The sequence below is a fragment of the Fistularia commersonii genome, chromosome 17, assembly GCF_037954325.1.
Source record: "Fistularia commersonii isolate RoL2024-O1a breed Wild chromosome 17, RoL_Fcom_v1.0, whole genome shotgun sequence".
Taxonomy (NCBI): domain Eukaryota; kingdom Metazoa; phylum Chordata; class Actinopteri; order Syngnathiformes; family Fistulariidae; genus Fistularia; species Fistularia commersonii.
This window is the reverse complement of record NC_141300.1, coordinates 4,961,262-5,015,252: the sequence shown is the minus strand read 5'-3', so window position 1 is coordinate 5,015,252 and position 53,991 is coordinate 4,961,262. Positions and strand designations below refer to the sequence as shown.

Below are 53,991 nucleotides of genomic sequence, written 5' to 3'. Positions count from 1 at the left end.
CAAGGGACTGAGCCCTGAAAGAGAAGGGGATTCTTGCTTATCCGTCATCGGATTAGCGGTGTCAGACCCGAGGCAGGCATGTGGAAATGTCTCTCTCGCTTTTTTTCAGAGCACTGCTGGGGCATTTTAATTTACTGGCTCGTGAAGAGCCAGTACAAGACTGAGAAATACAAGGGGACATTTAGAAGGAGGGCTCCATGGGGGGGTTAGTGGGGCACGTTACAAAATAAACAAGGTGCAGTATGTGCACAACTCCGGCACTGCCTTATCTCTTCAGCTTAGGGGAGAAATTCCAGAACACGTCACCTTCTGTGTTTCTGAACATCCATTGTTCCCCCCCGTTGCAAGTGAGTCGACGCGCGTCTGTGAGAGCGGACGGGGATATAAAAAAAGGGGCAGTCCGCCCCTTGTAACTTTGCCCCCTGCGCGAGCCCCCTTCACCCAGGCCTTGTTGTCATGCACAGGCGCTCTCCCTCTGGAACAAAGTAGGCTGGCAACACAGGAGCCATGTGTTTCAGCTCCACACTTTGAAGAGCTCCAGAGAGAGAGAGAGAGAGAGGGAGAGAGGGTGGGAGCCAGGGTGGGGGCAGATAGTGTAAATGCAAGAGAGATGGGGTGCAGAGGGAGCTGCGGATGAAAACAAGACATTCCCCATGTGGAGGTTTGATCTCGGCTGAAAAACGTCTTTGTTTTTGGGCTATTCCGGGCCCCATCCTGCAGGAGACACAAGAGCAGGTGAGTGGAGAAGGAACGAAGATGAGGATCAGGTTGTTTTGGGAGTAGATAGTGCATGTAGATTCATTTCTTCATCCAGGTCGCGCAACTTTTTACAAAAAGAAAACTTCCTGGATGCACGCTAAGGACGCACGTTCCATCCATCACTGGCTGCTCTGTCTGTCCGCGTGTGCGCAGGGATCCAGCCCTTCCAGCGATGCAGTGCGAAGAGCTGTCGGCCCGAGAGGAGTTCACCTACAGCCACATGTCCACCTTGGAGAGGGGGAGCGGGTCGCTGGGGCGGCGAGGAGACAGGGGGGTGGAGAGAAGGCTGGACAGGGGGGAGCGGGACAGGCCTGAGCGGGACAGCTACACGGTGGACGTGAGGGCCAGTGACCTGCAGCTGGCCCAGCCGGAGCCTCTAAAGCACCCCTGCTTCAGCTACAGGGCCTGGCTCTACAGTGTCCTCATAGGGGTGAGGGGGGAGCAGCGGAGGAGGCACAGGATAGGGTTCACCTTTTTAGAGCCATTACACACAAATTCGAAAGATTGACGGTTCATTTTGGATTCAGACCCAATCTTCAAAATTTGAGTCACATGGTGATGAGAAATCTTGTTTTGTGCTTCCGAGGTAGACCTCCACATGTCCCATATTTAGCCCAGGCTGGCAGAGTGTGGCTTCTTAAACTGGACCACAGGTCCACTTTATATGGCCTAAATTTAAATGCATTGATATTCAAGTATATATCACAGTATCTATAAAAAAAATCACATACATTATATGTTTAACAGTTGTCTCAGATTTGCCTGATGAATTATTTTCAAAAGGCAGAGTTGCAAATGTGAGAAACTTATCATGGCCTATTTATCTAAAGCCATTGACTGCAGATGCGGACAATACAATGATGTTTTAAATGTGTTATTACACGTGAGTTGATCAATTTATAATTTTTTAAAATATGACAGTTGTCATATTATGAGGCAGCAGTATTTTGTGCATGCTTTTGCATGAGTGAGAGAAATAAGGATATCATTCCTGTACAGTCTGAATGCATCTATGAATGTGTGTACTGGTACACATCTTTGTGTTTGTGTGTGTGTGTGCGTGTGTGCGTGTGTGCGTGTGTGTGTGTGTGTATGTGTGTGTATATGTGTGTGTATATGTGTGTGTGTGTGTGTGTGCACGCGTGTGCATGCATGTTCAACAGGGCAGTCTACTCATCACATCTGGTTTCTCTCTGTACCTGGGAAATCTGTTTCCTGTTGCCATGGACTACCTGCGCTGCGCCGCTGGCTCGGTGAGTGTCATGACTGCAAGAAGAATATCTTTACACTCAGAATCACCTCATCTTACCTTGTCAGTCTGCCAGCTAACCATCAGGATTGCTAAATGCTAAGGTGTAGTGGCTGGTGAAGGTGTGACTGTTGCTTACAGGGCCTCCCAGCATCCATTGCTAGCTTTGCCATCGCCAAGAACAGACATGTTGCAGTGAGTAAACTAACCATTACGTTTCCCAAAGTCATTACAGCAAGTTGCTGATGAGTATTTTCTTTTCGTAAAGGTGTCAGATTTCCAGTTGGTGTATGTGTCAACATTTGCAGTGACCACCACTTGCCTAGTTTGGTTCGGATGTAAACTAGTCCTTAACCCCTCAGCAGTGAACGTAAAACAACCGTCGCTCACTGGCCGATAATGTTGTATTTGTTTACGCAAAAGCATTAAAAACAAGCACAATTTGTGTTTTCTGTTTTTCTGTCTGATCGCAGATCAACTTTAACCTTATCTTAATGATTGTGCTGGAGGTGTTGATGGCAAGCACTGTCATCCTGTCAGCTCGCTCAGCAGAGGACTGCTGCTGCCACAGGAAGGTGTGTGCGCTTGTGTTTGCGTGTGTGTGGGTACATGTGCATGTGTGTGCCCTCTAACTTCTCCCAATCTTATCCAGCCAGCGACACATGACAGGCCTTTGGCAATGACGCCTGCATTGTTCCCCACTCGGCTCCTTAAAGCATACTCTGTAAGTTGTTATTATCATGATACTACATCTACTAAGGTATACATATTCAACATTAACTAGTTTCTTATTAAGGTTAAAGCCTTTTTCATCCTTTTATATCTATATAAAAGGATTTTATATAAATATAAAAGGATGACAAATATTTTATATATATATATATATGTATACATATGGGATATACACAACACATATACACATGTGCATATACATACACACACATACATTCATATACATATATGTGTGTGCATATACATCTTTGTACACGCAGAGACACAGATACATATATACTCAAATTCATAGATACATACATACATTTATGTGTATATTCTGTATATCTATCAATATATAAGTTATGATTTATATCATATGTATGTATAAGTACTTACATACACAAAAACATACATACATGCATACATTTGTGTACTTATATATATGTATATATATATATATATATATATATTTGGTATGTTTGATATGTGTGTGATGTGTATTTATGTGTATATATGTATATATGTGTGTATGCAGTACATATTTACATCTATATAAAATGTGTAAGTGCATAGCATACAGGCATACATACATGCAAACATACATACATATATACATATATACATCGGGTAATTTTGAACAATGTCTTTGGATCTCTTTGGAAACTGTCCAATACAACAGGGAGCATGTCCCAACTATTACAAATGGGAGTTTTAATGAGGAAACTGTCTGAAATAACCGGCCTGTCAGTTAGACACCGAGGCTGAACATACGAGGCATGTTTGTGAGAGAGAGCTGACACAGAGGGATAAAACACACAAGCCTTCGGCTTGAGGTAAGCTGTGTGTTGCTTCAAAAACATCGGGAAACATCTGACGCAGGTGATTGAGGTGATCGTAGGGATCTCGGCTGTGTTCGGAGGAATCATCGCACTCAACATGGATGCTTTACTGCCAGGCCCCTACCTGTCCGTCACCTTTTTCTGGATCCTCGTCGCTGTAAGTGTAATTACCAATGACATTTCTATAAAGCTGCCGCCCGTCACATTGTACCTGACCTTTGTTGCTCTGCAGTGTTTTCCAAGTGCCATCGCCACCCATGTTGTGTCTGAATATCCCAACAAATGTCTGGTGAGTACAAGACAATGTTCTGTTGGTTGGAGCCCCAGTCTTGTGAATATGAAGCTGGGGTCACGTCCTCTTATTGCATATATTATAACAGTATATTTCTAAACAGTCATTTTTTAATATAGTTCCCTAAGCTTTCTTCCTCATAGTGCCTCCAGTCTGCACTGCTCATCAATAAATTAGTCTGTTTTCTACTGGATGCAAGATTTTTTTTTTCAATTTTGAAGTATTTTTGGAACTTATCTCTTGTTTTGTTTTGTGCCTCAGGTGGAGGTGTTGATCGCCATCAGCAGCGTGACGTCCCCCCTGCTCTTCTCAGCCTCCGGCTTCCTCTCTTGCAGCGTGATCAGCTTCATTGAAATCTTCCTGCGTGACGTGCCCATCGCAAAGGTGAATGAAACGCCATCAAAGTGCAAGATTAGCGAAACTGCCACTGATGACTAGCACATCTTTCCCTGTGGTCCCCAGCAATCCTATGACATCTTGCTTCTCATACTGATGGTGCTGCTGCTGGTGCAGGCAGTTCTGAACTCCGCCACGGTGGTTCACTGTGCCTCCTACAAGAGTCAGCTCCGCCTCGGGGCCACAGAGTGTGAGGACAACATGCAAACATCAACGTCCTGCTGCGAGGTACAAAGACAGGCAAGAGTGCCTGGCTACCGTGACCATCAATGTTCTCAGAAGCTAATGCTAATTTATGGCTAGTACGAATGTGTTTAGCATCACTTTGGGTTTTTTGGTCACTTTACAATTCAGCTTTTTTTTCTGACTCCATTGTTCCTCTTTTGCTCCCTCAGCAAGAGACCAGTGGAACGCTACCAGATTTCAACAAAGACAGACCCTGGAAGGCAGTCATGGTGCAAATGGCCCACTGAAATTACCCATGGGGAACACGGACAATTTGCACAGAACTGTGATAGATATTTTATAAGCCACTGTAAATGGGGGGGGGGGGGGGGCACTGCATGTTATTTAGCATGTTGAATTTGCACCGTGCGTTTGTATTCACGTTTTGTGTAATTTAAAAGGCACTGCAATACCACTGACACGATAGCCTGTGTAGATCCATGCATTCAGTGATGGGTGCTTGCATTTGTGTTGAGACACAGGGTTTGATGAACTCTAGGAAAATTAATCCCATTCTAGAATTCTAGAACGTTTATTTTGGTAGACAAGGGGGTGGTGTTAGCCGAGTCGTTTGTGTCAGGCTGCGACATTCACGAAAGGTGTGGAGGATTCACTTGAACTGAAGCCTCAAGCCCGTTGGTGTTTTCCAAAGTTTTTCTTCGCACTGAAAACCAACAGGGAAACACGTCGGTGTTCGTCTATAACGGCCTTGCATATAATTATCTGCACAGTAAGCCGGGAGTGTTGTGGACTTCAGTCTCTTCATGCACACTAATGTACTTCCTGATGGGTCTGTAATGGACTGAGAGGAAGCAAGAAGTCTTGAAAGAATAAAGTTGTTTTAGCTGATTGTGAAAAAGGGTATTTCTGAGCTCTTTAGGCCATCGTCCTGATATAACCCACTTAAGTGCAGCTATGATTCGGGCGGATTTTATAGTTTTCCTACTTTAAAAAAAAGGGTCATTAATATGACAATAAAAAAAGCGGATGAAAGACTATTTCATGTTTGCTGCAGTTATTCAAACAGCAACCTTTGAATAATTCTGGAGCACGGAGAGAGGAAATCAGCATTAGCGAAAGGAACCGGGCCATGGAGGGGAAATGGAAAGTATGGAAAGTGGACATGCACGGGTGTATGACACACACACACACACATATTCGTGGGTGCACACACACGCACACACTCGTGCTGCAATGCCAAAAATCACAAAAATGTTTTATGCAGTGGCGTACATGGTTGGAACCACCAGGGTATGGAATAAGCGAGCACCTTACATCATAGAAGAGGGAGAGGGCGACAGAGAGAGAGAGAGGGAGAATATACACTGACGCAGACAAACTCAGGGGCAGCTTCCCCAACCGGTGGAAACCGGCTTGAGGGTGACTAACTTTGTTACTTGGCCCATGAATGACGGGTGTGGGATTAGGTGGCCTTCCCTTGCTCCCCCCTGCTCTTCCTGCTTCCCCCTGCCCTTTGATACCACGGGACACCAAGCTGAAGGTTAGATCCCGGGGGACAGAAAGTAAATGTTTCATGAGAAAACGGTCCACGGAGCAGCCGCTGCTCTTCACTTCCAGATGAAGATCATTTCATTTTGAACTTGACTTTGTGTTTTGTTTACACCGAGATCAATCCTCTTATTCCTCTGGTGTTATAACAAATTGCTGACCCCGCCCAGTGATTCAAAGTAGCTGTCCTCCTCCGGCCGTTATTCCCGCAAGGATCCACTTGATAATAACAACATAATAGCTCAGAAATAACGTTGTAATAGCTCAGTATTCCTGAGCCGGGGCGGTATATGACAGACACGCACGATGACGCCGAAGCCTGTGTGTGTGTCTGTGTGTGTGGTTCCTCCTCACAGGCTCAAAAAGAGATGCATACATACGCATATTAACATCAACCCGCTTATCGATTCATTTTTCAACCGATCGATATTCTAACAAGCTCTCTGGCTCTCACGTTATAACCGGCAAAGTGACCCGGTTCGGTGAACCGTAGAATCTTAATGCGTTATCTCATCCCCTTGTTTCTGAGGAAGAGGCAGGGGACGGGGGGCGGGGTAAGGCGGAACAAACCGGCGCGCTCGGTTCCATGCTGGAGCTGCTCGCCCGCACTGCAGATTAACCCTTTCCTTGCGGGGCGGGTGGCGGGTGGCGGGTGGCGGGGAGGGGGGGGAACGGCGATACAAGGTGGGTGGTTTTTTGACGGCTTTCCTTCGCTGCGTGCACGTCGCCTCTGCGCACCGCAGCATCTTCTGCCGACGCCGTGCAAACAGGTAGACCGGGCCGGTGCGTTTGCGTGACTGTGTGTGTGTGTGTGTGTCTGTGTGCGTGTGAGGTTGGAGGATCTCCGTTCACACACACGCACACACACACACACACACACACACACACACACACACAAAGAGACCAGCGCACGCACGCACGCACGCACACGCACGGTCAAACGTTTAGGTTCGGTTGCCCCCCTCGACTCTCGCCGGGAGCTGTCCACCGCCCGGGTGCTGAAACGGCTCGCCGTCGACCGCAGGCGGCCGCCGATCGGACGTATCGGGCGGGAGTCTGGTCCTCCCGGTGGCGATTTCCGACCGTCCGAGACAGCTCAGACATCCCACCCCAACAGGAGTGGATCGGGACGGGGATATAATCTCTCCCCCTGCACCTCCAACCCCTCAGCTCCCGCAAAAGTGAGTGGACTTCACCGCAGCTCTGTGCAAAACTGAACACCTTGTCTATTTCGTCCAGCTTTCCAATCTTTCTTGTTCTCCAGAAGGTTTTCGGAGTGTTTGTTGGAGTGAAACTTGTCCCCCATCACCCCCCCCACCCCCCACCCCACAAACCCATCGTCTCATTCCTGAGCTACCTCTGTTAGTGTCCCCAAGCCAGGCATTGTTTCCAGGGGGGTGGGGGGGGTTTCAAGTAGGGTGCTGAAGTGACCGAAGAAATCTTGGGATTCCCTGGTTGCTTCTCCCCCCCACATTCCTCTAGCTCTGATAAGTCCTGCTGTCCCTTTAAATGTAAATTGTACAAAGTTTATTTCTCCTGTTGTGCCTTTGGCCGTTTGAAAATGGTCTTGTTAGTCACTCGGTCCTGAGGGGACCTGATGGAGTCTTGTTGTTTTGCTGCAGAATCTCAGGATTGTATTAACAGTATTGTTATATTTACTGTAAACATTTGAGTCATTCTCTGTTTAGATGAGCTTGTTGAAAGTGACTATATGAAGAATCCCCTGTTCTCTTGAGGTTTCGCTCCTTCGAATAACGACGAGCTCTTCCCGCAAGCGGGCACGGCGTCTCAGCCTTCGGAAGATATGAGCTCTTGCATAATGACTGAGGAACAGGGGCAGACGGTGTAACAAGGGGGGGAGACAGATGGGGGGAAACATGTGAGCAAGCGGGGTGAGGACTGAGGCGGCGGGTGGCTGATGTATTCCCAACCGGGGACATCCTTGTAACCTTTGAGCGAAACCCCTTCACTGCAGATGATCATCCCTGTTATGCATGCACGGGTGAGGGTTTCTACTGACACGTGTCTGGGTTCAGAGGACGACCCCGACTGACCGGACTGTTCTGTAAGAAAACACCCACCTGACAACGGACAGAACATAGAGCCGTGTTGGACTGTATATCAACTGACATGCAGTTTGTAAAACTAGAAAAAAAATGTACAATTAACCTCAGGGATTCAGATCCATTGAGATTGATGTTTAAATTTCAACACTGTGTGAATGTTTGTGATGGTAAACAGTGTAACCCTGAAATTTGTGAAGTATTGGGAGTGGAGGGCCAGCTTGGTGCCTACTTGGAAGATACTGCAAAAAAAATACTGATTCTGTATTTGATGAATAATTCTACATTTCATTGCTCATGGTTTGTCAAATCCAAAACTGGTTCATGGGTATTCACCTGCACACTGAAGCGTCCAGGAAGGAGCCGTTCTAATCCCCACCACCACATCTCGACGGAGAACCGGGTGACTTTTCTCAGGAAACCGTGAAATAATTTGATGCGGCATTTCGGCTTGTTTCACAGCCTGACCGCTCATTATCCCCATGTACTTTATTTTCATTTCGTTTTAATCAACCTGGACATGCGCTTTTGGAGGAATACCAATGAGCTGAGGGTAATGATAAAATATTTTCTACATTCCTAGTTGATATTACACAAAACAAGGCTAATTATTAAATAGTATTCGATAGCTAGGGGAAAATGAACGCAGGTTTTACATAATCAATTCAATGATGAAATAATGAAGCTTAAATTTATCAGTCCACCCACATTGCTACCCTGTGGCAAAAGCATGATGCAATCTAATTATATTTGCATATCGAAAGAGTTTGTCCAACAAGATGGCTTGTGACGAACAGCAGGAAGTGGCCTTGGATGGAATCTGTATGACCCCAAATGAAGCGCCAGCAATCAAAGCAATTGCGGTTTTATTACCTGCCTGCATGCTGAAGTGTCCTTGGGCAAAAAACAGAGCCACCCCATCCCCAGTTGGCCACGACGGACTGGTTAGCACCTTGTATGGAATTGTTGCCGTCGTCTGTGTGTAAATGTGTGTGTGTGTGTTAATGGGTGATTTAAACCAGTGTAAAGCTCTTTGAAACTGCAAGGCGATGAAAGTGCTACATAAGCAGAGTCAGCATCACTTCAGGTGCCAGGTTCTCTCAAAGGTTTGCGGGAAAATGGGTTTCAGCAGGAGGCACTATGGGGAGACTGTGAGATGATTCTCGCCTAGTATGTAGATTTGTGATATGTAGATTTTTATGTAGATTTGATAACACACTGCAAAGTGTGTTAAGGCTCTCCTTACCAAAAAGAGGTGCATCAACCCAATATTAATTATCTGGATGATGAATGGGGAAATAAGTCATGTCCTGTGGCCAACAGATGGAAATATGAAGTCTATATAGCCACTATTCACAATCCTCTCAGCAGACTGGCAACATTAAATGTAAATCAAATAAAACTGATATGAGAAGTTTGTTTGAATAAATGAATGAATGACTGTAGCAAATTAGCTTCTATATTTTCATTTAGTAATAATGGTTGCTTGATATCTATAACCAATCTATTTGATTTATATAACCTACAGTACTTCTGACTAATAACTGCAATTCTGTTGACCTTCTTTTCTTCCACTGAAGTTTGTACAGGGTGAAACACATTGTGGAGACAAATGGCATCTATAATGTCATTCTGTATAGATAAATTCGCTGACGCATGTTTCCAGTAGAGCCTGATATGAGACATATGATTCACTGATGATAAATGCTTTTTTGCTAGCATTGAACATTTCCTAACATCAGCCTTGTAAATTACATTATGTTAGAACTAAAGAATACTAATGCATATCAAAGCTTATTATAGGGCTTTTTGCCTGGGCTGGTTTCCAGCACTGGGACTATCTCAGCTGGGAGGTGATGTCACCTTGTCGTCCACACCTCCTGGGGCTCTACACTGTCTGACTCTCACTTGTGACGGAGATGATTCGGCTCACAGAGCTCAGGTTTCCTTGGGTATTAAGGCACTTTGAGCTCGGAGGAAACAGCGAACGGCCAGTGGAATAGATATATCGCACAGTTGGTGCACTGGGTCTGGAGTCCATACTACAACTCTATTTCTGTTTCTAAGAGGGGTAATGTAAGTGTGTGTATATGTGTGTGTGTGTGTGTGTGTGTGTGTGTGTGTGTGTGTGTGTGTGTGTGTGTGTGGCGTGGGGGGGGGGGTTTACATCCCCCAACAAGACCCCTCCCAGCTTTTTATTTTTAACCCCTCACTGATTAAAGAATAATGCTCAAATTTGAGGGCAAGTCAGGACTTGATTGGTAAATCCATATTTTTCTTCAGATATTTGTCCCATTCCTGGAGCAGCACGTGTTGTTGGTTATACTCTCACCTCTCAACAAGAAGATCGCCGGCTGGATTCAAGTGGTCAACCTGCGCCCTTTCCAGCTCCAGAACCTGAAGCTTGCAAGTTCTCAATGGCCTTTGTGGATCTTCTTACTTCCATAGTCCAAAGACATGCAGCAGGTTGATGGTAGACTTCTTTAGCTGTAAGACTGAATCGTTGGTTGTGTCCAGATGTGCTCCTGTGATTGCCTGACGTCTTTTCCAACTCTCGCCCAGCGGGCTTGAGCCAACAAATCTTTCCATTCTGACTTGATAAATGAATGTAATACCATTTAGGCTTTATAGACATAAAATAATGCTTTTGATATATGATGTAGTTATCCATCTCCATGACATTTGAGGTTTTTCTATATTCCTATCTTGTATAATTTTCTTTCAGAAAAGGATTGGATGGAGCATCTTCTGCCAGAGACTTCCTTCACAACAGTCAGCCACAAATCACTTCCCCGCTCTCCCTGAGGCGTGCAAGGACGCTTCCTGAGCTCGGGTCATTATTCAAGCTCGTTCACAGAACGTGGATCGGTGCCAGGAGCCGCTGAGACGGATCAAATCATAAAGATGCTCACGGAGAAGGCTAAGCGAGGCGTGCACTCGTGAATGGGTATGTGTGTATCCAAGAACCCAGTTGAGCAGCCGTGGAAGAAACTCGGCTAGGGTATCCAACGAAACTGTTATGACCTGCTTCTTTCCAGCGTATGGTGACAGGGGCTGAAGTCGGCCGCATGCGTGCCTGTGTGCTACAGTGCTGAGGAGTATTTAGGTACAGCGGGGAAGAATCTGGTCGCACCTCCAGCCCAGACGGGGCCAGTGTGTGCGGAGGCGCTCTTCACCCCCCAGATGCAGAACATCCTCGATCAGAACTTAGACATGGCGACAGCTCTACTCGCTGGCGAGAAGCTGAAGGAGCTCATCCTGCCGGGCTCCTCTCAGGATGAGAAAGGTGGGGCGCTGGCCGGCCTGATGGTGCAGCTCAAGCTGGAGCTCCCCTTTGATCGGGTCGTCACTATCGGCACGGTGATCATCCCCATTCTGCTGGTCACCCTCGTCTTCACAAGGAACTTTGCAGGTAGGACCTTCGGGGTTCATTGAACCGCAAGACATTTCATCCCAGATATTTAATTCACCGGTATAATACCAAACTATGACGCAGTCTGGAGAATTAATTGAAAAACGGTTAACGTGGATGTGTGTTTATAGTGTATTTATAGCCATACATGGCTTTCAAGTCTCTTGATTAGTCGCACATCAGGCAGGGAAGGAAAATGTTGATTCTGATGCGAGAGGCTTCACTGCAATGAGAGCAGATTGTAGGTAAGGAGGTAAGGATTGCTGGGAGGGGAAAGGAGGAGTGGAAGCAATGGATTAGACAGATATCAGATCATTCCTTACGAAGGTTCAGCGATAAGGCAGCTGGGGACTGAGGGTATAACTCGAGCAGCAGAAGCCATGTCTTCTTCCAGATGTCTTTTTCTTTTACGTTTCTCTTTGCCTATTTATAATGACAGTGTAATTCCCCATATATATTTAACATTCACCAGAATGCTAAATATATGAGCAGTGACTCTTTGCTTAAGACTCATCATACAGGAAGTCCAGAGTTAAATGGGTGGAATTTATTCCCAGTGGTGGAGTCTTCAGACCTGGGAGCAGGTGAACTAGATACGTTCAGCTTTCCTCACCAGCGATAGAATAAATTGGGCCGGACTTTGCAAAGTTATTTGGATCTGCGTTCTTTTTCGAGTAACGGTCCGGTCTCATGACACGGCCCAGGTTTGCTTATTAATCCAAGATTACAGATCGCCAGGCCTCTCACCTTCTTGAAGGAGACGCCAAGTTTCAAAACAACAAGAACAAGAACTTCTTTTCCCACACGACACCTTCCATCACTTAGTCAATTAAAAAAGAAAAAGTTGGAGTTCATGCGGGAAAGGTGGCGGAGTTAATTAGAAAATGAAACTGAGGCTAAATTTAAAACCCAGAGTTGGTCGAACAGCAAACTGTTAAGTCACAAAACTTCGTGTTTGTTGTTTTGACATTACAACTTTCCAGAGATATTGGATTTTTTTTTTCATTTTGTCAGTTCTCAACAGAAAATAAACCAGGAATATTAACTCCGCTGACTTGAGTGCAGCCCTCTGGACTGCATTCAACCGAACAGAGATGTGTCGGAAACATCACTTTCTAGTAGTGTCGGAGAGAAGCTGAAAAGCTTTCCTTATGCAGGAATATGAATCTGGTTGCTTGCTATGATTAAAATAGCGAAAAATGAAATGATTTATTTGATTGGATTTTAAGTAAATAAATTGTTTCACAAATCTGTGTAGCTTAAATTTGCCAATTTTACAATTAATGATTTTATCTTACAATGAATTCTTGGTCAGGTGTTGATTTACATCCAAATGCTTCGGCCCTCCAGCGGAGCCGCAATACCACAGGTATTATATAAATACTTTTATCTGAAATGGAGTCATTTGCATAATTACCCTGCAAAATCTAAATTGGGATGCGATATTAATGCAAAGTGACATTATGAAATTGAGATCCCCGAACGAAATCGAAATCGTTTCAACAAATGCACTGACACCACGTTGTGCTTCCTGTCTCCTCAGAGGAGTCCATATACTGTTACACACCCCACAACTTTACCAGAGACCAGGCGTTGTATGCGAGAGGCTACTGCTGGACAGAGCTGCGCGACGCCGTTCCTGGTGTGGAGTCTCACCTCTGGCCTTCGCTATTCGAGCATAAGTTCTTGCCCTACGCCCTGCTGGCCTTCGCCGGAATTATGTACATTCCAGCTTTAGGCTGGGAGTTCCTCGCGTCCACGCGGCTCACCTCAGAACTCAATTTCCTACTTCAAGAGATCGATAACTGCTACCATCGAGCCGCGGAGGGCCGAGCGCCGAAGATCGAGAAGCAGATCCAGTCGAAGGGACCCGGCATCACCGAGCGAGAGAGGAGGGAGATTATAGAAAATGCAGAGAAGGAAAAGAGTCCCGAGCAGAACCTGTTTGAGAAGTATTTAGAGAGACGCGGTCAGAGCAACTTTTTGGCTAAGATTTACCTGGCCCGCCACTTGGCTATTATCTGCCTCAGTTCTATCCCCATTTCCTACCTGAGCGCCTACTACGCCCGCCAAAGGCAGAATGAATTCACCTGTGCCCTGGGCGAACCGCCGGACATTAGCAGCTATTCAGAGCTGAAGCTCAGGGTCAACTGCAAGCTGCCCGCTGTGCAGCTGCAGCGCATCATGGCTGCCGTGGACATCGCCCTGCTCTGCACCATGAACCTTATCATCCTCCTCAATCTGCTGCATTTGTTCGTCGTTCGCAAGTCCAACTTTGTGTTCGACAAACTGCACAAAGTCGGCATTAAGACGCGGCGGCGCTGGCAGAAGTCTCAGTTCTGCGACATCAATATCCTGGCCATGTTCTGCAATGAGAACCGGGACCACATCAAGTCGCTGAACCGGTTGGACTTCATCACCAATGAGAGCGACCTCATGTATGACAACGTGGTCAGGCAGCTACTGGCTGCACTCGCACAGTCCAACCATGATGCGACGCCCACTGTGAGGGATTCTGGGATACAGACATTGGATCCTAATATAGATCCCACTGATCTGGGAGTTGGAGAGATGGCCACGGAGCCATTAGTCATCAAACGACCACGAAAGAAGATTAAATGGATCCCTTCGTCAAATCCTCTTCCTCAGCCATTCAAGGTAAGGCAGACGGTTGCCCGAGAAAACACACCTTGTCTTCAAGATGACAACATAAGTGGAGAAATTGGCAAAGAAAACCAAAGCTCACATGGTTAATAATATTTAATTTAACATGATCCAGGGAGCACAGCAGTTCAACATGAGCTCAGATGGCTCATCAAGATATGAGTCATATCAGTTCTCGCTGATGGTCTCTTCCTCTAGAGATAGTAGTCAGCATTTCGGGAAGGACACTGCCCGGCATTAGCCACTTCTGTGTTGAATCATATTCGATACAACAAACTTTTTTCTTCTTGTTTGTTTTTATTCACCCTACAAAGGAACCCCTTACCCTTACACGTTTGGAAAACAACACGAAACCCGAGAAACCGAAACCGGTGAGGCGAAAGACAGTGGCAGACAGCTTCATCGCACCCCTTCTGGACAGCAAGAGCACCCAGCACCCCGCCACGAAAGGTGCGAGCACAACGAACGCTGGCTCCACAGTCTTTGTCATTTTTAGCATTTGCAAACCAAATAGGTACCTTGCGGTATATCACCAAGTTCACCACTAACATTGTTAGCCTTATCTATACCAGCTACTGCATGACTTGGAGTTTGTCCATATTAATGTACATCCATGGATGACTTCTTGTTCACACAAAAAAAAGGATTTGTCGCAGGAGTTCAGCATTAACAGACAGAGATCGTCATGTTTATAGAGGGTAAAGCAGCAGCGTACAGCAGTTTTTAGACCTGGCTATTAATCATGGCTGTTGGTGGTATTGCTTTCAACCAATTGTCTCAGAGCTCAGCATCCCCTGAGGACATAACTGTAGAGGAGAACCTGTTTAAAGGTTTGTTGCACAAGTGCATGAAAAGATGTATTATCACTTACATTTACAACTGCAACAGTGATGAAGTAGCTAATATTCAACTTCCGTTCATCAGATGAAATGAAGCTAAAACGTAAATGGATGTCGATACTCTGCTTCTGCTGGATGTTTGTCATCCTTTGGAGGATGTTTGCTTCGATTTATTAATGTGCATTCTTTGAAGTCTTCTGTGTTCATTTACAACTGCAGATATAAGCGGAATGGAGAAAAAGCACACGCGCAACTTTTCCCTGGACGTCCATCCGTACATGCTGACCATCCGTAAACCCAAGGTAGAGACCACAACCGCGGAGTCTATACCCACAGAGCACAATATGGATACTGTGTACCTTGAAGGCACACATACTATTGTGCATGTGTCCGGTGCAATTACAGGTAAGATTAACATTATGATTTCTTTTTAATATCTGGATGCGTCAGAAGTGAATATATAGGATAAAGAAACCCAACGCATGTAAAAGATGTTTCTTTTAAAGACTTCTTTAAAGAATCGATTTACCAAATGATGGTCCCATTGGCCCCAAACTATAGAATTCCAATGTCTTTGCTTATCAGAATAATCTGAACAGGTACACACACACACATGTACACACACACGCACACATGCACACACACACACACACACACACACACACACACACACACACACACACACACACACACACACACACACACATACACATACACAAACACCAAGTGTAAAGCCAAAGTGCCAACTAGAGGCTTACCAATCAAAGATTAAATTGTCTGTGTGCCATTTTTATCAATGACACACAAAGGATACTGTTGTAGATGAATGGACCGACAACACACATATATTACTGGGGTTATAGAGGTCATTTTCCAGACCTCGCACAACACAAGGCCAATCCCAGAGTGTTTTGTTGCCTGTCTGGGTGTCTAACTATTTTCAGACCAAGCAGCCAGGAGGCAGCCATGAGCAACGGAGAGGGCCATGCAAACTGCCCTCACTGCTGCTGGCTTTACTGGCTGGTTGGTTCCAAAACATCAGTGATGGCATCTGTTTGGAAATCAATTTGAAGTCTGCTCAGCGTATCGAGGGGACCTGGCCCGATAGGCCCGATGCTGATGCTCCCTGGTATTCCTTCGGATGCCCCTCCTAAAATGTCTCAATGAATGTCGTAACTGAGTGGTTTGTTGGCATGAAATTGACGTTTGCGACCTGGTGTGCCGTCGCCCTCGTACAAAACAATCCCGTGAAGAGATAATCATTTCCAATACAGTTTCTCTTCAAGTCTTGGAGTCTTTCATTCTCTCCCCTTCATGGTACTTTACATTTGTCTTTTCAGAGACTAAGGTTTGCTCACCAGAGGTGACCAACACTGCCTTTTCCACAGTGACCGTGCCCACCAGTACATACGTTAACGGTGTTAGCCCCAATCCGCCCTCCAGTGATGACCCCCTCAGTCCCAAACCCTCTCCTCCTCCACCTCCTCCTCCTCCTCCCGCTCCAACTCAAAGGGAGCCTCTCAACCTGGCGGAAAATTTTGAGACTCAGCCACCTCCCCTGACCCGAGCTCCGACACACCAGCTGCTGAGTATTCACCACACCCTCTTCGAAGAAGAGGAGGACGAGGAGCACCGTAGAGACAGGCTCGCGGAGAGACCCGGTGAGCTCATCGCTGCTGGGGAGTGTTGAAGAAGAGGGATACTGACAGAACTCTGATCACCCCACGATGCCACACTCTGCACATTTGACCACCATGCCAATCACCTTCTAGCAACAGCCACCTCGACTCTCTGAATGAACTCACAGTCTTCTGTGACGGGAAGAACCAAAAAAAACAAAAAAAGAAACATGGGGGGGGGGGCGACGTGGAGAGGGGAAAAAATAAACTCAGCGAGAATAAATAGGCTAGAAGTTGATGTATTTGATAGTGTTGACCAGAGTATTACTGTAGGAATCGATGTCACAATCATGTCTCAGGATGACTGTGTCCAGTTAATCACCCTCCAATGAAACCAGCAGTGATATAATTCAACAGGGTGCTACAGTGCAGGGTCAAAGAGCTATACTAAACAGGCCTGGTGAGCGAATAAATCAATATGAGGGATGAGTGAGCTTTAGATATACATATCTTTAGAATGATCTGCAGAGAGGGCTGCATTATGGCTTAAAATGTATTTTAAACAATATGATAATGCTTAGTCCCTTTATCTAAATAGCCAAGTAGACAGGTAGCTCATGCAATACTGTTATGGAGGTCTGCACAATGAATATGCAAAAGATCACGATATATTTGTGGCAATAACGTATGCGCTTAAGGCATCATATTTCTCTGTACACTGAAAAAACATGTATAGACACTGCATATGATACAGTGTTTGTGAGGTGTTTAATCTGCAACACGTTTCATTGCTATATTACAGACATTTGCTCACCAACTAACGCAACTATAGTCCTTTCATTATACCTCAATTGGCATTCTATATTTAAGCAGCAGCAGCAAGCTAGCAGAATTTACACCAAGTGAGTGGACAATATGAAACTTATAAATTGCTCAGAAAACCTGGTATTACTTATGTATATTACATGTTAGATGGGCAGTTTGGGAGTGTTTTCTTCTTGAAGACTTCAAAAGTGGCTCAGACGTAGAGATCAGATCTGCTGAAGGACAGTGTGCGACTTCAGTATTGTGCCAGCTTCCTGTGGGAGTACTGTGACGTGAATGGAACGGACGGACGACTAGATGTCAAACTCACCGGAATGCATGACTGCGGTATAATCTTTTGAGTGTCGTGACTGCCAGCCTGGCCCACACTTACTTTCTTTCAATGACTCTGCCGCTTCTCACATTGTGCTAAAATCACCATCACCGTCAAAAATGTGAAGGGATGAATAGTTAGAAGTAGTTTTCTTGTTTTAGTATAACAAAGCATACTGTAGGCCTATATTAGCACTTTTCACAGGGAAAAAGTAAGTGAACAAGGGGAAGTGTGCTGGGAAAATCTTTGCGCACACATGTCTTGCTGCAGTGTTATAAAAGGTCCATGTACAATGACAGATTCATAGGATATCTACTGTTGAGGATATTGGAATTCCTGTCCAGCGGGGTCCAAGCGTCCTCCTCCTCCGGGGCATTCAGAAACACCACTTCAAAACTGTGAAGGAAGTTTGCACTTTTCTCACTACAGCCACTACAGCCTCCACTTGCTAGTTTTTAGGTTTTGTGGAAATAAATGATACCATTTACATGATGCAGGTTGGCTCAGAATCCCCTTGTTGGACTACTTAAGCACATAAAAACTCATCCAAAAGCACTTTAAGAGTTGTAGCACGAGTGTATGTGAACACATGTTATATGTTGTGCACAGCCCTACTCAAACCAGTGGTTCTCAGTGGTTTCCTGGCATGACTCCCCATCATTAAAAAAAAATTAACTCTCACTAAAAAAAAAGGGAGTAAGCAATTGGGGGATTTTAGAGAAATTCTTTATGAAAAGCCCCAGTGGCAAGATTGACTGTATTTTTCTGTCCGAACCGATCCCTGCGCTTCTCATCGTTGCCTTGTTAGAATTATTCAGAACGGAGAATGCAACTTAATCCAGTTGAAATAACAATGATAATCTTTAAGAAAAAGAGACCCTGCCCTGAATGCTGATGGGAACAGGCGGCTACAAACAAGTGATTTTCGCGGCAAAATCAAACATCACCAGAGCAAAAAGAAAAAAAAAAAAAACAGTAATGAAATATACTGTAAAAGCAACAATAGTCAAAAGTCTGTAGAAAGAAACACAAAAACTGTAAATATCCAGCTCCAGCAATTGACAATAGAAACTTTTCTGTTCGGATTCAGACGTGCTCTCTGATGTGGGACTGGAAAAACTGTGGAAAGATGCTCAATTTGTCTTGTCCCCGGTGGACTATGACCTCTGCATTACATTTGTTTCTTGAATATTCATTCACTTATTTGTTTATTATAACAAAATAAGTTAAGTAGTTTGTCCTCAGCCAAAAAGGGTAGTGAGGTAGTAAGATCGCATTTAATCAAACACACACACATACGCACAGACACACACACTCAGAGCGAGAGAGAAAACAACTACGGTAAATGCAACATTAAAAAAAAACTCAACAAGCATTTAAACAAAAATCTAGAATTAAGAATAACTATTCATTTATATATTTTCTAAATCGCATTGTAATGTCTCTCTTCTTCAAGAAAAAACTTTCACTCCCTTGCTTGACCTTTGAAGCTGCTTCTCTTTCTTTATATAATCATAGATATATATATCTATATATGTTTTTTTTTTATTGTAACTCTCCGTGTCTATTTGTGACTTTTTATCCTGCCCCTTTGTATGGAATGTGCAATTCAAATAATGCTGCCTTCCCATGCCTAAGAAACTTGAAAAGCACAGAGGAGTCTAGAGATCCAGCACGCCGCAAGTCTGAGAACCACGGGTTTCAACTGATTTTGTGTGTAGATTCTCACATTGAGTCAGTGTTGGAGACAAATCTTGTCTTGATACTAGTGACACGTGGAGAATAAAGTGACTGTGATGTGTAATGTGTTATAACGAGAAGAAAACTCACATTTTCATTAAAAAAGGAGAGAAAGAACTAAAGAAACCCCCTGTTGTGTCAATGACTGCATTTCCCAGAGTGCACCGCGGCTGTCAATTTCACACGACGGCTGCTGAAGTGGCGAAGAGACCACTGACAGACGGACCGGTTCGCACAGTAAGTTTTTGGTATTTTTTAGAAGCGTGTCGTGCACATTTACAACCATTTTATATTACAAGCGGGCAGAAATAGTCGGACAGTTAGTCCTCTTCGCTATTAATGATATGTCATGCTTTTCTGACTTGCTAGCCAATATTAGCTCATGTTAGCATTTTACAACCGAGAAAAGGCTGAGCTAGCTAACTTCATAGACCTGCTGCCAGCGAGCCGCCAAGCCTCTCATGTAGCAACAACCCAGGAGCCTTGGCCAGAATTTTAACAGAGCTTTTTTTCATAAGTGTACACACACCGGGGTTACTCGTAATTCTTTCCCTTTAACGCTCTAGTGTTAAATGTTAGCTCAATTTACACAAGTGAGCAACCGCTTGGCGTTTCCCCACTTAAAGCGACGTCATCAGACAGCAGCACCGCGACATATCCAACTGTCAGTGAACGCCTCATTTTTACACCGTCTCATCAAATGACCTGCTCTCATTGACACAGGCGGCGTCAGGAGTTCAAATATGGATCAAGAAAACAATTCAGAGGTTTGTACACCGGCATCTGGGTGGGTGGATTTGAGGCAGAGCGGATGGTGTGACTGGTGTTTTGGCAGCTCGATGGCATACTGTGGGCAGGTCATTTTAGAGTGAAAGCACAAAGTTTGCCGCTCTGGAATATTCGGTTCGATTCCAACCATCCTTGAATTACCATGCAGTCCCTCTCAACGACTTGGTGTGAAAAGCTCTGCTATGAGACCTGATAACAAAATTCAATTTTTCTTAATACCCGGTTGTTGTCTTCTACCACCCTCAGGATGAGTCAGTCGGACCATCAGAGGATCCCGCTGAAGAGGAACTGCCATGTTTACCTCCAGGACTTTGTAAGCTGCTGTTCCTTTCTTCACTTGCAAAGAATGTTATATTTCTGTCTGTTTATTTGTTCTTTTGAAGACTGTTGCTGTTTTCAAGAATGCAGATTTCTCTAAATATTGCAATGATCTGAAAGTCCTCACCATTAACCAGATAACTTGTCTTTTCACAATCCAAAACAGAGAAGGTTTAGAAAGTAAAAATATGTAGCATGTAATTTATTAGGGAAAGAAAAAAAACACAATTGTGATATCTTTACAACAACAGGAGCACAAATCACTGGTTTAGTTACAATATGATGTTTTATGGATGGTCAGGTAAAACATTTCAACGTCTGCTGAGATTTTGTTTTCATGAAATTGCAAAGCCTTATATTATTTCACCATCTTCTTCATCTCCTTTTGACTTTTCCCTTTAGGGGTCGCCACAGCGAATCAACCTTCTTCATCTAACCCTATTCTCTGTATCCTCCTCTCTCACACCAACTACCTTCATATCCTCTCTCACTACGTCCATAAGTCTCTTCTTTGGTCTTCCTCTAGACCTCCTGCCTGGCAGCTCCAATCCCAGCATCCGTCTACCAATATATTCACTATCTCTCTTCTGTACATGACCAAACCATCTCAGTCTGGCTTCTCTGACCTTCTCTCCAAAACATCTAACATGTGCTGTTCCTCTGATAGACTCATTCCTGATCCTCTCCATCCTGCTGACTCCCAAAGAGAACCTTGGCATCTTGTTCACCATATTCACTTAAAATATGAACTTGACTGATATTCTGTACAATTATGTTGTCATTTTGAATAATTTTTGCATCCAATACCTGTATGTTATAGTTGGTATTAAGATATGAAACCATTGAACCTATTTTTCCTCTTCTCAAAGCAATCATTTGTGTTGTTGTTTTTTTCCTTCCCCATGTAGCGGACACTGAAGCAATGGAGTTGCTTTGGCAGTTGCGTGCTCAACGCCGCCAATCATCCCCTGAGCTCCCAGAGACAGTCACTCGTCTTATTTCACCTGATGGCAGCCTCTTGTACCTGGTAGGAACGGCCCACTTCAGTGACAGCAGCAAGAAGGATGTTGCCACGGTGAGACTTTTAGACTTAAATAAGATTCTTTAAATTATAAAAGCTACTTGCAGTGTTTTAAAAGCTAATTTGCTCTAGCTTGTCAATAAGCTGCTGGCGTATCTCTCTGAATGCGTAAAAGCTTAAGCACGATGACTTATTTTCTCTTAATAGCAAGCATATTGTTCTTATGTATTATATTAACTATATTAATTTTCATTTTCTGTGCCTTTTGTCTGGTTCATCCACTCACCTGTTTTGCACCTATTCCTTCTCTGCGGCATGTAGACGATCCGTGCCGTGCAGCCAGATGTAGTGGTGGTGGAGCTGTGCCAGTACAGGGTGTCGATGTTAAGGATGGATGAGAACACACTGCTGAAGGAGGCCAAAGACATCAACCTGGATAAAGTTCAGCAGGCCATCAAGCAGGTCAGGCTTTAAGAGAGATGAGGATTAAGAGCGATGGTAATTGAAAGAAGGGAATGAAAAGGAGGAAGGAATGATAATGTTTATGTTATGGATACTGCAGCAGTGTCATCTTCTCCAAAGATTGCAGTATTGATGTTCCAGTATTGGCAGCAGTGAAGAGCAGGTTGGCTAATTGTTAATCAGCTGAGATAATCCCATTAGATATTTTTAAAGTAAAAGTTACTCTTATAATATACCCAAGAAAAGGTAAAAATTAAGTTAATTAGCCAGGCTATGACTTACTTGCCATTGCAATGTTGAATACACAGTTTTAATTTGAAGTAATGAGAAATGATGCTTGTTGGCCACAATTTTATGTAATGAAACAGAAGCCTTTTTTTAACAATAATGTTGCACTCAATCTCCTCAGCATATTCATTTTTCATTGCTCTTTTGTGCTTAACTTTCTACAAAATAAACAAAAGCCATTTTGTTCTAAATTATTTATGCCCCTTATAATGTCACAATGTGTTTTCAGAGGCAGCATTGTTCCTAGTATGGCATTCCTTCTTAAAATATGTCACTTACTGAAGAAATCTGCACAACATTTTGATACTTGTTTTCACTGTCAAGAGTGTGTATAGGAGAAGTTGAATTTAAATGTCTTTGGATCAGGTAAAGAGATTAATAACCAACAAACAGAAACTTGTGGGAGATGGTACGTAATTTATTACAAAACTCTTATGAATAAGATTACATTGTAATTGCATTTTAAAAAGAAAAAAGGTAAAAGAAAAAAAAGGCAGTGTGACTTTATTTTAGGTTAAAAAACATCAATCTAATTTCAAATTTAAGAGGAGAAATTTACTCATAGGATCAAGCCTTTTTAATGTCCATGTATTGCATGCAGTAGATCATTTGCGCTTATAAAGGACCAGAGTTGCTTCTGCCCCCCTCGTGTTTTCGTTCGGCAGTCAGTCTGCAGGAGTCTGTCTGTCACCATCCAGCTCTCAGTCTGACAGCAGCCAGGTTCTGACATGGGGACAAATGTAGTAAAGTTAAGAGTTGTCGGTGATCTCAAACTATGAAATGAGTCAAAAGTACAGTTTTAGAAAAGGAATATGATAAATACTAGTGTCTTTTAAAAATAGGAAACCCTCTCAAAAGATAATCAAGAAATTAGCGTACTTAATGCACAGGTCAAATTAGATTTTAGTCGCGTACGTACAGCTTGTCTTCAATGGCATTGTTACTGAACAACTTTTTAAAAAAAACATGAATAAAAGCCTGTGGCTTCTCTGGCCTTCTGTTTATTTCTTCCATGTGTGTTTGTTTTTTAGAATGGGTTGATGTCTGGCCTAATGCAAATCCTCCTGCTCAAAGTTTCAGCCCATATCACGGAGCAGCTTGGTATGGCTCCTGGAGGCGAGTTTAGGGAGGCCTTCAAAGAGGTGAAACATTCAATTATTCCTTTTTTCAAATTCACAAGCTCAAAATTGTATCCCCATTTAAGACCTGCATTATTCTCTAGCTCTCTCTCCCTCCTCCTTCCTTTCTCTTTTCCCAACTGATCAAGGTAGATGGCTGGCCGCCATGTGTTGAGTTCTGCTAAAGGTTTCTACCTGCTTAAACAGGGAATTTTTCCTTGCCACTGTTGCCAAGTGTATGCTCATGGGGCAACTGTTGGGTCTCTGATAGAGTATGGTCCAAATGTGCTCTATGAAAAATTGCTTGAGATCACTTTTGTGATGATTTGGCGCCGTTTCGATAACATTGAGTTGAATTCTTGGATCTTTTGTGTTTTTCTACACAGGCTGGTCGGGTGCCATTCTGTAAATTCCACCTTGGGGACAGGCCTATCCCTGTGACGTTCAAGAGAGCCATTGCTGCCCTTAGTCTATGGCAGAAGGCCCGCTTGGCCTGGGGTCTTTGCTTTCTGTCAGATCCAATAAGGTATAAACTCATGTTTGACACGCACATGCCACCAAGTAACATCACGTTCAGTTTTTCTGAGGAGTGGTTGTTGACAGTCAATGAAAAATTCTCATCAAAAGAGCAAAAACAATAAATATGCAGGACCAGGACAGGGCTAAATCATGTATTTTTTGATTGGTTTGTACAGGTTTTATACAACCTGATCCAATTACGCATCCCTTTGCTGACATTTCGTGCCATCTAATATTCTAGATTGTTTGACACATAAGCACAAGAAATGCCAGTGTTGCCAGAGAGTCTACCCAAGAGTTGATTAAATCAAGAGGAGCCTGCTTTTTCTGTGAACATGAAAAAGCATCATGTGTCTAAGAGGTCCTGTCAGAAGGAAAAGAAAAACAGTCTTTGCAGTTCTTGTCCACCTGCAAGAGAGAGCAGTTTGTCCATTAATCACATGGTGAGTCAATCTCTGGGCTCTCCTCGATGTCACCGTGTCCCCGGTCCAAAAACTGCATTTCACATTAGGACTAAAGTGTCTCTCCTTATCTCGATTGGGAGAGCCACCAGGCTCTTACTTCAGTTACCACTGACCTTTTTAAAGCACAACTGGGATAACAACTGTGTTTAAGCAGATGTGCCCACTGAAGAAGGTCATATAGGGAGAGACAGAAGAGATATTCATTCTCTGCGTTTCACAAAAATCAAAAGTATTAATTGAACAGCGCCTCTGTTTCCGGCAGGAAATGAAAATATGGTGAATTGCATGCAATCAGATGGGACTTCAAGCTTATAAATAAATGTAATTTGTAGCAAAACATGAATGTTAAAACTTGCCATACATGAAATGCTCCTTGTTGCCTTGGAATCTGCTGTAGCCTTATTTGAGGAATCCCTCCTCTATGCATCTGCATGTCCATGCCCTGCAGTTGACCTTGTGGTAAGGGAGAAAGAATCCGTTGTCCTCTGATGACAGCTCAGTGGTCAGAGCTACACCTTAGACGGTAACCTGATGCCAGCAATAGCTGACTGTTTGAGAATTGATGAATGCTGCGGATCTAATGGAGCTGAAGAATTCTCCCTCTATTAATTTATCTACAGGCCTATGTCTAATAATACATTTACTGTATGTGTGTATGTTCTGTGTGCAGTCTTTGACAGTTGATAATAATATCAATACATTTGTTTTGTTTTTTTCAAATAAACTGTCAGGAAAATTTCAAACGAGATATTGAACTAACCGCTTTCTGCATTTAAGTGGGAAAACATGTCCTTTAAGAATCAGTTTGAATAATAATGCTTAAACAGAGAGGCTGCTAAATCCACAGCTGGATGGATTAAAAACAGACTGCTTAATGGTCTTGTTTTTAGTGGTGCTAGCCAATGGAAGCAGTGAACAGGGTCGTTGCATTAAAGATGCAAATGACGGATATTGAAGAACCTAAATTTTGGAAGCAAGAGGAACTATGGTATTTGTACTTTTGCATTTAACAGATAATTTTACATAATTTCTTTAATGATGCAAAATCATCAAGCCTGTGCATCCGCATTCCCATCCTTTCTAAACTTTAGCAATGTACACCAAGTGTACATTGCCCATATGACCGCCTGTTATTCAACATCACGATCTGTAAGATCAGATGAACAGATCTCTGCATCAACTGTTTGTCCAACTTCAGCCAGAATATGTATTCTAAAAATAGCTGCTGCTTTTTCCTGTTATGTGCTGCTTAAAGGTACTCCGAACAGAAGCTAAAACATCTGCAAGACAATTTACCACACTCCTCTCACATGGTGACAGCCTCCTTGTGAGTTTGTTCTGGGACCGCAATTTCAAAGTACTCCCTTTCTCTGGTATCCTCTTCAATCAGGGTTTTTTCAAAATCAAGAGTCTCAGAATTGGACAATGGGCAAACTGTTTATATTCCCTTTCCTTCATCTCTCCATCTAATACTTGGCACAGTGTCTGTTAAGAAACAGTTATTATACACTCTTAATTGTTGTTAGCTTCAATACTTTCTGAACATTTTTGACACATTGTTCGAGGAAAAAAAAGGGATCTTACCCGATCTTGCCTGTTTCATCTACATTTTCCTGTCTGGTCGAAGTCATGTCAGCCTATCATTTCTTTACCTCCAACTGTGTGTCGGGCTGTGTTTCAGCAAGGAGGATGTGGAGAAGTGCAAACAGAAGGACCTGCTGGAGCAGACCATGTCCGAGATGATTGGCGAGTTCCCCGCTCTCCACCAGACCATTGTGGCCGAGAGAGACATCTACCTCACGCACACACTCCGTCAGGCTACACGCTGTGTGGAGGCTCCCCCTAATGCCCAGAGTGGGTATCACATATTTCACGATCATCAATCTCAGACATATGATTTTCCTCACTATATGGATTTCTCGGGTCTGTGTTCTCATCCTCCTTGATGTGCTTTTAGATTGGAGATATTGATTTCTGACTTAAGTTGTAAGCAGTAATTGTTTTTGATGCTGAAGGAGCAGTGAATGAATGTTGACTTTTACCTCTTACTTTTTTAAATTCCCTTTAAAACTCAATTTCAAAGTCACAGTAAAACTCATTAAGCCATCGCAGTTCCCCCTATCTTCTCTTGGACACAGAGCAATTATTATTAGTATTATTACAAAACAGCAGCAGCAGGTGTGAAATTATTCAAGATACAGCTGTTCTAATGAAGCTCCACCAGATATCTGGGGTGTCATTGGTGTACTTTTCTAGCTATGTGCTGAGACTGTCAGTAAGCAGTTGGTTCACTAACTCCCGTGCTTTTGAATGTGCATATTTTTATAAGCAGAGTATATGCAGGCTTTTGGAATTTTGATAATATTATGGATTGTGGAAGGTGAAATCCCCAAATCTCCCCTAATTTCACATTGATGAGAATCATCCTCAAATGGTCAGTCTGCTATACCACTGTGACTGTCCTTCCTTGTGGACGACAGCCTCTCTAATACTATGCTATCAATGGTTACCAATTCAAATCTTCATAAATTGAGTGTTCTAGTCATTCCACAAGTTTCCCATTCTTTGTTTGCTCCTGCCTCTACATTTGGGAATGCGCTGCGGGAATAAAATTCAAATGTCTATTGGCATTAAACAATGCAGATAAAGACAAGACCGCTAATATGATGCTTACTTTTCACATTATTCTGTTTAACAAAATTATCAAAAAGGATGGGCAAAATGAGCTTCTATTTACTTGCTAACGTAGCTGAAAAACCCTTCGGTGTCAAGAGTGAACTTATATCACTTTTTTTTTTTTTTTTTTTTTTTTTTTTTTTTTAATTGCCATTGAGACAAGTCTTCTGTGATAATGACATGAAATGATTAAGCTTCCATGGCAAATGACAGAAATAACTTTTTTAACTCCTTGCTCCTTACAAGATGGTGGTTTATGAGCCAAAAAGCACCTCGGTGCATAGAGCTCATTCATTTTTAAATCCGGGTTATATAATTTCATGAATTACTAGTGCAAACTCTTATAGCAGTGCGTATTTACCAAGTATGGTATAAAATATCTTTAGTCTTATAATGACTTTTTCTTGTATCAAGAACTGAGATCCACAATTTTCTGTCCACAGCAAAAAAGTTTTAAATGTAATCTGAAAATGAGTCTTAAACAATTGTTTATCTTCATGCAGAGATGGAAGGGCTCGTACAATAACCACTGATGTAATAACCTAACAAGTTTGTAGCACCATTGTGGATTTTATAGCATGTACTGACAATGAAAAGGGGGGGTGCTATAGTAAAAATATATAGTGATATATATGCATATATATATATATCTATCACTATATATTTTTTTTTTAACTATCCTCTAGCCCTAGCCCCAGTTTTTTATTATCACAATATATCCTCTTTTCTAGAAGTGCCTGCTGTTGTGGTGGGAGTCGTCGGAATGGGTCACGTCCCGGGCATCGAGAAGAACTGGGAGAAACAACTGAACATTAACGAAATCATGAGGTAGGTTGTTATTTCCGTCGGTCTTGACATTTTAATGCGCGTGGATTCTTCATCTCTCTTCTCTCACTCATTCAGCGTGGCACCTCCCTCACGTTTTGGCTGGGTGTTGCGCACAGTTATCAAGGGAGTCATGATGGGAGTGCTGGGATATGCCTGCTATCGTGCCGGAGGGAGTATAGGTAGAGCCCTGCAGTCCATTCCTGCTGTCCAATCAGTGCTGGAGAACCTACGGCCGACGCCCGCCTGACACCGCCACTCGTCTTGAAGCCGTCACTCGATGAATGAAAGCATTATATGATTTACCAATGGCCTTAAAGCAGTAGGTGAGGCTGACGGACGGGGTTTAATCCACCCAAGTGAACGGGAACTGACATAGACCTAACAGGATTCCAGGCCTCGCACCCCGCAATCATGTCATGATGGACATGGAACGGCCAAACTGCCAAAGAAACCATTCTTTTTCATATTTTCTGCTAATCCTGCATTTTGTAAGGTATGCAAATGCCAACACTGTCACCCCATTATTCCTTTTAATGTCTTAATGTGAAATTTTATTTGACAGGATCATTTGGATGCCATTTTAGGAATCCGCCTCAGCCACTCCCTGATGTGATGGAGCGGCTCATTTTTCTGTAGCTGTCTGCGTATTCATTTCTTTATTCTGGGTCCAGATGCATAACACGCTGTGTACATCCCCAAAGGATAAAAAGAATATATATATTTGCTAGTTAGATTAGATTTGTTCCTCATAAGAATCCTTATTTGTTGTGTCTATGCACACAGTTCCAAAAACGTCTGTATATGGAGATTGGAACAGACCATTTCCTTATTAATTGCAAGTGCTGTTGTAGAATGACAAGGACGCAAAGCAAAAAAAAAATTACATTTAAATGTCAAAATGAAGTCAGGGAGTGAGGCTTTTCACTTTGGCATCCCGCAAGCCAGCCCACCACCACCAACAGAATAAAATATTCATGGAGGCCAAGGCACAAGTCCAAACGCTGAGTTTGATGAGGCAAAGAGCAAGTGGGTCAGTTCAGGTGAATGAGCGGCGGGGGCTGGAGATCAGGCCCCGCCTTGCTCTGCTTGCAAATTTCTGTTCATCCTTCTCAAGATCCTCCCATGTGTGACAACTTAATTTACACGTATACATTCCCCCTTCATTTTAACAGTGTTGGATTTATGGCAGTCCAAACAGAAAGCTCCCCCCCCTTTCCGCTTCGGGTGCACACACCCAAGGAGTGAGTCCTGTGATTTCTGGTTTGCAGTGTGTGTTCACAGTGCGCCGTGACACCACAGGAAGTGTTCTTCCCCCATGTGCAGGTGATTCTGTGAGTTTAGACTATGATTGTTATCTTAAGACTTACATTAGCACCACATGTGTTATTTGGATATATTGTTTTGTTAACATGACAGTTTTCACCAATTTACCTTTGTGACATCACAGCTCCCCCTTTCACAGCCACCCCTTTCTTTTCTGGATGCTCATACATTATTTATGGCGGATGAAATGCAGCCATCTGGATGCTAGGCGCCATTAAACCTTCACCAAAGAAGAACAAGAAAGAGCTATAGTAAGGTGCAGGAGTGAAGTATGTGCGGCGCTACACACACTGTCACTCATTTCTCTTTTGTCGAAATCCGATATCTTTGATGGGAAGCGTGTTAGCATTTTTTCAATGCATGCAGTGTTTATACATCTGGTCCCCAGTGTTGATTAGCCTTTTTTGTTCCAATTAGTTAATTTTGAATCCAGCACTTTATATTTGACCGAGAGTCTTGTACTACGCATGAAACCTAAGGAGGAAGGAGAGACAAAGAACAATGGTTCAAATTATAGGTCATCAATATAACCAAGATATTAATATGGTCTGGGAATGCTCTAGTTTTGTGGTTGTTAAAGCATCTCTGAAGTAGAATGTCAATCAGTCCCTTCATTTTTGACAAATTGAAAGTATGTGTAATTTAGGACTCATTTCAGGATAATCCTGGTCAGGATTCTCTTGTGCACAGTCCTGCCTACATCAACAGACAAGTGCCTTCTGTAAGGGCTAAAGGTGAATCCAACATTCAAAACCTATATTATATGCATCTTACAACCGAGTACCATCAAACGCTCACAGCAATTTTGTAAGACTTTGTCCTTGTGTTAGTGAAGGTGTATCTTGTAAATAATGGCGACCTAAACGTGCATTCTATTCAAATTGACATGGTACCATTGCCCCTTCTTTTGATTTTCGCTCTCACCCTCAGCGGTCTCTGGATGCAGGCTAGCTGCAGTGTGCATCAGGTTGAAGAAAATGAATTGATGTCATGGTCTGTTTATTGAAACCTTGTGGTTTGGCTGTATCTCTATACAAAGGTTCATACTTGACATGGAAAAGTGTTTTGTACAGATATGTCTCTTGAACCCTTCTCGCAGGGATTTTGACATTCAGTGTACCAGCTGTTTGTAATTTTGTAAGATATGCATTTTCACTTTCCATTGATTTGTAAACTGAGCAATGGGAAGGGTGATTTGAAATTACAATTGGATGTTTCTTACCTGAGGAAGTGAACGCAAACCAGATTGTCAGTAGAATGTCCTTGCAGGGGACTAGTTAGGTTGGTTTTTTTTTTGTTTTTTTTTGAGGACTTTTGAAGGAAAGTGATCAGCTTGAGTCAGGAGGTTACGCCTTACACTTGAATCACTTCTGCCTTTGACCCTTAGATTGCCTCCTTTTAATCCACAGCGCAAATTTACATCCAAATTGCAAAGATGTTTGTTGCTGTTTGACATCGGTGGAACTTTTGTTTTGTATGTGGCTGATTACTTGATAACAATTACGTTGCCCACAAAGCAGCATCTTTTTTTGTCCTTAATTTTCCTGATCTTGATACAAATTAATTGTGTGTAAGGTTCACAATCTTTAGATTTAAATTGTGATTTAAAGCAGTTATTTAATTTGTAAATCGGGAAATGTTCTTACATCTCACAGATATAATTAGGTGAGTTACTTGCACGGTGTCAAATCACTGAAATAACCCAGGAATCGTCTGTCTTCCGAATGATAAGGTTCTTCTCTGGTTTAGCTTTGCCTCTGTCTGTCAGTGTATTATAGTCATTGCATTTTTCTTCAACCCCTCTTAATGTATTTAAAATGTTAATTCAACAGTCTGACATAGATGAAAGTGGATGTCAGTATTTGTACCTTGTGTTCCCCTTCCACATCCTTGTGTACTTAAATTGACGTCAAACCAAACATGATATCCTAAGTTCAGTATTGAATTATAATCATTTTAAGTAAAGAAATTATATTTGCCTCAAGAATCATTTTACTGTCTGTTGTGTCATATTTAGTGTAAATTTTGAATTTTATTTCAAGGCTATTTTGCATGTCATTTTTGCTATTATAGCTATTATATTTAACAATTTAGATATTCCATGAATTTTCACTTGACCGTCAGTCAGTTACGTTTTTTTCTGTGCTGACTCCGAGGATGACAGGACATTTTTGTATCATGTGTTTTTTTTCTACATAAATGTTACAAAATAATAGACATCGCGCAAATGCTGTGCGGCGTCAGGAGCTGACACGATTTGGCTTTGCGGCGTTCCGCTTTACCACCTGTTTCCAACCGGACCAATAACAACGTAACACTGCGTGCTTCAAACATCCGTCGGAACTTGCGGGATTATGAAAGCGTGATTAAGACTTTATTTCAAAGTGCGACAGCTGCACACGGACGCGGACCGATGGCTGGATCATCCGACCGATGGCTTTAGTCGGCGCTCGGCTGGGACAGTCACGCCTTCTCCCCCGCGGTGTGTCCGTGTTCAGACTCCTCGTGACGGTCGGGATGGACGACATGGGTCTGGCGATGAGTCGTTCCCCGCTTGAGCGGCTCGACTTCGACAACGTCGCCCTGCGAAAACTCCCCCTGGACCCTTCTGTGGAACCGGGCGTGCGACAGGTGAAGGGAGCGTGTTTCTCCCGGGTGGAGCCCACGCCTCTCGCCCACCCGCGCTTCGTGGCGGTGTCGAGCCGAGCCCTGGCGCTGTTGGGTCTCAAAGCGGACGAGGTTCTCGACGACCCGCTGGGCCCGGAGTATCTGAGCGGCTCCCGGGTCATGCCCGGGTCCGAGCCCGCGGCTCACTGCTATTGCGGCCACCAGTTCGGCCAGTTCGCCGGGCAGTTGGGCGACGGGGCGGCGTGCTACCTGGGCGAGGTGAAGGTGCCGGCCGGTCAGGACCCGGAGCTGCTGCTGGAGAACCCGAGCGGCCGGTGGGAAATCCAGGTGAAGGGAGCTGGCCTGACCCCCTATTCGAGGTACCTTACACACACACACACACTCTCTCTCTCTCTCTGTCTTAGTTATATGTGTGTGTGTATATATATATATATATATATATATGTATGTGTATTATAGATATATGCATATACGTGTGTGTATGTGTATACATAGATGAAAGCATGTGTGTGTATATATGCATGTGTGTATGTGCATACATATATACTGCTCAAAAAATAAAGGGAACACTGTGTACACAACACAATGGGAACACAACACAATGTAACTCGAAGTCAATCACACTTCTGTGAAATCATATTGTCCACTCAGGAAGCAACACAGATTCATTTTGACTTGTTTTAAGGACATTACATCAAAGTTGGATCAGCCTGGAGTTTGTTTTTACACTTTAATTTTGATTGTGATTCTTATCCAGACCTCCATGGGTTGATACAATTGATTTCCATTGATCATTTTTGTGTGATTTTGTTGTCAGCACATTCAACTGTGTAAAGAGCAAAGTTTTTCATAAGAATATTTCATTCATTTAGATCTAGGATGTGTTTTTTAAGTGTTCCCTTTATTTTTTTGAGCAGTGTATATGCATGTATAATTGTTATTAGTTTAGCTAATATCTTCAAGTTTATCACTTGCCAAATGAGATATTCTTTATTTGTTTATTTTATTTTTGCTTTTACCACTTTGTCATTTTTATTGTTTGTATTTAATGTTTAATCTGTATATTGTATATATGTACATGTCTGCATGGTGTCCTTGAGTGTTGAGTAAGGCATTTGAGATAAAATGTTATCATTATTATAAAAATAGTCACTTTCTAGAGTTTGTTTAAGGCCCAAGGCCATCACTGTGTTGTTAACATAAAAAACATAAACAAGGGAAAAAATTGGATTACACTGCAGAGGTAGGCAGTTGTTATTCCATGATGTCAAGATGAGTGGATGCCGTCCTGCCAACAGACAGGCCGATGGCCGGAAGGTTCTGCGTTCCAGCATAAGAGAGTTTCTGTGCAGTGAGGCCATGCACTTCCTGGGCATTCCCACCACCAGGGCCGGCTCCGTTGTGACCTCAGACAGCAAAGTGGTGAGGGACATTTACTACAGCGGAAACCCTCGCCATGAGAGGTGCTCTGTGGTCCTCCGCATCGCTCCGACCTTCCTTAGGTGAGTGCGCACACACACAAACACACACTCAAATACACTTGAGGGTCACACTTGTCAGAGCTTGGTGAGAGATGTGTGTGGCAGCTGTGCATTCTCCCCACAGGTTTGGCTCATTTGAGATCTTCAAGCAGGTAGATGAGTTCACAGGCCGCCAGGGGCCCAGCTACGGACGCGACGAGATCAGAGGACAGATGTTGGATTACGTCATCGAGATGTTCTACCCCGAGATCCAGCAGAACCATCCGGACCGGGTGGAGAGAAACGTGGCTTTCTTCAGAGAGGTCAGAGCGCTGTATCCCGACCACGACAGAAGGGCAACCTGTAGTCTATTCAAGGCCTGACTCAACACTCTGACGCCAAGACCATGTGCATCCAACCCATTATCCTGTTAAGCGTCTGCTGAGGGTTCAGGGACAACATGACCGCTCCTGCTGAGTCACTGTCCCCCGTTGCTTAGTACAGGATTAAATTATCAACAAGGGTTTTCATTTCAGATACAGGCCTTTCTACATGGACCATTTCAAACGTATTAGCAGAATAACCTGAAGACGATGTCCTCTTCCCACATGTGAAGGTGATGCGTCGGACGGCTCGGCTGGTGGCCCAGTGGCAGAGCGTCGGTTTTTGCCACGGGGTACTGAACACCGACAACATGAGCATCCTGGGAGTCACGCTGGACTACGGCCCGTACGGCTTCATGGACAGGTCAGACACACCGTGGACGCAACCGTTGTCTGTACACTATCTCTATCCAGAGATAACACATGACGCAACCAGAGGGCCTCACAATTTGGGCGGAGTCACATGAGGGTACAAGACCATTGAAATAACCTTCACATCAGTCGTAAACCACTGGTGTAATGAGGTCCTGTGCCCAGTCCTTTCTATCACAGTAATTCTGGGATAGTACAGGGACGTGTTTGTGCCAGGCCTTTGGTCTCTGGCCAGAAATAAAACTGTGACCTAACAATGGCCGTTGTAGCGACATGGCTCGGTAGTTCAGACAGGTCGCCAGAAGATGGCAGTGTGTGAACCGGTTGTGTGTCGCAGTCAAAAGGAATTTCTGCCCGGTTCTTGCTGGGGATTCCTCCAGATCCATCCCTGGGTTGCCATTTGACTTGACATTTGTAAATAAAGGAATTAGCTGATACATAATTTCAAACATAATTTTCTTGTAAAGATCATTATTTATTTAACCCGCTAAGACCTGGTCACCAGATCCCCCTGTGTAGATGTCAGATTTTGGGTTGACTTTAATGTGTGCTGCTGATATTCAGTCTCCCTGTATGTGGACATCATTTTTATATCAAAATCCATATCTAGATGGCAGTGGTTTATGCCTCTGCGGCACAGCAAGACGATCCCTGGTTCAATTCCAACCTGTGGGGAATTTGCATGTTCTCCTCGTGTCTGTGTGGGTTCCCTCTGGGCTCTCTGGGTTCCTCTCAAAAACAAAAATGTGCATTGGGTTCACTGGAAACCCTCAATGGTCCAGATGTGTGAATGAGAGAGTGAAGGGTTGTTTGTCCAGGGGTGAACCCTGCCTCTCGCCCAATGACAGCTGGGATAGGCGACAGCCGCAATGCAACCCCAACTGCAGGCTAAAAGCAGCTTATAATGAATGAATGAATGAACCATGTCAAAAGATGATGATAAATTTTCATAGTTTCACTCCCGATAAGCCAAAACAGCAAAGAGAAATAAAAAAATGCAAACCAAACAAGAGCTTTTGGTCTTGGGAGGTTAAAGAGATACACTTGGCACTCACAGTGTTTCACAGTGCAATTCCCTTCCCAACAAATGACTTTTGTAGGTATTATTTGTTCTCCCGTGTTTTTATTAATAAAAGGTCCCCTTGGATGCAAGATGCAAATATCCAAGGCCAAGTTTTATTTGAAGATTTTAAAACATTTGCTACTTAACCTGCAGTAAATGTCATGTATTATACGGCAAGAAGTTTTGCCTCTCGGCCAATCCTTGACACTTTCCTCATCTGACCTAGGTTTGATCCGCACTTCATCTGCAACGCCTCCGACAACTCCGGCCGCTACTCCTACCAGGCCCAGCCGGCCATCTGCCGGTGGAACCTGATCAAGCTGGCCGAGGCTCTTGACCCGGAGCTCCCGCCCGACCGAGCGAAGGCTGTCATGGAAGACTACTTGGAGTTGTACAACCACTTCTACTTAGAAAACATGAGAAAAAAGCTGGGCCTGCTGAAGGAGGAAGAGGATGACGAGATCTTAATCACGGCGCTACTGCAGACCATGCATAACACAGGTGCGGGGCGGCGGGGTTCTACAGAAAGTCCGCAACAGAGAGTTTTACAAACACAATGTTACCAGAAAGTATTAGCATGAGGCCTCGTCCTTATAAGTCCACCCACAAGTTCCTCTTTCTCATCCTCGCCCTCCCTGGCCCCTGTCAGGCGCCGACTTCACCAACACCTTCCGCTGTCTAAGTAAGATTCCCTGCCCCACCGAGGAGGACAGCGAGGGAGAGGAGGACCCCACAAAGCAAGCCACAGACCTCCTGCTGGAGCAGTGTGCGTCCTTGGAGGAACTCAAAGCTGCCAATAAACCCACCATGGATCCACGGTGAGATGGCACGGGCTGCACTCCCCCCAAAAAGAAAAGTGTTGGTTTGATCCCCATTAAACCCTATTATTAGTGTTATTTTAATTTGTAGTGATAACATTAATAGTGGTTGTATCCATATTTTTTTCATAACAAAAACACAGTGCTGGAATTGTTCTGATTGACCAGCGACCGGTCCAGCTTAAACTTGCATCTTGCCTTATGTCAGCCGTGAGTTGACGTTCTCTGCATTCAGGTCACAGATAATATTTATCAGGCACACAGAACTACAACCAGCGGAAGATAAGGTGTTATGAAGACATGATGCCTTTCGTTTCGTTATCTTGTCACCTCATGTTCCCTCTGAAGAGTTGCACCAGCGGCCGAAACCCCCTGACCTAGGCCTTTGTTTTGCCTCTGCTGGCAGGGAGCTGGCAATGCTGCTGTCCATGGCCCAGAGCAATCCGGGCCTCTTCCAGATGATCTCCGACAAGATGACCATCGCAAGGCAGCTGGACAGGCTCAGCAAACTGAAGGATTTGATGGAGACCAGTGATGAAGAACTTCGAACCAAGCAGGCCGAGGAATGGCGCCTCTGGATCTCACGCTACAGGTGAGGAGGAGGGATAAAGGGTCTCAAGAGAATTGGCAAAACTAGAGGGACCGGATGGGAGTTTACTTTGTGCGGGTGGTGACAGATAAGGGCGGAGGAAATGGGATGTTCAGTGTGACATGGCTCCGCAGCTATAGTTCTTTTGACGTGGCTGTGTTTTATCACTACGGCAGGAAACGTCTGGCCAGGGAGCTGGAGGGGCAGAGCGACGTCACCGACGCACAGGATATGAGAGTGAGGGTGATGGACAACACCAACCCCCGCGTGGTTCTCAGGAACTACATTGCCCAGAATGCAATAGAGACAGCCGAGAAAGGAGACTTCAGCGAGGTGAGAAGTAATAAAGAACACACAAACCTACAGGGCTAGCCAATATGATACTATAACTGAGATCATACAGTATTTCTATTTACAGTGAAAATTAGTATAAGAATTTGATATTCCAGTAAAAATCTTAGTGAATTTAATTTAGTTTATTAACTGGTGTTTTGATAGGTAGAAAATAATTTACCTCCAAACGGGGGACATTTTCTGACAAACAGCACGAAACGTGTTAAACTGAACAAATAATAACCAATACCCAAAAAAGACATACACCATTCTCTTCTTTTTATTTTTTAATAAATATTTTGGCAGCACTAGGGGCTGAAGGGTGCTATATTCCACTCACATAAAAACAACTGTTTTTCTTACTGCCGTTTTGTTTGCATTCTTTCAAACAATTCAAATTGTCTCAGTCGGCGTCGAGTATCTTTGCAAAACTCTGTGTGTGTGTGTCAGGGGTGGGTGTAGATGGAACCTTTGCATGTGGGGAAGTGAACGCTCGCACTAAAATGGGGAAATCCCCTTGACTGCGGCTGTCCAAGCAGATGGCAGAGTTTGCAACCACCCCCACCCCCTTGCTGCTGCATCCAAGATGGATGCCTGCGTTAGTGTCGTAGAGGGACTGCGCATGCGGCTCGATCAAATCAGAAGTCAGCTCAATTTTTTTACCATCTCGCGTCGTCAGTGGCCTGGAGACCATCGTAACAAAAACTGTTACTGTTAACTGTAACAAAAACCCATGTCCGGCCCACAGGTTTCCCCTTCCACATCTTCCCCCGACCAACAGCTGCCACCTCTTATTTCAAAGCATGTAAAGGAAACACCGTCATTATACCACGATGAATGCTTTGAGGGTTCCGCAAAACAATCTTTTTTTTCTTGACCCCCATTTTGTGATCAGACCATCTCGAAAATTTTCATTTATGAGGTACCAGAAAAGGAAGAATGATGTATGCAAGCATGAGTGGAGTTTTTTTCATCATATGGGTGGTTACAAACATTTACTGACTCATCCACACACCATATAGACACACAACCATTCACATGTCACAAAGAGGCAACGTTCACTCTTTCAAAAACCACCTTATTCACTGCTCTGTCACATCAAATGTTAATGAATTTTTTATTAATTAATTTAATTTACCATTTTGTCATTTTTATTGTTTCTTTAGTTCATTTTTTATTGCGTTTTTGAATCTAGATTGTGCATATATATATATATATATATATATATATGTCTGTACGATGTCCTTGAGTGTCTGGGCAATTTAGGGTCCCCAATGAATTCCCTGCATGTTTGTGGACTGCGGGAGGAAAGTGAGAACCCGATAATAGTGATCTCATCGGTCAGATTCGCTTTCTCCATCTTCATCTCCAGGTTCAGCGTGTCCTCCAAGTCCTGGAGATGCCGTTCACCTCCCAGACCGACCTCGAGCTCCCTGCGCGAGCGAGCAGAGGCGACGGCGAAGTGGAGGGTGAGCGGGACGAAGGCGACGAGGCAGCATCGCCGTCTACGTCCACCGCCAGGGATCCTGTCCCCTACGACAGCAAGCCCCCGGCCTGGGCTCAGGAGATCTGCGTCACATGATCTTCGTAATCACTTCCCCGAGCGGCAGCCGACCCTCCTGGAGCGACAGAGACCGTTTCACTTTGTCGCTCTCGGGAGGGGAGGCGCCGTCGGGGAAGTTGAAAAAAGGGGCGACATCCCATAGATGAGCCGAAAGACGCAGCGCAGACGGGGACGGTCTGGTGTTGGAACACTTGGAGATCCGTCCCGCCAGGGGCATTTAGCATCAAACCTGTGACCTTCAAGCAAAAGGTCACCCTCCAAATCAATTCAGATATGCAGTTTAAATCATGTATCCCAAAACCTGGCGGCTCCTGACAAAGAAGCACTGTCTTCCTCCTTGTCCGCTCGCCATCTCGGCGGCTTATTAATGACGACCCGAGCCTCGAGGTCTCTGAAGCGACCAGGCCCGGGGCTGATGCAGCTGTGGGGCGTCGCCCCCGGCCGGCACCGAGTGGGGGTGCGTGGCGTGGGGGCGGATAGGAAAATAGGCGGCACCAAATAAACACGCACAATATCTTCTTGCATCACGAGAGAAACACGGCCAGAACGTGAGCTTGTTTGCAGTTACCTGGATAGATTTTGAAATCACAGCAGCAGTCGGACACAACGTTATATAACTAATTACCTTTAAATCCTTTTCCGCTTGAATATATAACCTTTTACACTTGTTGTATGTCTTAAATTGAAATAGATTTCTCACAAAATCATGTCTTGGAGAGTTTCGCACAGAGCTACTTTTATCTTTTTCCGAGTAGTGTTTTGTTTGTTTTCCGTGGGTCCGAGTCATAGAACTCTGTGGGAAAGGGCCGATCAGACTTTACAGAGTTAATGATTGAACACAACAAACACTGTTGGCTCTCAGAGGGAAGCCCTGTTCCCTTTGTTGAACCTTTATGGTCTCAAATCAGTTCCTATGCTTGAACTGTTGTGCAAAACATGTAATACACCCTGATTGCTGTTCTGCATCCATGTCATTAATTACCCAATAAAAGATAAGTCGTGGAACACGTCTTGTCTATTACATTTTGAAACCCATTTCTTTCAGCCCTAAAAGCGAAAACTGTGTAATTAAGATGTAGTAAAGATGTAAATGCCTTTTTTTTTTTTTTTTTTTTTTTTTTTTTTAAAAGAAAAAACAAAACCCCGGGCGGTTATCCGCCTTTAACCACATTCCTGCAGCTCATGTCTAAGCAGGCCCCGCAGTGTCTCCCAGCCACCTGCGTGGCCGCGGACGGAACCTGTTCTGGGAAGGAGCGCGCAGGCTCGGCCGCGTTTCACGTTACTCGCATTCCGAGCGCCTCACCTCTTTTCTTTTTTTTTTCCTCTTCTTTCTCTCGACACCTCCTCCTCTAGCAGCGGCGGCGATCGCTCGGTGGGACGCGGGCGTGGCTTCGGGTGACCTCCGGTGCGCCGCCGGGCCCGGAACCCCGGCTCTGTCTCCTCGGCGGAACCAGGAAAAAGAACCCGCTTTTGTATTTTATTCTTCCTTTTTTTTTTTTGAGGGGGGGGCGCATCTGTTTCAAGTATGAACCGGCGCGTCCGACCCGGCTACTGCCGCCAGGAAGTCAACAAGACCACATGGGAAGTACCGGAGCGGTACCGCGACCTGAAGCAGGTGGGGACCGGAGCCTACGGGACGGTGTGGTAAGTGGGCTCACCCGGAAGTGGGGAGGGGGGTTATTGTCACGGGTGGGGTGTGAGAGGCGACAACCGGTGCTAAACAAAAGACAAGGTGTCGCTCCCTCTCTCGCTTTCTCTCTGTCTCTCACACACACACACACACAAACACACACACTGGCCCATGTCCCCGTGGCCGCGGATGGAGCCGAACCCACGGAGCCACGCGGACCCTCATTGTTGTCAGTTCGCGATCTCCTTGCCGCGTCGGTGTATTTACTGGGTGTGTTTTTAAATTGTTAATCATAACAATGACAAAATGACAAGATGTCTTGGTTGTTGCTGGTTTCTCTATATTGGTGGAGGTGTGGATAAAGGCAGCAGAGAAAGAAAGGAGGAAGCAGCATTGTATCACAAAGCTGTGTGTGTGTGTGTGTGTGTGTGTGTGTGTGTGATCTGAGGATTTTCCCTACTCACACCTTCACGGATGAATTATTACCTCCATCCTTTCCCCGCCCTCCATCCATCCACCCTCTTGTGCTTCCAGCTCGGCCCTGGACTCCAGAACCGGAACCAAGGTGGCCATCAAGAAGCTCTACCGGCCTTTCCAGTCCCAGCTCTTCGCAAAGCGGGCCTACAGGGAGCTCAGGCTCCTCAAACACATGAAGCACGAGAACGTGAGACCCCCATCCCAGCTTCTTTTTGTCAAATCCGGGACCAGAACCACCTCCTCCGTCTCTGAAACACAGTCCTCACTGTTTCAACTGGACATGCGTCTAGGCGAAATATTCTGGTTCTGGTTTTATATAAACGCCGGAAACCAACATCCCATATCAGAACTTGAAAGATATATTGTTGACAGTCATACGTTGGAATTTAGTTTTCATTTTGAGATTAACATTTTCTTCCCGTACGAGAATCTATTTTTAATCATTTTGTTGAAATCTACCTCCGGCTTCTTTGTAGTTTCAGGTGCTCTCTGGCCCGTTTACTCACCGCATGTTTCAGTAATAACCCATAATGAAGTATTAATTGGAGGCTGGCTAAAAATAGAAGATTCTCTCAAAGGATTGTTTGTGTGGAAATAAAAGGCATTTGAAAAAAAAACATCAGAATAACCCATAGTTCTGAATAAATCATCTGTTAACCGTTAATAAATCATTCCTAGCTCTGAAGAGATATATTGAGGACGTGCAGTCATTCTGCGTCTCGCTGAAGTCGAAGTGGGTGTTCAGAACATGAGAACGCTCTTGAGTTTTTAGACGGTAGCAACTCGACGTGACAGCCGCCGTCACGGTTTCAGGAGAACTAATTCTGTGTTATCTTTGAAATTGATTCTCCGATCCCTCCACTCCACTCTCTCCCTGGCCTGCAGGTGATTGGGCTGCTCGACGTATTCACGTCCGACCTATCGCTGGACAGATTCCATGAGTTGTAAGTGCACGTGCTGCCGTCGCGCCGTACTCCCCTGCCCGCGCAAGTGAATTCTGACCGGCGGAGCCTCCGTCCCGCAGCTACCTGGTGATGCCGTTCATGGGGACCGATCTGGGGAAGCTGATGAAGCTGCAGAGGCTGTCCGAAGAAAAAATCCAATATTTGGTTTATCAGATTCTCAAAGGGCTCAAGGTGGAGGACTCTGAAAGTCTCAATTTTTTTGGTTGGCCATTCGGTGTTAATTATCCTGCTATTACCTAATCGTTACCAACATATTCTTTCATTACAGTATATCCATTCTGCTGGAATCATACACAGGGTAAGTGAGCTTCTTGATTTCCATCACATTGTGCGGCGGCAACTTGGCGTTCATGCATTCTTATCTAATTGGGAAATGAGCTGGCCTTTCTGATACAAGAGCTGCACTGTTTCCTTAGTATGACTTCATATTTATCCCGCTGCTTTTCCGCTGACGCACAAAACCTGCTCTTTCTGCTCGAACCCTTTTCAGGACCTCAAACCAGGAAACCTCGCCATAAACCAGGACTGTGAGCTCAAGGTACGGTTGTAAAAGCAACGGTACATATAACAATACATACCTGTAATACAACGGTGATTCATTCCATGTATTATGGTTTTTATTTTCAAATTCACTGGCGATATTGATGATCTACCCCTTTGTTCCTGAACTGAGATCATATAAAAATAAAATGACAATCAATCCTCTTAAATCCTCTTAAATTTAAAGTATAACTGACCCACTTAGGAACAACTAAAACACCAAACCGCAGGAGAGGTGTGGAGGGGAAATGCCTCCAACGACCGGTGATCTGAAACATCATGCTTGATATTTAGAGGAAGTTACAAGGCAAAAAAGACAGAACCCCCCCTTCCTCCACTTACCCTTGTTGTGTGTGTGTTTGTGCATTTTATGACAATTTATCATCTTTAAGCAAGTCAAGAAATAAATCCCCAAAACTCAATTTGTTTACTTTATTTGCATTTGCCCTTTCAAAAGAAACACAACTGAAAGTACTTCAACACTGTAATTATCAATGCATTGACAGAAAATATAAATATGAATAGTTCAAACTCACCTGGATTTATTAACGTACAGTATAATAGGTGAATTGTACATCATTGATTTGTGTAGTGACAATCAGCAAAAAAAAAAAAAAATCATGGAATTATTATACGACTTCTAGAGAAGGACTAGGAAATGTGAAATAAGCAAAATATAATTTTCTCTGAATGTGTGAAAGCTACAACCTTTCCCGTCATGTCAGATCCTGGACTTCGGTTTGGCGCGTCAAGCGGACAGTGAGATGACGGGGTACGTGGTCACCCGCTGGTACAGAGCCCCAGAGGTCATCCTGAGCTGGATGCACTACACGCAGACCGGTAATCCTAGTAATTTACAACAACTCCCGAAAATTGACCTTCCAGAGAGCAGGCTACAACTTGTTCCTTTCAAGGAAAACTCATAGGTGTAGGTGTAGAATATTATCTGCTGGAATTCAGCTGAGAGAGCTTGTAAATCTACTTTTAAAAAAAAAAAAACAGCAGCTTGCAGCTGGGTTGCATTTTGCAGGATCTGTTTGGATGTCGGTGTATTTCAGTGTAGCTCCAGTCAGGAATAGAAGGATGAAGCTCCAGCATGTAGAAAAGAATAGTTAAGATAAACATCAGCTATATATCAAGAACAATCTTTAAACCATTATCCTTAGATAGAAGTCTGAACTCAGCTGTAGCACACGGATTGTCCACTAGATGGCGCTCTACCAACACTGAGCCGAGACAGCAGGTTCTTAGTTGCAGTAGAGCCTGTCATTTTACCTAAAATGCAGACCATGTGAAGTAAAGTGGGTGTCTTCGTGTGTGTGTGTGTGTGTGTGTGTGTGTGTGTGTGTGTGTGTGTGTGTGTGTGTGTGTGTGTGTGTGTGTGTGTGTGTGTGTGTGTGTGTGTGTGTGTGTGTGTGTGTGTGTGTGTGTGTGTGTGTGTGTGTGTGTGTGTGTGTGTGTGTGTGCGCGTGCGCGTGTCTCCCCGCTAGTTGATATTTGGTCTGTGGGCTGCATCATGGCTGAGATGCTGCAAGGGAAACCCCTGTTCAAGGGCAACGATCGTATCCTTTCGCCCCTCAGGTTTTGACCTTGTGCACATTGTACGCTTACCTTTTATTTTTTTGTAAGTTTAACCTTTAATCCCCCTCCCCCCTCCTCCCCTGCGTTCAACTTCTGTGATTTCATACAAAGCGTCAAATCCTTGACCTCCTGCTCCCCAGACCTTGATCAGCTGACAGAAATCATGAAAATCACCGGGACGCCGAATCAGGAATTCGTATCCAAACTAGAGTCTGAGGATGTGAGTTCAACCAAGATGACACGCTTGCAGATTCTTTTCTCATTTTTTTTTTCTTGATTTTGATTTTGTTGGCACACTGCTCTTCGATTTATACATGGGGTTTTTGTTTTAGGCCAAAAGTTACATTAAAAGTCTTCCAAAAGTAGAAAAGAAAGACCTTCAGAAGGTGTTTTCCTCAGCTAATCCGCAAGGTGAGACGCTTACGAGCTGTTTAATAGGTTTGTATGTGGAATGAGAGTTGGCCTCCATTTTTATTTCATTTTTTTCACCTCGCCCGCCTTAGCTGTATCTGTGCTGGAGCGAATGCTGCTGCTGGACCCGGAAAGCAGGGTGACCGCCAGCGACGCCATAATGCTGCCTTACTTTACCGACTTCAGGGAACCAGTGGAGGAGACCGAGGCGCCATTGTATGACCAGTCGCTGGATAACACGGACCTGACCCTGGATCAGTGGAAACGTAAGAAGGGGTGGCGGGGCGGATCATGGATCACAGAGGACAAGGATATCTCTGCTGCCACTGTATCGGATCGTTTTTTTCTTTTCTCTCTTTTTAGGTCACACCTTCACGGAGATCCTGACATTTAAACCCGTGGCTCCAGAATCCAAGGAAACCTCTCTGTGAGCAGCGGAGAACTGGATGCACCGACCAGGCGGCTGACAAACCGTGGGCTTTTTTCTAAAACAACTCTAGAGTCAGGCAAAATAAGGAAACAACAGGTTCGTGGGAGATTTTACAGGTTTCTCCTTAAAGGAATAGGCACAGACTGAGCTTTTTTTAAGGACAAGGTTTATACAGAGCCTCATGAGGAAATATGGAATGAAACACAAATAATATTTTTTCTGGGCCAGGTTGGTTTTTGAATAAACCTTTTACTGCGGTGATCATGAATATAAGTCCCAGAAAAGTCAGCCAAATAATTAGAGGATTTTTTTTTTAACTTTTTTTTTTCTTTATTTTTTTTTTTTTTTACCAGTGGACACCATTCTGTGCCACCGTGGTTGGTGTGCACTTCCAGTTGTGGCCGCTAGGAGGCGACAAAAACGCTGTGCACAAACTTGACTTGGCCTTGGGCCTGATGCTTACATTCATGTCCTGTTAAAGTTCTTTTCTCTCGTTTTTTGTCTCCCTGAGTGAGAAAAAAAAACATCTCTGTGCCTTCCAGGGGCAAAGTGCATGTCCACTTTCTTCAAATTCTTCATTCAACAAATCATAGGCTTTTTAAATGTACGTCTCTTATCCAATTAGAGATGCAGTTTCTGCTGTATAGAAATTCCCCACCAGTGGCTTAAAATCCCATATTGAGGAACGGCAAGTGTATATGTGGAAAATATTTGTTTTACAGGTTATTTTTCGTTGAATGTATCCTCACAGGCTGGGAACTCAGAGCTGGAGAGTCCTTCAGAGCAAATTTCAATCAAACTTATTTTGATTAGGTGAATATATGATCTTTTTGCACTTCTGTCACTGTGTGGTTGTGTGTCGGTACCACACAGTATGTGTGTGTGTGTGTGCATGCGTGTGTGCGTGCGCGTTTCCCCTGCCCTCCTTGACAACTTACCTACTTCTAAACACCAAAACACAATGTCCCAGGTCACCTCAAAAGTAGCAGTTCTTTTTCTGTATTCGTTTTGAAAATAAAAAATAAGTACAGCTGTCCAACTCTCTGACCACCTCCTCACTCAAACTCACACAGATGCACACAAACACACACACACACACACACACACACACACACACACACACACACTCACTCACTCACAATATTAAAGCTATTTGTGTAGTGCAATAAGGACACATGTAAGCCAGCTCACGTTCAAACACAAGACTCCAGATTCATCCCTGGCCCAAACTGTAACCATAGCAACATGACAGAGTAGAGCTCTTTTCACTCCACGACTTGGACGAAGGGGGGGTTTCATTCGACTGAAATGAACCAACAGATGATAACATGGGATGTCTTCTCTTTAAAGGGGTCGGTTTAGTATGGGGGTATTTAAAGGACATCAGCGAGTTACGAAACCAAGGGCCACCAAACCCTCGGTATCTTCTGACACGCAACAGGAGCATCTCAAGACATTCAGTCTGACTTTACCACCTTATTTCAGGGGGGCAGCGGGAGCTTTACCCAACATTCCCCAATGAGCAAGTTACTTGGCGACAGTGGCGAGGAAAAACTGCCTTGGATGGATCCAACCTCAATTTGGGCGGCCTTATGTTTTGACTGGTTTGGGTGGAAGGCGAGTGAGACAGCAGGCACGGAGGATCTCATACTGATAATAACAGCAGCGCTAACTGTTACATAGTAATAGCTGACGTGATACGATAATAGCTTTAATAGTCATGTAAGAAATAATGATAGACGCCTGTTGAGGCTGCCGCAAATAGATGAAGCTACGCCACCTGGGAAATGAGAGAGCCCTGGGATCGGGAGAAGATATGAGGTCGCTATCATGCACCGATGAAAGGGCTTGGTGCAAACAGGAAAGGAAGAATGGGGGAGATTAGAGAATTGGGTTGTAAATTTCCAAGATGCAAAGAAAAAATGGATGTCTTAAAGATGTATCTCAGTATCAACCCCTTTTTGATGTATTCTTAGATACCATGGAAGTCAATGGTGACGAGAGCTGTTAATAACAGTTGCATTACTACTATTGTGTGAACCTCTATCGTGTAAACCAAGGTGGCCTTATCGCAAAGTCTGACCCAAAACATGAAATAAGTCTTTAAACCAACACTTTTTCTCGCCATCCGCGAGACGGAGGGCTTCAGACGAAGAAGGTTTCAGGGCTCTCAGATGCTTGTTTGCTCACTCCTCTGCGTGCATTCTCCACCGGCGGGGTGTTGAATTTAACAAGCTTGTATTGAGCGACCTCCAGATCCCTAACTCCCGGGGGTGACCTCCCAGAGGACACGCTTCCTTCCTGGAACCGAGCACCCCGCCACACACACACACACACACACAAACTCCAGGCCAAACGCCGGGTGCTTGTTGTGTCTTCTCAATTGCGCGAACCATTGATAGTTCACCCAGGAGTCAGTGAGTTCTGTTCCCGCAGCAGACAGGAAAACACGGGGGAAAGCACATTTTTATCCACCGCAGGCCCTCCTCTCCAAAACACAGCACATGGAGACCCCCCTCCCGTCACGTTTGATGACCCTGCGGTTTATATTCAGTGTGTGTTGGATTCACGTTTCCCTGAGTCACTTAGAGAGCACATGCTTGTGAGCGTGTTTCCATGCATGTCTGGCATGCCTATTTGGGCACAAAAACGGACGCAAAAACATGCCGATATCCACACAAATGGGAGTGTACGTGGAAAGGCGGCATTGGCCAAATGACCATTTGACCTTGCATTGGCATTTGACCTGGGTAACTTCTATTTATTTTTTTTCATGCATGGAATGTCACTCATTACGGCGTTTGCTCTGTTTCTCCGGAAGGCCGATCCGTCTCCATCGCACTGCGGCGCGGTCGGAGAAACGGTTTCCGCAAACGGTTGGATAAATACTGCCGGAATGATCATCCTGATTTCAGCTTTCAGACGACGAGAACGACAACCCTTGTTTATTCTCCGCGTTTCGCCCGCCGTGTCCTCGCTGGAGAACAAATATACGCAGATTCAAGGACTCCGCCGGGACGATAGGAGGTTCAACAGGAGGAGGGGGAGGGAGCGTCGCTCACCGAGTGATGAGTTCATGCGATGTCCTTGTCTGTGTCATTTAAAACAAAACGCACATTCCAGATGTCTTCTTTTATGATTTATTAAATGTTTGTCGAGGTTTTTAGGTGTGTGTGTTTTTGTGTGTGTGTGTTTTTGTGTGTGTGTGTTTTTGTGTGTGTGTGTGTGTGTGTGTGGCCCTTACATGTGAGTGCGGGCAGCACTTTTAATGAAGTACATCACGTGGCCGCAGCGTTCTTCAACAGTTTTTATACCAGTATTTCTGTCTTCTAGGCCTCTGCACGTGGTCGCTCCTATCTGCGCTCAGATCTCTGGGAGATGTACGCAGGAGTCAGAGGAGTTCTTTTGGAAACGGGGAGCCGGACCTGCCTGGAGATCTTCCAGGGGAAAATTCCAGAGGCTGGTATGAAGCGTTACGGAGCTCGCTGTTTACACTGAAGCGGCGAATCACTTCATTTCTCAAGGGCCTGAGCAGGCAACGGGCCTTGGGTGGTGTAAAAAAAAAAAAAAAAAAAAGGAAGAGGCCTGGGATGCTTAGGAAGCGATAAGACGGCCGACCAGGGTTGTATTTGAACAAGTAGGAACGGGGAGATCGGGAACAGAGAAACAGACACGAAAGGAGATTTAGATGAAAGGAGAGGAAGACAAGAAAGATGGCAGAAGACGCGAAGCTCCGGAGGGAGAGCTGCCTGCTGTGCTCACATTATCTCACTGGTTAGCCATCCGCCCCTTTCCTAAGACATCCCCAGGATAAGAAACGCAAACACCGCCTGACACGGAGCGCTGCGCCTCTCCCAGGACGTAGTCCTGTCCATCTGTGATGTGTTGACGTATTGGGGTCGTCAGCTTTTGGAGGGGCTCCGCTGAAGGGCCCTCCGTCCCCCTCGGGCCCGCGGGGGAAAACAGGGGCCAGCTGCTGAGACGGCTGTATTTTTAAAGTCGGGGACTGGAGGCTTGTTTCTGAGGTCGCTCGCATCTTTTCCCTCTCAATGCTTCGCTGTTATGCCTTCGCCTTTGTCACTGGCTGGCAGCTGTTGCGAGATACCGATGAGATAACCCTTGTAATCCAGGCTTGTGTATTAAATGAAGATTTTTTCCAAAGTATCTCTTAGTGGCGACCGCGTCCTGTTCTACAGGAGAATGGATGTTACAACTGTAATTTGTCTCTCAATGTGCTCCGCATGTGACCTGCATGTTGAGGTGTCTTAGGGCAAGGCGCCGACGCCCAAGTTGCACCCGTTGGCACCTTGCACGGCAGCTCTCCCGCCATTGGTGTGTGAACAGGTGAATGCTATCCAGTGCTTTGTATCTGCAAGACTCTATAAGAGAAGACCATTTACCATTTGAACTTCGCAAACAGTGACAGTTACTCTAGATTGGATATTGGGTTGGATATTTCAGGATGTGGAGGCCTGTGTCAGGGCGGGGGGTGCCTTAGACAAAGATGGGGCACACTTACATCTAAAACCACCTATGCATCCAAAGACTGAAAAAAAATTGGGAAAGAGTCGTGGCAACTGCAAGATACTTTCAGCATTTTTTTTCCCCCCATGCAATGTTTTCATGGGTATTTGTAGAGCCTCTGCTATTTCACCCCATTGTTCTTTCCTCCCCACTCAGTCGTGATACGTCAGAGAGTTGACACCGCACAACCTGGGCTGTTCTGTCCACAGCGCCACTATCCGCTCCTCTTTCTGGCTACGTTCTGATGGGACGTCCTTCACCGTTACTGTTCATCCATACTGCAAACAAATACTGTCTGGGCCACCAATTCCACTCTGGTGATTATTTGTCTATCACATATTTGTCTTCACATATTTTTTTTGAGCTCATCAATTGGTTGTTGATTCAGTCTTTACAGTGACATAACGCTCAGACTTGAGAAAAAAATCATATTTACATATTTGATATTGTCGTAAGTCCTGAGACTGGGAAAAGACTGAGCTATGACTGCGCCACGATTTGAAACAATTCACACTTAATGTCTTAGATGACGGGAGCACCTGGTTGGTCACATTTTCTGTTTAAGTCCATTTTAATAAACATAAAGACCATTATTGACACCTCCACCAACAATAAGAAAAATTGTGTTTTAATGACGGGAGTGTGCACAGGCTGATCTTAGCGAGCAGCTCACGACAGCGCTAGCAAGGCGCCAGACTCTCAGTTTTGTTTACATTTCAAAGGCATCAAAACAAGCTTTTTTGGAACCTATTTTTTAGACTTGTCGGCGAATAAGCGCATTCTTTCCTCCTTGACAGAACTTTTTTCTTTTGTTTTTTTTTTCCTCCCACAACCCCCATCAGCCCGCGCCCTTTGCCGCGCTATAGATAGCATATAAAGTATGTATGTTTGAAGCCAAAGGTACGATCAAGGTTAGGAATGCATTTTGTGTAATCCACCTAGGTACCAAATTCCCAACCCCCATTTCTTGGTTGGTTTGCAGCGAGAGGAAGCAGTGGGGTGGGAAGTTGCCCTCTTCAAAATCGACGGCGGAGAGCCTGCACCAAAACACTCGCTGGAATTCCTCGCACGTGTTGCACAACCCACATCTCTGTGTACGTCGTCATCATAAGGGGTTTGAAGACCGTTTCAGCCCCCCCCCCCCCGAAATCTCAAAGGTGAGCTCATCGAGAAGCCGAGGCACGTCACAAGCGCCACGCCCCTGCAAGTGCACGACCTCCACCCCCCCAAAACCCAAAACCTGGAGGGCAGTCGCTTCTTGTGACAAGAGGCCCAAGGTCGCTGGGAACTATTAATGTCTCCAAATGTCATCCAGAGGGAGGCGGGAGGTTTTTTCATTGTGTAACGGCCAGATAAGAAAAACCAACAGGCGTCTGCGTTATTGTTCCTGCTCCATAACCTTATATAACCTAACGTTACAATACGCAGCACTTAATAATCTACAAGCTGAGTAAATGCCAGATTTCGCCCTCCCTCCTCCCCCCATCCCTCCTTCCCTGCTAATGAACTGACTTTTTCCTTGGGTTTTTCTTTTGAATGAGAAAAAAAAAAAATCAACAAGCATTATCGCACGGCGATGGATGAAAATGCGCCCAGACGTCAAAGCCGAGCACAGTCAGTTATGTAAGCCCTCCGAAATCTCCCCGTCTCCCTCCAGCTCGGTGCGTCTCAGAGCAGATGATTGCTCTGGGGTCCGGCAGGCCTTAGCTGGGGGAAGTGATAGAAAACAGAAACGTGAAAGAGAAACCATCGCTTTTGTTTTTCCTTCCGAATCCCCCTCGCCCGAAGCTCTCGCGGACTCACATGGGTCGGCGGCGAAACGAAAACGGACATTTTTGTGTGTGGGGGGATGGGAGGGGGGGTGAGGAATGCCATGTGTCGGAGATGTTTTTTGTTTTATAGCTGTTTTCTCAGAGATGCCATTGAGTGTGATGCTGGGAGCAAAAGGGATTGGGCCGCAGTCCCGGCAGCATTACAATCTAATGTTTGTCCACGGGGGCAGGAGATACTGAACCAGACATATTTTTGAAAAGTCGTCACCACCAACTTCATTAAAAACTGCACTGTTTGCTTTGTTTCACCTAAAATGTTCCTACAGTACTTTTGTGTTCATTTCAGCTCCACATCTGTTTGTTTTTCCTCTTTCATCCAGCTTTAACGGAGGGCTCTTCTCCTTGGCGGGAGGTGGCCGTGCTCTGGACCGATGTGAGGTGTGTGAGGCAGATGTGCAGAGTTTTTTAAATTGACAGGATGTTTATCAGGGTACGTGACCCCGCTCCCACCCACACACACACACACACACACACACACTCTCACACACTCCGCGACAGTCAGCGTGACGCGGCAGAAACGCACCGTCACACTCCGTCTGTTCGGTCTGAACATGATGGATTATGGAGGACAGAGCAGCTAAAGGTCCGTGGTGCACAATCAAAGATGGATTGCAAATAGCAAATGAATATGATATTCTGGGATGTAAAATCTCGTATTTCCTTGGTTAGAATTGCTTGCACGTTGTCTGCTAACAATAAAACCTCAAAGACAGATTTTCAAGGACTCGTGTTGCCTATAAGCACCATAATGGGCATTTCTACTTTATGCAAGTATGAACTTGATAATTGAATAATCTCCAAGAAATAAAGCTGTGCATCTCTCCCCGGTCACATACACTCTGTTATTGAAATTGCAATGACAATATAGTAATGATGAAGCGTGTTGTGATGCAGCACTGAAACTGATAATCCATCCAAAGATGTCTAATGTGGCTCCACCTCGGCAGACAGAGACATGAATGCTCTCTTGGAAATTCACAGTGAAGTGATCAAAATATAGAATTTGACGTATTAGTTGTAAATTTATGCATATATTATGTAGCACGAGTTGGCGCTTCAGCCTCACAGCAAGTGGGTCCTTGGTTCGACTCCGTCTGTGGTTTGATTCTGGAGACTGGAGGCCTTTCCGTTTGGAGTTTGCATGGGTTTCCTCCAGGTTCTCCGGTTTCCTCCCGCAGTCCAAAAACCATCAGGAAGTTTATTGGAGACCCTAAATTGCCCAGAGGTGTGAATGATGCCTCTTGATCAGGGGCGCCCAACGTCTCGATCCCGATCTACTGGTCGATCGCATAGGCAACAGGGATCGATCGCAGGAATGAATTAAGGAATATTTATTCTCCTTCACAATGAATACCTCTGATGCTCACACTTGACAAATCATACCCTGTCTCTATCACACTCTTGCTTTCTATCTTTATCATTCTATTCCTTCGAGACGGAAGGGTCGAGCTGGGTTCTGTCTGACGGTTCCGCACTAGTAAAAGCCGTTGTTTCCTCGCTGATGTCTCCAAGCGCTTGCTTATAGGGCATTGTCTGGTTTTGGTTTCTCATTTTAAAGACTGTCCACATGGAAAGTGCAATGAGACAAATGTGTTGGGATTTGGCGCCAGATACATAAGATATGACTGGGCATGTGTTGAACTTCTGTTCAAGTCCTTTTAGACAGCAGTATTTCTACATTTACTTAAGTAAACAAATCTGTGTACTTTCTCCACTGCAACTGAGAAGAGTTTAATAGATACCTGATACAGGCCTTGAAATTCATTTCAAATGGCCAATAATTTGTCATGATAGGATTCTTGTTAGATCTTTCATGAAGAAATATTGCGCAAATGTCCTCGTACTCGATTCCATTGCCCCTGTGAGTGTCCGATGTGGAAAAATACTTGGTGTTAAAGTGTTTCTGTCTTACTCTGTGAGGTTCTACAGCTGTTGGCCTCCGCAGAAGTTGAACTACCACCACCCTCGGCCTCGCCGTTTGAGTTATCTCCCACCCTGGTCGTGTCCTTAACTCCCTTCTCGCCCGGTCCTTGTTGTTTGCTAATCCGTCTAACAAGGACTGCAAACAAGACTTACTGTGCCTCCGCCCCTCGGTCTTCACATCCCGATATGCCTCGGGGCGTGATTCTGACCCGCTGCGCTTTATCGCCGTGTTTTGTCTTTCACTCGCAAACTTCCTGCTTCTTTAAGAAATAGTTTTAATAATCAAGAGTTGAAGGATGATGCCGTGCCTTGAAGGTGTGATACACAGCGCTCAGTCGACCCGTCACCTGTCTTTTGTATTCGCTCCCTCCGCTTCCGACACGTCCGAAGGAAAAGCCTATAATTGCTCAAAACATCATGCGAGAATACTTTTTTTTTTACTAAATGTAGAATAAATTATCTTTATTTTTGGAGCACTTTTGGTGTGCAGATTTTTTTTTTCAAACCTCTATTCAGTCAACTTTTTTGATCCAGCACCCGTACCTAACTCGGTAGCGGTTATGCACGTTTTTTTTTTTCCTTTTTCTACGTCTTCGTCAGTCCCCTACATTTGCATTGAAAATATATTTTAACAACAATTTGGCATCATACATGAGGACTCATAGTCATATTCCCTGTCAGTGGTTACTGTGTCGTCTCATATCACTCGTCTGCTAGCTGTTTGAGTGCGAGGAGTGAAAAGCTGCTGTATGTATTTTTAGATTTATATTTATTGCCCGTTTTATTACCGCTACTTGCACAAGGACCAGTAAGATGTGAGGGCGGCATGGTGGCCAACAATTCTGCCTAACAGCAAGAAGGTCCTTGGTTAGATTCCGACAGGGGTGCGGGGTTTGGATGTTCTCCTTGCGTCTGCGTGGATTTCACGGACCGGTTTTCTAGTCTGAAAACCCTAAAATGCACATGTATTAATACACAGGAAAAGTTGTTACTACTAAGGAAGAGCACAGACTTGGGAATGAGAGAGTGAATGGTGGTTTATCTGTATATCTGGCCCCGTGTTCGATCCAGGGTGAACCCCACCTCTAACCCAAGGACAGCTGGGATGAGCTCCAGCAACCCCATGACCCCGAGTGCAAGGGAAGCACTATAGATCATGAATGAATGAATGACGAGATGGGATGTTCCTTAGTGATAGTCATAG

General features: G+C 44.5%; 5 protein-coding genes across 7 annotated transcripts; all 5 read left to right on the top strand.

Annotated features, from left to right (window-relative positions):
* Nucleotides 1-572: 572 nt before the first annotated feature.
* On the top strand, nt 573-5,469 carry mlc1 (modulator of VRAC current 1). 2 transcript variants are annotated; one of them, XM_086163517.1, is made up of 12 exons: nt 573-735; nt 913-1,189; nt 1,923-2,012; nt 2,150-2,203; nt 2,277-2,378; nt 2,482-2,583; nt 2,661-2,732; nt 3,602-3,718; nt 3,794-3,850; nt 4,115-4,237; nt 4,316-4,477; nt 4,645-5,469. In XM_086163517.1, exons 2-12 carry the CDS (start codon nt 932-934, stop codon nt 4,720-4,722), a joined length of 1,215 nt encoding a protein of 404 aa, XP_086019643.1. In that variant the 5' UTR covers nt 573-735; nt 913-931; the 3' UTR covers nt 4,723-5,469. The 2 variants fall into 2 exon arrangements, with proteins under 2 accessions (XP_086019643.1, XP_086019642.1); XM_086163516.1 differs by having other exon boundaries at nt 626-735; nt 815-1,189.
* Nucleotides 5,470-6,626: 1,157 nt separating this feature from the next.
* panx2 (pannexin 2) lies at nt 6,627-16,809 on the top strand. Of its 2 annotated transcripts, XM_086163294.1 has the most exons (8): nt 6,738-7,164; nt 10,330-10,512; nt 10,772-10,993; nt 11,085-11,458; nt 13,002-14,116; nt 14,437-14,572; nt 15,181-15,366; nt 16,302-16,809. In XM_086163294.1, the coding sequence occupies exons 4-8, from the start codon at nt 11,230-11,232 to the stop codon at nt 16,649-16,651; spliced, it is 2,016 nt and encodes a 671-aa protein (XP_086019420.1). In that variant the 5' UTR covers nt 6,738-7,164; nt 10,330-10,512; nt 10,772-10,993; nt 11,085-11,229; the 3' UTR covers nt 16,652-16,809. The 2 variants fall into 2 exon arrangements, with proteins under 2 accessions (XP_086019419.1, XP_086019420.1); XM_086163293.1 differs by lacking the exon at nt 10,330-10,512 and having other exon boundaries at nt 6,627-7,164.
* A 2,825-nt stretch (nt 16,810-19,634) lies between these two features.
* On the top strand, nt 19,635-29,153 carry trabd (TraB domain containing). The gene is made up of 10 exons (XM_086163519.1): nt 19,635-19,695; nt 20,182-20,225; nt 20,494-20,560; nt 21,474-21,640; nt 21,908-22,048; nt 23,368-23,478; nt 23,841-23,980; nt 26,119-26,291; nt 27,845-27,941; nt 28,017-29,153. Exons 2-10 carry the CDS (start codon nt 20,202-20,204, stop codon nt 28,186-28,188), a joined length of 1,092 nt encoding a protein of 363 aa, XP_086019645.1. The 5' UTR covers nt 19,635-19,695; nt 20,182-20,201; the 3' UTR covers nt 28,189-29,153.
* A 2,431-nt stretch (nt 29,154-31,584) lies between these two features.
* On the top strand, nt 31,585-39,479 carry selenoo1 (selenoprotein O1). Its single transcript, XM_086162753.1, has 9 exons — nt 31,585-32,251; nt 33,191-33,394; nt 33,498-33,675; nt 33,969-34,099; nt 35,397-35,671; nt 35,820-35,988; nt 36,395-36,580; nt 36,754-36,910; nt 38,283-39,479. Exons 1-9 carry the CDS (start codon nt 31,698-31,700, stop codon nt 38,499-38,501), a joined length of 2,073 nt encoding a protein of 690 aa, XP_086018879.1. The 5' UTR covers nt 31,585-31,697; the 3' UTR covers nt 38,502-39,479.
* Nucleotides 39,480-39,829: 350 nt separating this feature from the next.
* Nucleotides 39,830-45,544, top strand: mapk12a (mitogen-activated protein kinase 12a). The gene is made up of 12 exons (XM_086162754.1): nt 39,830-40,118; nt 40,639-40,768; nt 41,467-41,525; nt 41,606-41,717; nt 41,815-41,844; nt 42,037-42,084; nt 42,812-42,926; nt 43,577-43,648; nt 43,808-43,887; nt 44,000-44,078; nt 44,171-44,344; nt 44,442-45,544. The coding sequence occupies exons 1-12, from the start codon at nt 40,000-40,002 to the stop codon at nt 44,507-44,509; spliced, it is 1,086 nt and encodes a 361-aa protein (XP_086018880.1). The 5' UTR covers nt 39,830-39,999; the 3' UTR covers nt 44,510-45,544.
* The last annotated feature ends 8,447 nt before the right edge of the window (nt 45,545-53,991 follow it).

Coding starts and splice junctions, on each gene's coding strand:
- mlc1 (XM_086163516.1), top strand. CDS start 634: ATGAAAACAAGACATTCCCCATGTGGAGGTTTGATCTCGGCTGAAAAA. Junction 2,733..3,601: donor GGCTCCTTAAAGCATACTCT/GTAAGTTGTTAT, acceptor CATCTGACGCAG/GTGATTGAGGTGATCGTAGG. Junction 4,478..4,644: donor CATCAACGTCCTGCTGCGAG/GTACAAAGACAG, acceptor TTGCTCCCTCAG/CAAGAGACCAGTGGAACGCT.
- panx2 (XM_086163293.1), top strand. CDS start 11,230: ATGCAGAACATCCTCGATCAGAACTTAGACATGGCGACAGCTCTACTC. Junction 11,459..13,001: donor CTTCACAAGGAACTTTGCAG/GTAGGACCTTCG, acceptor CTGTCTCCTCAG/AGGAGTCCATATACTGTTAC. Junction 15,367..16,301: donor TGTGTCCGGTGCAATTACAG/GTAAGATTAACA, acceptor TTGTCTTTTCAG/AGACTAAGGTTTGCTCACCA.
- trabd (XM_086163519.1), top strand. CDS start 20,202: ATGGATCAAGAAAACAATTCAGAG. Junction 23,479..23,840: donor TTAGGGAGGCCTTCAAAGAG/GTGAAACATTCA, acceptor TTTTCTACACAG/GCTGGTCGGGTGCCATTCTG. Junction 27,942..28,016: donor AACATTAACGAAATCATGAG/GTAGGTTGTTAT, acceptor TCACTCATTCAG/CGTGGCACCTCCCTCACGTT.
- mapk12a (XM_086162754.1), top strand. CDS start 40,000: ATGAACCGGCGCGTCCGACCCGGCTACTGCCGCCAGGAAGTCAACAAG. Junction 41,718..41,814: donor AGATTCTCAAAGGGCTCAAG/GTGGAGGACTCT, acceptor CTTTCATTACAG/TATATCCATTCTGCTGGAAT. Junction 43,888..43,999: donor CCAAACTAGAGTCTGAGGAT/GTGAGTTCAACC, acceptor TTTTTGTTTTAG/GCCAAAAGTTACATTAAAAG.